Source organism: Miscanthus floridulus, chromosome 4 (genome assembly GCF_019320115.1).
Source record: "Miscanthus floridulus cultivar M001 chromosome 4, ASM1932011v1, whole genome shotgun sequence".
NCBI lineage: Eukaryota > Viridiplantae > Streptophyta > Magnoliopsida > Poales > Poaceae > Miscanthus > Miscanthus floridulus.
The window spans coordinates 12,081,312-12,153,244 of record NC_089583.1 but is presented as its reverse complement, the minus strand read 5'-3'; the positions used below and the strand labels follow the sequence as shown (position 1 = coordinate 12,153,244).

The window sequence follows — 71,933 nt, the reverse complement described above, 5'->3', positions numbered from 1 at the left end:
AAGGTAAGCGGGCAGGGTACACTATGAAGCCATTTCATAGGTTTATCTAACAAGTTAGGGCCGCTAGGTTTCCTTGGCAGACAGATGTAGGAACCCCCCTTTCCTATGGCACATATCCATCACGGCTATACACATAGGAACAGAGGCAGACCTATACCCAACATGGCAAGCCCCTTTTGCGCCATAAAGGTAACCTCTAACAAGCTAGAAAAAGTCCTATTACTGGGCTAAAGTCAGAGCCATGTGACTCTCCCGGTTGCACTGTCAGTCCCAACTTTTGCCGATAGATAAGTCCTTATGGAGGGCCGAGAGCAACATGATCGAAAGTCATTTGCTCCTTCACCCTATGGATCAGTTGTTATAAAGCATGTTTTACCTTTAGTTCCATAGAACCATTAACCATTGTGTAGACCATGTTCAGTTAGAGCGCTAGCAATCTACCCATATGCAATTAACCCAAAGGAGTCAAGGGAACATGTCATCAAATAATTAGGATGTCCTTATGGTTATCAAAGTTAGACACATGCACATGAGTGAATGATTAAAGTGAATAGAACATCAAGGTAGGCCCATGCTATACTTGCCTTGGTTAGGAAACTCCCGCTGGTCCTGCTGGTCGTCGAAGAACTCTTGGTCTCCAATGTTCTTCTCACCGTCTGAACGCGACCAACACGGCAACATACAACATTCCAAAGGCATTCATGCAAAGCAAACAATCCTACAATTAGAACAGTACACCAGGAGTATAGAAAACAAGATAAAATGTTTATGAAAAGATTCTATGTCTCGCTACGATCACGTCAACGCGAAGTTCACGAAAAATGGAGCTAAAACGCGAAAGTAATGATTTAAACAAGATTTCCTATAGCAATTTATTTAACTAAATCTAATCTCAAAATTTAAATGTTGCAAACAGGATTAACAGTGGTATTAACAAGTAGAGAACTTAATTGCGAACCTAATGCAATTTGAACGGGTCGATTCAGAGCTAAAACGACGATTCTATGAGCAAAATAGTGCAATGACATTTCTGTAAATACTGAAAACGTATTTTGGACTAAAACAATATATTTTACGTTTTCAAAAGGAGAAAGCGTACTTTGGAAATGTGTTTTGGACTGCGGGTTATATTTGGCCGAACTTGGGGGTCGCTTTAGCAAAACTGCCACGCGAAGGGGTATCTGCTAATGTGAGTCGTTGGATCAAGAATGAACGGCTTAGAATAGATGGGAGGGAGAGAGAGAAGGCAGTGGTGGCCGGAACAGTGCGGCCACGGCGGTGCAGCCATTGCCGGCGGCGAGGAGCATGCCGGCGCGATCGGTATGGGGGCTACGGGCCACGGTTCGAAGAACCGAGGGCACCAGGAGATGGCGGGGGTTCATGCGACCTCGACCATGCCGAGAAGGCGGCCAGAGGAGAGGTCCGAGGCGGCGGTCGCCATGGCCGGCGATGCAGAGCTTGTCGGTGCACGCAAAACGGACCCTAGAAACCGTGAAACAAGAAAACAACGGCACGGGGAGAAAGAGGGGAGCACGGCGAAGCTCACCGCGGTGAAAAACGGGGTCGGAATCGGCTCGGGGACGGCAATCCGCGCAGAGGGGCGGTCGGCGAATCACGGCGTTTCTCCAATGCGGCAGTTGTGGCTTCCTCGGCTCGAGCAAGTACGAAAAGGGAGCGGGGAAGCAGTAGGGGGAGCGGGAAAGGCTCGGCTCGCATTTGTAGAGGCCGAGCGCGGGGGAGGGGCGCTCCCACGACGCGGACGTGGGCGCGGAGCGGCGGCGGTTGCGGCTTGACCGGTTAGATCGGGCGCGGGGCGAGCGGAAGAAGGGGGAAGGCGCCGATAGGCGGGCCCGGGCTGGCAGCGGCTGAGGCACGGGGAAGGGCGCTGCGGCTGTTGCTGGCGCACGGTGCTGGGCCGCGCGAAGCCAGGCTAGCGCGGAGGCAGTTGCCAGCTCGCCCGAGTGGGCCGGCCTAGGAAGGAAGCGGGAAGGGGGGGAAAAGGAGGGGGCGCGCGGGCCGGCGGAAGAAAGGGCCGGCGGGCCGAAACTGAGGAAGGGAGGGAAGAGAAAGTAATTTTCTTTTTCTTTTTATTTTCTAGAGTTTTAGCAAACCATTTTCAAATCAATTTTGTATCCAAATTCAAATTTGATAAAAACCAATCATTGCAAAAATAAAGGTGCAACATCATGTATGCGTCAAGAGGTTACTAACCTTATATTTGATTTTAATTTCCCAAAATTATTAATTTCCTATATTTGAATGCACACATAATAACTTAATTAAATCAAATTTACTTATTTTAAAAAAATATGAAATCTTTGGGTGTTACAGGTGGCACGTGGACGGGCTCGGCGGCCCCGTGGATGGGCTCACTGGGCTTGTCCTCGGGGTTTCTTATTTTTTTTGTTTTTTTATTTGATTAACCGAGGCCGAGAGGCCAACCGCCTCCATTAAGGCTAGATTAACCATGACCTTTTGGCAGAGGAGGACGGCTTGCCCGCCTCGGTTAATCGAGAATGCTCGACTCGGTTAATTTTTACGTAGTAGTGTGCCAGGCATGCCGAATCCATCCTGAGCTGTAACCTTGGATTCCTCTCGTCCTGCCCCTCTGTTGCATCTGTCAGGCACTTGGAGAAGAAAGGCTTCCACCACACTTGGGGAGGGAGAGCACAGAGAGGTAGGAGAGAGAAAGAGCAAGAACAGGTGGGGTAGGTGGGAAAAGGACATGTGTTTCACCCGATGTGTCCGGACATAAGCTGCGTCCGAATGCCCTAACCAAAGCATTATCGAAAATTATTGGTCTTGTAAAAAACTGGTATAAATCTTCAGGGCTTCGGCCTAAAAAGAAACTACAATATTCTTCTGAAAAGTGCTAGAGAGATATTTTCTAAAAATAATGTCGGTTAAGTAAAGAGGCATCAAGATGTATATGCTGCAAACAAACTTGGACTGCCATATAAAAGGAATCTAGTTAGATTGAAAGTCTTAAACCTGATTTACTAAAGAGATAGACTTTAGATTGGTTTGTTTCAGAGATGTTGGAAACCTAAACAATGTGACAATTTGTATCAATACGGCACCAAAATAAATGACCTAATCCATCAGTATTTGCATGGGGGAAAATCGTACCACGTCAAACTTGTTAATTTAAAATGACTTTTCGAGTTATCAAAACTTTGGTGGTTTCTGGGCTACTATATTACATATTCAGCTAAGAAACCATATGAGCCTGTTCGCTACATATAGATTTAAGCCATAGCAGCTGTTGGCGCTGAGAAGAAAAATAGCAAAGACTGCACCATCTCTTATTTTCTTCTTCGTTTATCTATTGCCACCAAGCTATTAGCCTAGTTAAATGTTTCCATCCAGGATCCTACATGAATTTACATGAATCAATTCACTTTTGATAGGAAAAACATAACAAACACGAAAAGTTCCCACATTCTAAAGGGGGCCTAACATGCAAACATCAAAATCCAAACCTAATCCCCACCATAACCACCAAAAAACCACGACCCCTACAATCTTGCCAGAGAAAGAGAAAGGGGTTAATTTCGATGGAGTTGGAGTGAAGAGTGAAGATTGACGTTTGAAAGAAAAATCCAGACATAGAAGAGGTAAGAAAACATCCGAATATTATATAGTAAGTACTCCCTCCATCAGTAAGCAAAGTTGTCCTATGTCAAACTTTTATGAAAATTAACCAATTTTATAAGATAAAATATTAACATGTATAGCATTAAATGAGTACGCTATGAAAATATATTTATGATCTATCTAATGATACTAATTTTGTGTCATGAATATTAATGTTATTTTTTATATAGATTTAGTCAAACTTACCAAAGAAATTGACCTAGTACAACTCTAGAAGTTGATTTATAAGCCTTCATATCCCTTTTGCAGTTTGTACCTACATAGGAGTATATATGTTTAGCAGGAACATATAGTCGGCATGTTCGCTGGTTGGTTTCTGGGCTGATAAGTCCGGCTGGTGTTGGTTTGTTGTGAGAGAAAGCATCGTTGGCTGGCTGATAAGCCCTGACTGAAACCAACCAGCGAACATGCTGAGTAAAAGCAGCCATGCATGAAATCAATCCATCAAGGTCATTAGACGATCTTTTCATCTCGGACCACAGGCAAATTAACACGTTGCCACGGTGAGCTACACTCACGCTGTGCCATCACATGACTAACATTGGCATGCAAGGCATACACTCATTCTACACCACCAACGATTGGCTATATATCATCGCCATAACACACGCATGAAAGATTAGCTAAAACTGCAAAGCTTATTCCACCATTTACACAAACAATCATCATCAATTTATTTATGCGTCCATGCATGGATGCATCGCTGGACATTATTTTTGCTAGGTGCTGCCTACGGCTAGAGATGAATCGATCGATCACTTGCCCTCCTGTCCGCCATGGCCATCGCCGGCGCGACCTCCCGTGGCGATCCACGACACGAAGGCGTCCATGGTGCTCGCGTCCGACCGGTAGTGCTTCTGCGTGAACTCGAGGAACTCGCGCCACGTGAAGTCCGGGAACGCACGCGGGCGGCGGCCCTTCTCCAGCTGGAGAAGGAGTGCGTCCGGCGGGCGGACGACGCGCTCCAGCGGCGGGTTGAGGAAGAAGGCGAGCGACCTGCGTGCGCGGTCACCGCTCACCACGGCGCGGTGGAGGCAGCTGGCGTGGCGCCCGTCGGTGAGCGCGGCGAAGGTGTCGCCGATGTTGACCACGAACGCGTCCGCGCGGGGCCGCACGGCGCGCCACGCCCCGTCGCCGTCGCGCACCTGCAGGCCGCCCACGTCGTCCTGGTGCAGCAGCGTGAGCGACGTCGGGTCCCGGTGTGGGCCCGTCCCCAGCGTCAGGTGCGGCTGCCGGCACGCCGGGTAGTGGTTCAGCCTCATGATGGAGTCGCCGCCCGCGAAGACGCCGCGCAGAGCGCCGCGGCGCAGCCCTAGCGCCGCCGCCAGCACCTCCGTCACGTCCAGCGCCAGCCGCGCCATCTCGTCGCAGTACCCCTGGTACACCTCCCTGCATGCATGTGTTTCGATTCGTGCGCCCTTGTAACAAGTACGTACACTATGGCTATATATGCACGGGTTTTGACACGATTGTAAGTACCCCATGTGGCGGTAGTCCTCGCCGAGGACGTCGACGAAGTAGTCGACGACGGCGCCGGTGCGCTCGTTCCCGGCGGCGGCGGCGGGGCAGTTGAAGGAGAGCGTCTCCTTCCACGGCAGGCAGCAGCGGAAGCGGCCCGTGAAGCTGCTGGCGTAGCCGTGGGACTCGCCGGGGCGGCGCTGCGCGCGCTGCTTGTCGGCGAGCGGGCGCGCGTAGAAGGCGTCGAGGCAGCGGTAGGCGTCGGCGAGCAGCGCGGCGCGCACGCCGTGGTTCACCACCTGGAAGAAGCCGTGGCGCTCGCACGCCTCCGCCACGCCGCCCGGCAGCTCCCCGTCCCCGCGGCGGAGGAACCCGCCCAGGTCGACCACGGGGATGGCGATCTCCTCCACGCCGTCCGCCGGCGCCCGCTCCTGGGCGGACCACACGAACTGCGCCGGGATGCGCTCCTCCCGGCTCAGCACCTCCGCGTCGAACACCACGGCCGCCGCCGCCGCCGCCATGCCGGGAAATCCGATAGCGTGCAACGAAAGCCAGAGGTTTTATCCCCGCATTGCAAGAACCAACCAACAGGCTGCACTGGCGGCTCGTCGGCGACGGCCGGTGCGGCCATATATAGCGGCGACGTCACGTTTCGGAGCGGGGGGCGGTCATTTGTTTTGGAACGGGTTAAAAAAAAAAGTTGGTGCTGTCAGCTAATTACGGGAGCCAGGTCACCGTAATCTGCTCCTCCAGCGTGTTTCGGATAAACACTGCATTAATCGTACGTGTTCATCGTGAGCCTGTTCGGCAACCTGTATCTAGCTTATAAGTCTTGGCTTATCAGATACCAAACCAGCCAGCAGTACTTTCAGCCATGGCTTAGAAGCCAATCCAGCCGAAACAAACAGGCTCATGTCATTATCTCGTTATCTCGTCTGTTTTTCTTTTTTTTTTTCTTTTTGAATGGATTTGAATTTGAAGAGCTGGTGGGTGAGTGGTAACGCTTGCCAGCTCTGATTTGGACGTTGTGTGACTCATTTGGCTGGAGTTAGAACAAGCATTCATGGGAAGTGTGAGCCTAGTAATATATGGAGGATTGATGATAAGCTCGTATTTAATCACTGTGAATGCTGGATTGTGAATTCTGCAAGTATTTACTTACTGTGTATGAAATATATGGAGGGCTAGCTTTAATTTCACGTGATCAAATCAAATCAAAAGGAGAAAGATTGGATTGAATAGATTTTTTTTAGCAAATATTGGATTGAATAGATGACCACCACTGGACGGAATTGGGTGCCCGGACTTGTTGGGCCAGGATGTGAAGGCCCATGGAGTGTGCTGTTGGTTAAAAAAAAAAGACATTTTGTGCTCCAATAACTTTGCTCGAAGTTTGATCTGATTGTCCTTCATCAGCAATTAGAAAATCGGATGCCTGTGTTATAAAACACGTTGTTGACGTCGGATCGCTCTCAATAGTATCGTAAACACAGAAGTGAACACAAAAAAAAAAACAATTGTGGACTATTATTTATTGCTTTCTGGATATCGATAATTACAATGGATAATCACCCACATATATATAGTCTGAATATGTCCTAGAGTTTGGTAAGCGCTCACACGACAAACGGACTAGCATTAGGATTTCTCCTTCTCCTCTTTCTATATTTCAAAGTCTGTATGTTTTACAACACTCCCCCTTGGGCGATTACCACGATATTATGCCTCGCTAAAAACTCCATCCGAAAATTCAGTGGAAAAAACGGTTCATGGAAAAAAGAGTACTTATATACCGTTCTTGTTAATTGCACATATGTTGCCTCGGGTTAAAACCTTTATGAGAAACTTTAGGAAAACTCATAATAGGAAAAAGAGTACAATAATAATCTTCAACATTTTATTGAACATTTTTTTAGAATGGTCACTGTGTCTCCTAGACATAACAATCAGGATTATTTAATCAAGGAGTTCTCCACCTGATTCTTGTATTTCTCTTAGTCTCTTCATGCAAGCTCACGTATGCACTTTTCAAAAATTGGTGGAGTTAAAACCTTTGTGAATATGATTATCACAAGATTTGACATGAGTTACCATAATTTTTCCATTCTTTTGCAATTCATGCGTGTAGAAAAATTTAGGCAAAATATGCTTCGTGACATTTGATTTAATATAACCCGATTGAACTTGTGCAAGACAAGCTGAATTATCTTCATAGATAATAGTAGGGGTAGGTGCAATATTAATTCCACATGTATTCTATACATGCTGATGAACACGCCTAAGCCAAATGCTCTATTTGGCTGCTTCATATAATGCAACGATTTCAGAGTGGTTAGTGGATGTTGCTACCATAGTCTGCTTAGATGACTTCTATGAGATTGTTGTTCCACCACTAAGAAATACATACCCAGTCTGTGATAACCCGTTATGGGGATCGGATAAATATCCTGCATCCGTATACCCAATTATGCTAAGATCTTGTTTCTTCCGAAAATATAATTCAAGATCAATAGTACCTCTAAGGTACCTAAGAATTCTTTTTATGCCACTCACTATGTCACACAGGGTTTGTAGGGGCGGTTCAAGACCATTTGTAGGGACAGTTTGACCAGCCGCTCCTACCAAACCGTCCCTACAAATCATGTATTTGTAGGGGCGGTTCCCAGACCGCCCCTACAAATCGATTTGTAGGGGCGGCTGTAGTACCAGCCGCCCCTATAATACCTGTTTGTAGGGGCGGTTCAGTCTAGAACCGTCTCTACAGTATATTTTTCTGCAAAAAATTTCAAATTTATAATTTCAATTCGACCAGAACATACATATGGCCCTGTTTGTTTCCGCATTCGCGGGTAGAGTGTATTTTCCATTAGCCTCAGGTACCGGGTGAAGCTATGGCATCACGTTTAGCTGAACCATGTCTTTCCATGATTTCAGACCATCCTTTGACTTGCCTATGTCCATCAAGGTAGCAATAAGACTCTCAAAGACATTCTTCTGCACGTGCATAACATCAATGGCATGGGGACCTCCAAGTCTGACCAATAAGGCAGATACTGAAAAAAGATCGATTGTTTCTTGAAAGGTACGCCTTTGACAGGAGGTGTGCTTCTATCTCTGTTCGTCCCATCTGGATTCTTCTTTCCATAGACGACGCGTATGTTTTTCACCATTCTATACACGTGTTCTCCGTTATGACGTCTCTCTAGAGGGGGTTCAATCTCTGGGGTGTCGTCATAAAATCTAAAGAATAATTTGCTGCGGTACTTGTGACTTGTCTTTAAGAAGTGTCGGTTTCTTAGGTAAACTATCTTCTTGGATGCATCTAGGTACACCCATGTAGTACCATCTAAGCAAACTAAGCATCCCGTCTTCCCTTTGATCTGTCCAGACAAAGCAAACAACGCGGGATAATCATTGGTAGTAACAAATATTATTGCTCTACATATGAAGTCCTCCTTTCGGAACACATCATACATTGGCTTCTCATGCCTCCATAGCCTCTCCATTTCTTGCGTCAAAGGCTCGAGGAACACGTCTATATCAATGCCTGGTTGTTTAGGGCCAGAAATAAGAATAGTGAGGAGAAGGTACTTTCTCTTCTAACACAACCACGTTGGGATATTGTATATGGTCAAGATCACTGGCCAAGCGTTGTGGTCGCTCATGCTCTCATTGAAGGGATTCATTCCATCGGTGCTCAAGCCAGACCGTATATTCCTTGGGTCATCGCTGAATTCTTTGTGCTTCTCATCGAACCTTTGCCATTGACTACAATCAGTCGGGTGTGCAATCTTATTATCATCCACCTTGCGCTCATCATCCCACCATGTCATGAGTGCGGCTTCTTTAGGGTTTAGGAAGATATGTCTCAAGCGGTTGGTCACTGGCAGGTACCATATTATCAAGGCAGGAATTCTTCTCTACTTTACATCGTTGCCTAACGGAGTGTCCTCTGGGGGCTGAGATTCTTGTACCACCTTTTTTGTACCCTTTTTATTTCTCTTTTTCCCCGTGGAGGCTTCATCCCCACCATAAAGTTCATTGTTCTTGTACCGGCTGGCCCCACACTAGGGACATTTATCTAGTGACTTAAACGTTTCGCCACGAAAAAATATACAGTGGTTGGGGCATGCATGAATTTTTTCAAACCCTAGTCCAATTTTACCAAACATAAATTTACAAAAACAAAATTAATAAAAAAACCAAACCCTAGATCTAGATCTACATGCACATGAAATATCCATAAAACTAATTAATTATTCACTAAAATCAAGAAACATGGACCAAATAAGGGTATGATCTTTATCATCTACCTAATTTACCCAAGTACATTCAAAACTTGGGTCTAATTTGCTTCATAAGTAGCTCAAGCACCATAGAAGAGAGAGAAAAGTAAAACTCTAATTACTCACTAACCAACCATTAAAACTTCAAAAAAAGTGTAGAATAGCATTTTCTTATCTTCTACAACCTCTCCATCAAAGGATTTGAGACTAAAACCTTTCCCCTTAGTAGAGCAATTTTTGGGAGGTGCCCAAGGCCTCCCCACATTTCTTTCATGGGTTGAAGTGAGTGACCCGAGGAGGAAGAATGTGCTGCAGTTTTTTTATATGTGGGTCATTTGTAGGGGCGGCTGGTGATTAAGCCACCCCTATAAATCAAAGGTATTTATACATGGGGCATTTGTAGGGACGGCTCACTCACCAGCCACTCCTACAAATAGCAACACCGAGGGCGGCTGGTGAGTGAGCCGCCCCTACCAATCTGACCCATTTGTAGGGGTGGCTCGTATCACCAGTGTGGCAGAACCACCTAATCTAACGCCTCATAGGAGTGCTCGTCTTCCATTAGACACTAAGCACCCGAGGGAGAACACTAAATTACTCGGTTCCATCGGGCACACCCCAGGGGAGAGCCCAAAAATCCACATTTTTGCCACCAGGATCACAAATGAGAGAATAAAGCTTACATCATTCTTAACCATTTCTTTCATCACTTTACATGTACATCAGAATATAACATTTATTAATATAATAGTGGAATGAAATCATATTATCAGAGTTATAAATAATTTAATTGAATAGCGGAATAGAAACATGTGAACAGAGTTACAGCGGAAATAAACATCTACTAATGACATGATGAAGTGTTGATATATAGACTACGACAACAGATTATGAAACTTTCATTTATAAAAGTATTTGGTGAGAGTTATAAATAACAACTACGATCGCAACATAAAGGAAATCCTCTCTGAGCCCACTAGGAGGAATCCACACACAAAGGTCAGCTCAAGCCTCCACCTGTTACCTGCAACAGGGGGAATAAAACCCTAAGTACTCAATTGTACTCAGCAAGACTTACCCGATAGGAGAAATGCAAAGACTCCAAGGATATGCAAGGTTACCTGGCCTGTGGGTTTATTGTATTGCAGGAAGCATTATTAAGCATGAGTCCTTACATTTGATTTTGATTAATAGCCACATTGGTTCATTAACTAACCATTGTATGTAAGCACCTGAGCTACTTTCAAGCAGGTGGTAAGCAATCAGATTTCCTTTTTTTCCATCTTCCATATTTCATCTTTAGTTCTTACTACGATGCTAAACCGCAGACAAGTCGTATCGGATAGCCCGGCGATTCGTGAATCAATGCCCCCAGCTAGGTACCCCAAAAACACACGCCCCGCTTGTACCCCGGGCACAAGCAGGACCAATCCATCACTCTCCTGTCCCGAGTGTCCAGGTCCCCGTCCAAACTAAGACTCCAAGCCCCTGCCCCTGAGTCTCGGACTCAGTGCGGTGCAAGGACCTCCTCCACCAAAACAAAACCCTGACAGTCGGTCCGAAAAGAGCCGGATCCACAACAAGAGAGCAACAAGTCTTCCAAGCGCCCATAGACAAGTATGTGCTCGGGATAATAAGTCTGTGACCTGCCCAGAGTCATATGCAACGATCGGTCCTTAACCGACCAGACAGGGAAAAACGGTGTAACCAAGCTATGACCCGCCTCCGCGGTGACACAACTTCTTACACCCACCAATACCCAAACCACATCCCTGTCCGGTCACCATTTTCCTTTCCACCATTTTATATATTCCAAGTGATAATCATATAGTAACATATTTCCTATATCTCGTGAGTGACAGGCAATCACTCGACTTCTACCGAAGTCCTGTAGCATAGCAATCTACACGATCCTGTCATACTAGTAAGACTCATAGGATGAAGATATATATATATATATATATGCAGGTGGGTTTCATTCAACTCCTTAAAACTTAATGCACAACTATAATTTAAACTGCAGAAAGTAGGGGTTATGCACCGGGGCTTGCCTGGGAAAAATATAATCAGAAGTTAGCTTTCCATCATGGCGACATGATCTTCAAAAGCACCATTCCTCTAGCAACTCCCGATGACTCCATGATCCACCGACGTCCCTATTATGATATGCAATGTAATGCCATGCCAAGATATAATTAATTGACTGCAATCATGACTCATATAAATACGCTTTACGCCTCTCAAGTTAGCGGGCTAGTTCTAATGATGACCGTACTTAGCTACGTATCCATGTTGTCGAACAAGGCATTATTTCTCAACAATTCTTTTAGTTATATAAACCAAGATGTTTCTTTACTTTATTCTATCGATTTAACCTTTATTCGCAATGAGTCATCATTATCTACTTAGCAAACTAATTAATACGAAGATACAAAAAATTATGGTGAGTACCTAATATTGCTAGGAACCTACTGTAGAAATTTTCAGATTCAACAATATTACCAACTTATCATACCGATTCCTACAAGTTTACCTTTTCGTAATATTAATTACCTCTTATTAATTATATAGCTTCCTAAGAATATTATCCACTATGTGAACAAATCATACTAGCAGGTAGATCACGATTTTAGGAGACTAACAAAACTGGTTTCACAATTTCTGGACACCTACATAATTTTATTTTAAGTTTACAAATTTACCTTGTAAGCTAAATTAGAAACTGCTCTACAAATAGAAAAGGCCGGCATCAACGAACTGGCCCAGCACCATGGCAGCCCAGTTGGCACCAATCCGGCCTAGCCGGACGGCGCACGGCGGCCCCAAGCACAACGTGCCCACACGGCCCAGCCCAGGGCGAGCGGCCCAGGCGCAAGCGGCACCAGGCCGACCCAAGTGGGGACGCGACCGACGGCCCATCGCGCGGCCCGCGGCGAGCTGGCCCAGGCAGTGCGCCCGGCCGGCGGCCCAGCCGAGGCCAGTGGCCCAACAGGCGCACGCCAGCAGCGCCAGCGGCCCAGACGGCAAGTAGCGTGACACCTTTGCGAAAAGGCCCCTGATCTTTCCTTGATTTAACCCACGGTACGAAAATACTATTCATGCGAGTCACTGACTTTGCAATGAGAACCCCGTATTCGTTTCTATTCCCTTTCTCACCTTCCCAGGAGCAGAGCACGGACGGGAAAAATCATCCGCCGGCGGCGGGACAGCGCAGCCATGCGTGTGGCCGCGCAATGGCGGCGCGAGTGCGCGGGGAAGGAGTGCGTGGCCGAGCGGCTGGCGACCACGGTGCAGCAAGCTCCACGGCACCGGCGGCAAGGCGTGCTCGCGCGCGTGGTGGAAGCGGACGACGGTGGAGCCACCGCGGGACCGCAGTCCGGCGTGGGGACGCAGCGCGGGACACGGGGCGCGGCGCTGCGGTGGTGGTGGGCTCGGCACGGCACTACGGAGCGCAGCCGAGGAGCTCCGCGGGGCTCGGCGTGGTGCTGCTCGGCGCAGCACTATGTGGTGGTGCGGGGTAGAGAGCCACATGCAAACACGTGCGGGCAAGCCGAGGGAGAGGGAGCGCGGATGCGCCGGGCACGAGCACGCGAAGACAGGGGCAATGCCGACGACGGAGACGCTGCGGCTACGAGATGGAGCGGTCCAGTGTGGCCAGGGCCGAGGGGCGCACGCGCTGAGCAGGGGAAAAGGAGGGAGGAGCAGCGCTGGGACGGCATCCAACGCGTCCGCGGGGAAAAACAACCTTGCAGCTGCGAAGACAGCACACGCAAGCAGAGCGGGTGGAAACCGAGCGATTGAGTGGGGAGGGAAATCAGAGCTGGGTGCCTCCTCTCGGTTGAAGAAAAAGAAAGGGGAGGGAAATGTACAACGCACGCCCGAGGACAACGGAGACAAGAAAGGACGAGGCAAGGCCAATGGCGTGGCAAAATAAATTAGAGACAGATAGACAAGACCGAGAGGCAGGCGGAGGCAGCGAAAGGATAGGGCGTGGCGGAGCAGAGAACGAGGTGGCCAGCGCCGACCGGTCGGACCGGACCAGGGGAAAAACAATAACAATTTACAACGCACAGTGATGCTTAGAGCCGGATCCCATTTTTATATCGATGACGTTGACATCGCTCTCACTGGAGCCATTACATTGGCATGTGCATCCGTCGGTCATATATAACGGTTGCGCTATATATATAAGTATATCGTTCTACTTATTAATGGATTCTATTTTTATTTATAAAAGTTGCTTTTTCCTGCTTAATCTACGAGAACACACCGTTCGCTATTTAATTACTTTGCTCACTATCGTTTGCTAAAAATGGCATTTTAAACACGAGCGCAATATTTAAATTTTTTAAAAATCCGAGAAACTTATTTAGGAAATTTTTCTTAGGCCTAAATCGCAGTGCTAAACGAGATCGTAACACCGGGGTGTTACAACCAGCCGCCCCTATTGTGTTATTTGTAGGGGCGGCTGGTCTAGTGGCTTCCGAGCACGCCACTGTAGGGGCGCCTCCATCACCAGCCGCCCCTACAAAAAATTTGTTCCGTTGCTACAAACCATTTTTCACATAGTTACTCCAGTGCCTTTTGGTCGGAGCCAAACTAAACCTTGCCAATAGGTTAACAATAAATGCAATATCTGGCCTTGTACCATTTGCAAGGTACATTAACGCACCAATGGCACTTAAATTGGGATACCTAGATCCTAATATTTTTTCTCCTTGTTCTTTGGGTCTAAAAGGATCTTTCTCTACATCAAGGGATCTCCCCATCATGGGTGTACGTTCGGGATGTGCATTTGCATCATGAAAATTTTCTAATACCTTCTTGGTATATGCAGACTGGTGCACTAAAATCCCTTCGTGGGTATGTTCAAGCTGCAAGGCTAAGCAAAATTTAGTTTTGCCTAAATCTTTCATTTCAAATTTAGATTTTAGGTAAGTACTTGTTTCTTCGATGTCTTTTGTAGTTCCAATGATATTCAAGTCATCTACATAGACTGATGCTATACAAAATCCTTTATCAGATTTTTGTATAAATACACAAGCACAATCTTCATTCTTCAGGAATCTCTTCTCTTCAAGAAAATCGCTATGATGATTATACCACATTCTTCTAGATTGTTTTAAGCCATAAAGTGATCGTTGCAATTTTACACTATACATGTTACGTTCGGCATGTTTAGGGATGGTAATTCCTTTAGGGACTTTCATATAAATTTCAGCATCTAATGACCCATATAAATATGTGGTCACGACATCCATTAATTTCATCTGCAAGTTTATACTTGCTGCCATTGATATCAAATACCAGAATGTGATTCCATCCATTATAGGAGAATAAGTCTCATCGAAATCGATGATGGGTCTATGTGTAAATCCTTGTGCTACTAGTCTTGCTTTATATCTTACCACCTCATTATTTTCGTTCCTCTTCCGAACGAAAACCCATTTGTGTCTTACGGGGAATATACCTTCAGGGGTTCGACATACAGGGCCAACTACTTTCCTTTTATTTAGCGAGAGTAACTCAGCTACGATTGGTCCTTTCCACTTAGGCCAATCAGAACGCTTCTTGCATTCTACCAATGTTTTTGGCTCAGGATCTAGATCAATTTTAGCAATCTTCTTAGCAAAATATATGTCGACATTAGCAATCTTTCTATCATATACTCCTCCTGTTTCAACATAATTTGTTGAATTCTCTATTATTCTTTCACATTCGTCCTGATTAACTGGTATATTTAAATTAGGAATTTCCGGTCTACCATCGTGCACTACCGGAGACAGCTTCTTTACTGAGTGTCCCAGACTTTGCCAAGTGCTTTTTATCGGGCACTCAGCAAAGAGGTTGTTTGCCGAGTGCCAGAGAGAAAGCACTTGGCAAACAAATGGCACTCAGCAAAGAGGTTGTTTGCCGAGTGCCGAGCACTCGGCAAACAATAACACTCGACAAAGAGGTGGTTTGCCAAGTGTCAGGATGAGACACTCGGCAAAGGGCCGCCTCCGTTAACGACCGACAGGCGCCGTTAATCCTTTGCCGAGTGTCTTATCCTGACACTCGGCAAAGAGGCTCATTTGCCGAGTGTCATTTTTTGACACTCGGCAAACCATTTTTTTCACTTTTGACCTCCAAACTTTTTCTGCAGTTCTCATACAATACCTGGTACTCAATGTTCCAATGTGGCACATTTCTTGGACTTTTTCTATATTTCTTTAATTTATTTCATTTAATTGAATTTTCTTGGATAATTCAAATTATAACTGCTAGTCATTCAAATAATGAAAAAAATGAATGGAAAAATGATATTCATGTTATTTAGTATAATGTGAGGCCGTATCCACGAACAGACCATCAATTTCGAACATCTTGTTCATGAAACATGACCACGAACTTGCGGTCGAGTTATTTTTAAATTCTATAAAAAGCAAACGAAGTCCAAAAATCATAAAACTTGTCAAGATGTCATGATATCATATGTGGAGGCTGTGATAAAAAATTGAGAAGGTTTTGCGCAAGTTGTCACGTACGATGCTTGCAAACCGAAGAATCTTCGAAGAAGTTTCATGATTTTGTGAAGAGGCTGACGGGGTGGTAAGCATCGCATGTGACAAACTTGCGCGAAACCTCCTCAATTTTTATCATGTGCCGCTGGAGGAGGAGGAGAAAGAGAGGAGGAGGAGGAGAGGAGGAGAGGAGGAGAGGAGGAAGGAGGAAGAGAAGGAGGCCACCGAAGCAACTCTAAGGTTTAGCATGGTTGGATTGTGGATGCATGGATTGATGTTTGCCATAAATTAATATAGCTTATGGAATATATTAGTAATGGGATACAGATCCTGAATTTGTAATCCCTGATCCTTGCTTATCTTGATTATGTTGCTAGGTGTTCCTTACATAATCTTGTGCATGTCAGCCATCGTGTCGTTCATATATATGTGATGTCGGCCACCGTGCCATTGGTTTTCTTGCAGGTTTTAGAAACCTCACCGTGCAGGGGAGGTGCTGCCAAAATTTTATATTGACAGTTTTATGTTTCTTTTTTTGCAGAGAATAGCCCATTGGAGTAGAGCCGGAGTACCTAGGTGACCCCGATCGCCTTCCTCGCCACTGCGGGTCTGCCTACACCACGTCGCCTCGCCACTACACCGACCCGCCATGGCCCTGCTAGCCTGACTCCACCGCCACCCTAGGTATAACCCCTCTTTCCATATCATGGTCGTAGATCACGTAACCTAGTTAGGCGTCTCCCGTTCGAAAGAGATACGGTTGGAAATATGCCGATATTTCCATATCTAAACCGTATCTGTTTTGAATTATCCACGTTTTTTGGATAGCCTGCGGATGCGTAGGTGGGGTTAGTTTCCATGGTCTGCTCCGATCCGAGACAGAGTTTCGGCATCATCTCTCTTTTGTTCTCCGAATACACACTCTCTCTAGCAGGACATGTATTTGGAGAACAACGGGGAGGTGCTGCCGAAATTCTATCTCGGATAGGAATAGAGCATGGAAACTAACCTCATCTATGGATCCTCGCATGGGATTAGGACCTATCCTCACCTATTAGATAGTAGGAACGTCGTGTAAATGCAATTGATGTTTATATTACTCGTCGCTATATATGTTAGAGGATGGAGGACCGTGAGTGGATGTACATGGGCCATGCAAGTCAGAGTCAGGTCACCAATGAATGGATCGACAAGACCGATGCTTTCTTGGAATGGGCATTTGGCATGGCTGCTAAAGGCGGTGAACTTTACAACAACATATTATGGTGACAACCTCCCTAGCGTGCATAATCCAACCCCTTGTTACAATGCTGGCGAAAATGAATCGAACCTCAGCCTTTTCTGAGGGCAACTCAGAAGCGCAAATGCATCGACCCCCAAGACCTTGAATCATGAAGAGTGGTGCCATATCATGCTATACGTGTTGACCAACCTTGACGAAGTGGCACCGTACATGTAGTAAGTTCTCAACGAACTTGTTAAATACGCCGTCACTATTCTGCATCCAACCCCTTGTTTCTCGTTGGTACAGGGAATTTCTTCATGAATTCTAGCATCAATCAAGGGATCCTACCGCACAGCAGCTAGATACCCTTCTTAGACAAGGTGCGGGAAATGGAATGCCTGATTTCATTTCTTGGTTCAAACGGAAGGTACCGTCCAATTTAGCTCGTACTTAGTTTGACATTCTAAGTTACTTGTACGTGCAAATAATATAAACGATATATCCTGCTTGAGCTTGTAGGGCCAGAGGGATGCGTCTATGCGTGCCGAGTTGAGATAGGTTGCCGATGGCTTTGCCTATAGGGTTAGGTCATTTTCTAGTTATGACGTGAATGGATATCGCTTTCGCACAACAAGCTACGAGCAGAATCGGCCCAATCGAAGAACCACAAGTTCTAGAGTTTTTACACCCGGCGTTGATGAGGTCGAGTATTATGGAAGAATTGAAGAAATATACCAACTCAAGTTTCATGGTTCCAAACCTTTTAATCCCATCATATTCAAATGACATTGGTTTGATCCTGAAGGAGACGGACATATTGTAATCTTGGTCTAGTCAAAATTCGACAGGATTCCATCTTACCAGGAGAAGATGTCTATATTGTGGCCCAATAGGCCACGCAAGTTTATTATCTCCCATATGCGTGTCAAACCAAAAGGCATCTTAAGGGTTGGGATATTGTGCATAGGGTATCGCCACACGGTAAAGTGCCTGTCCCAAACGATGAAGATTACAACTTAGATCCAAACACATATGACGGAGAGTTCTTTCAAGAAGAGGGACTAGAAGGGAGGTTTGAGATAGACTTAACCGAAGCAATCGGAATAGAAGTAGACAATGAAACGGTTATTGAAGAGGACGCTGGAGATAAGGTGCAAAATGTGAAGGACTTACAAATGCTTGAGCGATTACATTTAGACAATGACAATGGCAACATTGCTCATTCGGATAGTGTTGATTATTTCAACATGATTGATAGTGATGATGAGACTTATGATGCAGCTAATCCCGATCATGAAGATTATTTCTAATACATGTAATACTATTTTATTTTGTAATTATGTTTTGTTTATTTTGCATCTCTTTCTAAGTACTTCTTGTTTATCTATGCTTATTGGTTTACTCTTTTTAATTGCAGGTGATTGAACAAAGATGATGGAGCACTTGGATTACTTGTGAACTTATTTGTGATATATTGTGAGACATGTGACGTTTGTGATATATATGTGATGTTTGTGATATATATGTGGTGTTGGTGATATATATGTGATGTTGATGATATATATGTGATGTTGGTGATGTTTGTTATATATATCTTCTATTTGTTTGGATGGAATGTTAAAAACAAATAAAAAGGTTGTTTTCAGTCACTTTGCCGAGTGCAATGGCCATGACACTCGGCAAAGCTACTACCTGGGAACATGCTTTGCCGAGTGCAATGACCATTGCACTCGGCAAACATCACATATTTGCCGAGTGCCATGGGCCAGGCACTCGGCGAAGGTCGCCTATTTACCGAGTGTCTTGTCGACGGCACTCGGCAAAGTGGCCACCTTTGTCGAGTGTCTAAGTCAACGGCGCTCAGCAAAGCGGGTACCTTTGCTAAGTGCTTGACCTTGACACTCAGCAAAGCCGCCGTCATGGTGGCGCTCGCCATCACTTTTCTTTGCCGAGTGTCGGATTGGCACTCGGCAAAGCCGTTGTCGAGTGCCCGATAAAGTGCACTCGGTAAAGAGGTCTTTGCCGATAAACTATTTACCGAGCGCCCTTTGCCGAGTGTAACACTCGGCAAAGGCTTTGTCGAGTGTATATCAGCCTTTGCCGAGTGCCTCAGGCACTCGGCAAAGAAGCCGCCTCCGGTAGTGGTGAGTTTTTTAATGTGCACATTCTCACTGGGTTCATCTTCAAGATGCATCACTACTGGTGTACCTTCACTTTTATTCTTATTTTCTTTCTACCCAGTCTTAAGCTTCTTAGGACATCTCCATGTAGCTATAGACTGAATAGTTGCACCTTTTTCTTTATTAGTATTTCTACTTTGTCTGCCCCTCTTCAGAGTACGTGGAGTCAGTGTAGATTTTACTTGGAATTCCAATTCATCCATTTCATGTGGTATTTCTATTCTTTCAGGTGCGTTTACTGCAGGTACGTGGGATTTCATAATCCCTTTTGTATTAGTGAAGGCTTCAGACAGTTCGTTTGCAATTCTTTGTAAATCTATTATATTCTGGACTTCAAGTTCATTTTATTTAGTGTGAGGATCCATTCCAAGGACCCAAGTGCTTTCCCATGTTATTTCTCGGCATTTGTCCCTAGCAAGGTACTTTCCTCCCCCTAATGTCGGGAAATGATCTTCATTAAAAATACTATCAGCAAACCAAGCCATATGCAAATCTCAAGTTGATGGCTCTAAATATTTTATTATTGATGGGCTTTCAAATCCTATGTAGATTCCTAGACTACGCCGAGGCCACATCGTTGTTCACTGAGGTGGTGGTATAGGAATGTATATAGCACATTCAAATTTATGCAGATGAGAAATATTTGGTTTTATTTTTCGCACAAATTGTATCGGTGATACATCGTGGTATGCAGATGGTCTAAGTTGAATTAATGCTGCTGCATGCAACACAGCATGCCCCCAACAAGTGGATGGTAGCTGATTGTTCTGTATCAATGGTCTTGCAATTAACTTGATCCTCTTAATTAATGATTCTGCTAGACCACTTTGTGTATGCACATGTGGCACAGAGTGCTCAACTTTAATTCCTAGAGACATACAATAATCATTAAATACCTTCGAGGTAAATTCTCTAGCATTATCCATTCTGATGGATTTAATTCTTGAGTCTAGAAAATTGGCTCGTAATTGAATTATTTGGGACATTAATCGTGCAAAAGCATGGTTTCTAGTAGAGAGAAGGCATACGTGGCTCCACTTCGTAGAAGCATCAATTAACACCATGAAGTACCAAAATGGCCCTATCAGGGGACTAATAAGACCACAAATATCACCCTGAATTCTTTCTAGAAATGATGGTGATTCATCTCTCACTTTTAAAATAGAGGGTCGAGTTATTAATTTCCCGTTGGCACATGCAACACACACAAAATCTTCATGATTAGGGAAATCGTTCTTCTTTAAATTATGACCATTTGAATTATTAGTAATTCTTTTTATCATGCTTAGACTAGGATGTCCCAAACGATCATGCCATATTCTGTATGACTCATTATTTCTTAGGATCATTTGCATTGTAACATGTTTTTGAGTTGGCTTAATATATGTGTAGTACAATGCTTAACACATGGAAGGAAAAATTTCGACAATCTTCTTGTTGTCTCCTATTGACTTAGTCATAATTAAGCGTTCTTCGCCTTCATCATCATTTGTTTCTAAATGATAATTATTTGCACATATATCCTTAAATGAAAGCAACGTTCTAGTTGATTCAGGATAAAGTAATGCTTCTTGGATTACTAGTTCCGTTCCATTAGGGACAATTATAGTGGCTCTTCCAACACCAACTATATGCGTATCACTTCCAGTGATAGTAGTAATGTTTTCATTATTCTTTCTAATAGTCTGAAAATATCGTGTATCCCTAGGGATTGTATCGGTTGTGCAACTATAAATTAAACATAATTCCTCTTCCATAGCCATTTGTACTCCACGGGTTCTATAATAAAGCAATTAAATTTATTCAGCATGCAACTAAAATAAGCTTTAAAATAGAACAATAATATAACTAAGAATTTATTTAACATAAAACCGTCTGCAAGACTCTTATTACATTAGGCTCTACATGAGCCGACTCCAAACCACAATATTCATGCAAGGATTAAAATACTTAATGTAGACTATTATTTTATTACTATACTACGGGATAGCTAAATAAGAGCTCAAATAGAGTCTCCATGCACATCTTCCTCTTCATCTTGAATATCATCAGTTTCCATGTCAGTGCCCATGCCTTCAAGGTTCTTCATAATGACATCCCAACTGTCATTGGGCGTGATGTCTGCTGGCACATCTTTAGTCTTCTCAGGAGCTTCAATCTCTTCTTTTTCTTCAGGTTTAGAAGATTTTTGCTCCCTGTCCTTGGACTTGGAACATTCTCCAATTTCCAACTTCTTAGTCGAGACAAAGTGAGCTTCATGCTTAGCTTCATGCAGATTATTCTTGAGCTAAGCCTTCAATTCTTGATAGAGTTTCACTATATGCTTAGGCGTGCAACAAATTCTAGACCAATGGCCTTTCATCCCACACCTATAGGATTCTTGGTCCTGCTTGCCATATTCTCCCCTTGGTGGAATCTTCTTTGATTTCCATCGTTCCTTCTTCTTAAAATTATGAACCTTCTGGTTCTTTCCCTTCCATGGTGCCTTCTGTGGCCCCTTCCCTTTTCCTTCATTCTTCTTCTGAGATAAGGAAACAACATGTGCTTCAGGCTTACTTAAGCTGCCAGTAGGACGAGTTAGATGGTTCTGCATCAACTCTTCATCTTCACCTTGGTCTTGCTGTAAAGCATTACTAAGGTCAACGTACTTCTTGAACTTTTCTTTCTTGCACTGGCGACTTAAATAGGTGAGTTTAGGGTGAAAGGTTGATAGGGTTTTTTCTACGAGGTCTGATTCAGTCAGATCAATGCCACATAGCTTCATGCGTGTGACAATCCCATAGAGCTTGTCATTGTAATCCTCAACAGTCTTGTAGTCTTGGTAGCGAAGATTCTGCCATTCGTGTTTCACCCGAGGAAGAAGTACAGTCTCCATATTTTCAAAGCGTTCAAGCAACGCATTCCACAAGACTTGAGGATCACGTTCAATCATATACTCATTCTTCAGTGATGAGCTTATGTTATGCCTGAGAAAGTGTAGAGCTTGCGCCCTTTCAGCACTTGTTGTGTTCTTGACATTGGTGGTTTTGATAGCATGCAAAAGATTATTTCCATCCAAGACAATCTAAGCATCTAAGGACCAAGAGAGATAGTTGCTTTGTACTTTTCTTTCTTGCACTGACGACTTAAATAGGTGAGTTTAGGGTGAAAGGTTGATAGGTTTTTTTTCTACGAGGTCTGATTCAGTCAGATCAATGCCACATAGCTTCATGCGTGTGACAATCCCATAGAGCTTGGCATTGTAATCCTCAACAGTCTTGTAGTCTTGGTAGCAAAGATTCTGCCATTCGCGTTTCACCCAAGGAAGAAGTACAGTCTCCATCTTTTCAAAGCGTTCATGCAATGCATTCCACAAGACTTGAGGATCACGTTCAATCATATACTCATTCTTCAGTGATGAGCTTATGTTATGCCTGAGAAAATGTAGAGCTTACGCCCTTTCAGCACTTGTTGCATTCTTGTCATTGGTGGTTTTGATAGCATGCAAAAGATTCATTCCATCCAAGACAATCTTAGCATCTAAGGACCAAGAGAGATAGTTGCTTTGTACTTTTCTTTCTTGCACTGATGACTTAAATAGGTGAGTTTAGGGTGAAAGGTTGATAGGTTTTTTTTCTATGAGGTCTGATTCAGTCAGATCAATGCCACATAGCTTCATGCATGTGGCAATCCCATAGAGCTTGGCATTGTAATCATCAATAGTCTTTTAGTCTTGGTAGCGAAGATTTTGCCATTCGCGTTACACCCGAGGAAGAAGTACAGTCTCCATCTTTCCAAAGCGTTCATGCAACTCATTTCGCAAGACTTGAGGATCACATTCAATCATATACTCATTCTTCAGTGATGAGCTTATGTTATGCCTAAGAAAGTGTAGAGCTTATGCCCTTTCAGCACTTGTTGCGTTCTTGTCATTGGTGGTTTTGATAGCATGCAAAAGATTCTTTCCATCCAAGACAATCTCAACATCTAAGGACCAAGAGAGATAGTTGCTTTGTACTTTTCTTTCTTGCACTAACGACTTAAATAGGTGAGTTTAGGGTGAAAGGTTGATAGGGTTTTTTTCTACAAGGTCTGATTCGGTCAGATCAATGCCACATAGCTTCATGCGTGTGACAATCCCATAGAGCTTGTCATTGTAATCCTCAACAGTCTTGTAGTCTTGGTAGCGAAGATTCTGCCATTCGCGTTTCACCCGAGGAAGAAGTATAGTCTCCATCTTTTCAAAGCGTTCATGCAACGCATTCCACAAGACTTGAGGATCACGTTCAATCATATACTCATTCTTCAGTGATGAGCTTATGTTATGCCTGAGAAAGTGTAGAGCTTACGCCCTTTCAGCACTTGTTGTGTTCTTGTCATTAGTGGTTTTGATAGCATGCAAAAGATTCTTTCCATCCATGACAATCTCAGCATCTAAGGACCAAGAGAGATAGTTGCTTTGTACTTTTCTTTCTTGCACTGATGACTTAAATAGGTGAGTTTAGGGTGAAAGGTTGATAGGGTTTTTTTCTATGAGGTCTGATTCAGTCAGATCAATGCCACATAGCTTCATGCATGTGGCAATCCCATAGAGCTTGGCCTTGTAATCATCAATAGTCTTGTAGTCTTGGTAGTGAAGATTATGCCATTTGCGTTTCACCCGAGGAAGAAGTACAGTCTCCATCTTTTCAAAGCGTTCATGCAACACATTTCGCAAGACTTGAGGATCACATTCAATCATATACTCATTCTTCAGTGATGAGCTTATGTTATGCCTAAGAAAGTGTAGAGCTTGCGCCCTTTCAGCACTTGTTGGGTTCTTGTCATTGGTGGTTTTGATAGCATGCAAAACATTCTTTCCATCCAAGACAATCTAAGCATCTAAGGACCAAGAGAGATAGTTGCTTTGTACTTTTCTTTCTTGCACTGATGACTTAAAGAGGTGAGTTCAGGGTGAAAGGTTGATAGGTTTTTTTCTACGAGGTCTGATTCAGTCAGATCAATGCCACATAGCTTCATGCGTGTGACAATCCCATAGAGCTTGTCATTGTAATCATCAACGGTCTTGTAGTCTTGGTAGCGAAGATTCTGCCATTCGCGTTTCACCTAAGGAAGAAGTATAGTCTCCATCTTTTCAAAGCGTTCATGCAACACATTCCGCAAGACTTGAGGATCACATTCAATCATATACTCATTCTTTAGTGATGAGCTTATGTTATGCCTAAGAAAGTGTAGAGCTTATGCCCTTTCAGCACTTGTTGCATTCTTGTCATTGGTCGTTTTGATAGCATGCAAAAGATTCTTTCCATCCAAGACAATCTCAGCATCTAAGGACCCAGAGAGATAGTTGCTTTGTACTTTTCTTTCTTGCACTGATGACTTAAATAGGTGAGTTTAGGGTGAAAGGTTGATAGGGTTTTTTTCTACGAGGTCTGATTCAGTCAGATCAATGCCACATAGCTTCATGCGTGTGACAATCCCATAGAGCTTGTCATTGTAATCCTCAATAGTCTTGTAGTCTTGGTAGCGAAGATTCTACCATTTGCGTTTCACCCGAGGAAGAACTACAGTCTCCATCTTTTCAAAGCGTTCATGCAACGCATTCCACAAGACTTGAGGGTCATGTTCAATCATATACTCATTCTTCAGTGATGAGCTTATGTTATGCCTGAGAAAATGTAGAGCTTACGCCCTTTTAGTACTTGTTGCATTCTTGTCATTGGTGGTTTTGATAGCATGCAAAAGATTCTTTCCATCCAAGACAATCTTAGCATCTAAGGACCAAGAGAGATAGTTGCTTTGTACTTTTCTTTCTTGCACTGACGACTTAAATAGGTGAGTTTAGGGTGAAAGGTTGATAGGTTTTTTTTCTATGAGGTCTGATTCAGTCAGATCAATGCCACATAGCTTCATGCATGTGGCAATCCCATAGAGCTTGGCATTGTAATCATCAACAGTCTTGTAGTCTTGGTAGCGAAGATTCTGCCATTCGCGTTTCACCCGAGGAAGAAGTACAGTCTCCATCTTTCCAAAGCGTTCATGCAACTCATTTCGTAAGACTTGAGGATCACATTCAATCATATACTCATTCTTTAGTGATGAGCTTATGTTATGCCTAAGAAAGTGTAGAGCTTATGCCCTTTCAGCACTTGTTGTGTTCTTGTCATTGGTGGTTTTTATAGCATGCAAAAGATTCTTTACATCCAAGACAATCTCGACATCTAAGGACCAAGACAGATAGTTGCTTTGTACTTTTATTTCTTGCCCTGACAAATTAAATAGGTGAGTTTAGGGTGAAAGGTTGATAGGGTTTTTTTTCTACGAGGCCTGATTCAGTCAGATCAATGCCACAGAGCTTCATGCGTGTGACAATCCCATAGAGCTTGTCATTGTAATCCTCAACAGTCTTGTAGTCTTGGTAGCGAAGATTCTACCATTCATGTTTCACCTGAGGAAGAAGTATAGTCTCCATCTTTTCAAAGTGTTCATGCAACGCCTTCCGCAAGACTTGAGGATCACATTCAATCATATACTCATTCTTTAGTGATGAGCTTATGTTATGCCTAAGAAAGTGTAGAGCTTATGCCCTTTCAGCACTTGTTGCATTCTTGTCATTGGTGGTTTTGATAGCATGCAAAAGATTCTTTCCATCCAAGACAATCTCAGTATCTAAGGACCAAGAGATATAGTTGCTTTGTACTTTTCTATCTTGCACTGATGACTTAAATAGGTGAGTTTAGGGTGAAAGGTTGATAGGGTTTTTTTCTATGAGGTCTGATTCAGTCAGATCAATGCCACATAGCTTCATGCATGTGACAATCCCATAGAGCTTGTCATTGTAGTCCTCAACAGTCTTGTAGTCTTGGTAGCGAAGATTCTGCCATTCACGTTTCACCCAAGGAAGAAGTACAGTCTCCATCTTTTCAAAGAGTTCATGCAACGCATTCCGCAAGACTTGAGGATCACATTCAATCATATACTCATTCTTCAGTGATGAGCTTATGTTATGCCTGAGAAAATGTAGAGCTTACGCCCTTTCAGCACTTGTTGCATTCTTGTCATTGGTGCTTTTGATAGCATGCAAAAGATTCTTTCCATCCAACACAATCTTAGCATTTAAGGACCAAGAGAGATAGTTGCTTTGTACTTTTCTTTCTTGCACTGACGACTTAAATAGGTGAGTTTAGGGTGAAAGGTTGATAGGGTTTTTTCTATGAGGTCTGATTTAGCAAATCAATGCCACATAGCTTCATGCATGTGGCAATCCCATAGAGCTTGGCCCTGTAATCATCAACAGTCTTGTAGTCTTGGTAGCGAAGATTCTACCATTTGCGTTTCACCCGAGGAAGAAGTACAGTCTCCATCTTTTCAAAGTGTTCGTGCAACACATTCTGTAAGACTTGAGGATCACATTCAATCATATACTCATTCTTCAGTGATGAGCTTATGTTATGCCTAAGAAAGTGTAGAGCTTATGCCCTTTTAGCACTTGTTGCGTTCTTGTCATTGGTGGTTTTGATAGCATGCAAAAGATTCTTTCCATCCAAGACAATCTAAGCATCTAAGGACCAAGAGAGATAGTTGCTTTGTACTTTTCTTTCTTGCACTGACGACTTAAATAGGTGAGTTTAGGGTGAAAGGTTGATAGCCATTTTTTTCTACGAGGTCTGATTCAGTAAGATCAATGCCACATAGCTTCATGCGTGTGACAATCCCATAGAGCTTGTCATTGTAATCCTCAACAGTCTTATAGTCTTGGTAGCGAAGATTCTGCCATTTGCGTTTCACCTGAGGAAGAAGTACAGTCTCCATCTTTTCAAAGCGTTCATGCAACACATTCCATAAGACTTCAGGATCACATTCAATCATATACACAATCTTTAGTGATGAGCTTATGTTATGCCTAAGAAAGTGTTGAGCTTATGCCCTTTCAGCACTTGTTGCATTCTTGTCATTGGTGGTTTTGATAGCATGCAAAAGATTCTTTCCATCCAAGACAATCTCAGCATCTAAGGACCAAGAGAGATAGTTGCTTTGTACTTTTCTTTCTTGCACAGACGACTTAAATAGGTGAGTTTAGGGTGAAAGGTTGATAGGGTTTTTTTTCTACGAGGTCTGATTCAGTCAGATCAATGCCACATAGCTTCATGCGTGTGGCAATCCCATAGAGCTTGGCATTGTAATCATCAACAATCTTGTAGTCTTGGTAGCGAAGATTCTGCCATTCGCATTTCACACGAGGAAGAAGTACAGTCTCCATCTTTCCAAAGCGTTCATGCAACTCATTTCGTAAGACTTGAGGATCACATTCAATCATATACTCATTCTTTAGTGATGAGCTTATGTTATGCCTAAGAAAGTGTAGAGCTTATGCCCTTTCAGCACTTGTTGCGTTCTTGTCATTGGTGGTTTTTATAGCATGCAAAAGATTCTTTCCATCCAAGACAATCTCAACATCTAAGGACCAAGAGAGATAGTTGCTTCGTACTTTTCTTTCTTTTACTGATGACTTAAATAGGTGAGTTTAGGGTGAATGGTTGATAGGGTTTTTTTTCTACGAGGTCTGATTCAGTCAGATCAATGCCACATAGCTTAATGCGTGTGACAATCCCATAGAGCTTGTCATTGTAATCCTCAACAGTCTTGTAGTCTTGGTAGCGAATATTCTGCCATTCGCGTTTCACCCGAGGAAGAAGTACAGTCTCCATCTTTTCAAAGCATTCATGCAATGCATTCCACAAGACTTGAGGATCACGTTCAATCATATACTCATTCTTCAGTGATGAGCTTATGTTATGCCTGAGAAAGTGTAGAGCTTACGCCCATTAGCACTTGTTGCGTTCTTGTCATTAGTGGTTTTGATAGCATGCAAAACATTATTTCCATCCAAGACAATCTCAGCATCTAAGGACCAAGAGAGATAGTTGCTTTGTACTTTTCTTTCTTGCACTGATGACTTAAATAGGTGAGTTTAGGGTGAAAGGTTGATAGGGTTTTTTTCTATGAGGTCTGATTCAGTCAGATCAATGCCACATAGCTTCATGCATGTGGCAATCCCATAGAGCTTGGCATTGTAATCATCAATAGTCTTGTAGTCTTGGTAGCGAAGATTCGGCAATTTGCGTTTCAGCCAAGGAAGAAGTACAGTCTCCATCTTTTCAAAGCGTTCAAGCAAAACATTCCGCAAGACTTGAGGATCACATTCAATCATATACTCATTTTTTAGTGATGAGCTTATGTTATGCATAAGAAAGTGTAGAGCTTACGCCCTTTCAGCACTTGTTGCGTTCTTGTCATTGGTGGTTTTGATAGCATGCAAAAGATTATTTCCATCTGAGACAATCTAAGCATCTAAGGACCAAGAGAGATAGTTGCTTTGTAGTTTTCTTTCTTGCACTGATGACTTAAATAGGTGAGGTTAGGGTGAAAGGTTGATAGTTTTTTTCTACGAGGTCTGATTCAGTCAGATCAATGCCACATAGCTTCATGCATGTGACAATCCCATAGAGCTTGGCGTTGTAATCCTCAACAGTCTTGTAGTCTTGGTAGCGAATATTCTGCCATTCGCGTTTCACCCGAGGAAGAAGTATAGTCTCCACCTTTTCAAAGCGTTCATGCAACGCATTCCACAAGACTTGAGGATCACGTTCAATCATATACTCATTCTTCAGTGATGAGCTTATGTTATGCCTAAGAAAGTGTAGAGCTTGTGCCCTTTCAACACTTGTTGCGTTCTTGTCATTGGTGGTTTTTATAGCATGCAAAATATTCTTTCCATCCAAGATAATCTCAACATCTAAGGACCAAGAGAGATAGTTGCTTTGTACTTTTCTTTCTTGCACTGACGACTTAAATTGGTGAGTTTAGGGTGAAAGGTTGATAGGGTTTTTTTCTATGAGGTCTGATTCAGTCAGATCAATGCCACATAGCTTCATGTGTGTGACGATCCCATAGAGCTTGTCATTGTAATCCTCAACAGTCTTGTAGTCTTGGTAGCGAAGATTCTGCCATTCGCGTTTCACCCGAGGAAGAAGTACAGTCTCCATCTTTTCAAAGCGTTCATGCAACGCATTCCACAAGACTTGAGGATCACGTTCAATCATATACTCATTCTTCAGTGATGAGCTTATGTTATGCCTGAGAAAGTGTAGAGCTTACGCCCTTTCAGCACTTGTTGCGTTCTTGTCATTGGTGGTTTTGATACCATGCAAAACATTATTTCCATCCAAGACAATTTCAGCATCTAAGGACCAAGAGAGATAGTTGCTGCCATTCGGGGCCAGCTCAGTGATCTCTCTCTTCACGAGGCCAGACATGTCTACGTGATAAAATAATGTGCATATAAGTTTACTGCTAGTAAACATATAGTATATAAAAGTAATGTGGATGAGGAAAATTCTTAGTAATATAATTTATAGCATCTTCAGGAATTAATTGTCTATATAATTTTCAGAATTATTCATCAATTAGACATGCTAAACAAATTTGGGATATGAGTCTCATAGGGGGCTTCAAGAACGGAGAACTCATATATATACTAAATTGCTGTAATTATGCAAAACAGTAATAAATCAATGCAAAATGTAATTTCTAGAGATTGCAAATTATAATATTCTAAAAAAATCTCCGTGCAATCTTCTCTACAGAAAAGATTTAATAGTTACTTCTAATTATAGGAGAGAGAGCACTAGCAGTACTACTCGGCTTAGAATCCTTAAACGCTATCCGTCCATGCTGTGAACTCTACCGTAGAATCCTTCTCTCTCTCCACTCCTAGTCTTTTCTTTTCTTTTCTTTTCTCGCTCCGTTCACCCACGGCTGCGCATCTGCTGGCAGCACAGGCGAGTGGTGAGCCACGAGTGTTCGTGCAATTGCTAAGGTAGTGTTTAGTTTTCAAAATTTTGCAAAATTTTTTAAGATTTTTCATCACATCGAATCTTTAGACGCATATATGAAGCATTAAATATAAATAAAAAATAAAACTAATTACACAGTTTAGACGAAATTCACGAGATGAATCTTTTAAGCCTAATTAGACTATGATCGGACACTAATTGCCAAATAACAACGAAAGTGCTACAGTACCATTTTCCAAAAAAATTCAACCCAAACTATCATATCGAATCTTGCGGCACATGCATGGAGTATTAAATATAGACGAAAAAATTAATTGCACAGTTTGGTTGGAAATCACGAGACGAATGTTTTAAGACTAATTAGTCTATGATTAGCCATAAGTGCTACAGTACTAACACGCGTTAATGATGGATTAATTAGGCTTAATAAATTCGTCTCGCATTTTCCAGGCGAGCTATGTAATTAGTTTTTTTATTAGTATCCGAAAACCCCTTACGATATCCCCGAAACATCCGATGTGACATCCAAAAATTTTCATTTCGTGAACTAAACACAGCCTAATACTCGCGTGCGGGCGAGCAGGATCTTGCGTGCAGCCCTGCTGTAGCTCACGTGCTGACGAGCAATAGCCGGGAGGTGAGACACATGCGGGCGTCATCGTCTAGTGCCGGTCTACGGCGGCGCGCGTGAAACGGCAGGGCAGGCGGCGACGCAGCAAGGCGGCCAAGCGGTATGCGACTTGCGTGCAAGCGCGTCGCGGTGAAGAGTGGTAAGTAGGGATGCTTTTTCTTGTAGATCTAGATAGGCACGGCTCATCTAAAACGGCTTCATCGGTGAAGCCAAAGCCGGTGAAGACAGAAAAACTAGTTTTTCCCGACTTCTAGTTCATTTTAACCCCGACTTACAAAATGGTTTCACGCTACAGTGCCTCGATTTACGTAAAATAGATAAAGCCGAAGCCGGCATAAGCTATGCCAAAAAGGCCCTTAGTCTTCCTGCTGCTCAGATTGGGGCTTATTTGATTTCGACTAATCAGCTTGTGTGCTGACTTGTGGTCGTCAGACTTCGTGCTGGCGATATGTACCCTATTAATCCGTTGTTATTCAATGCCGGTGGATTTTCTTCTTCTTTCTAGATCTATCTATGGTCGGATCTGGCCTTCAAGGCTAGTACTGAGGTTACGAGTTTTCCTCATCTAGTAGATTAGAACGCATTCAATCTAATCTACTAAAGAAAATTCTTTTGTACATTCTGTACTTGGGTTCTTGAGTTCGAGAAGTGAAGGCTGTCGCGTAGGACAGTTCGGCTAGGCCGCGATGACCTGCCGGTGTGACGATGAGTCGATGCAGATCGGTTCGTCAACAACGTCGATGTTCTCGACGTCGTCTAAGTGACTTTGATAGACCGGCCTCCGTAGATGTACAGTTGAAGGAGCTCCGTAGATGTACGGTTGCAGGCTTAGAGTCAACTCCTGCGATGTCGATGCAGAGCGGTCGTGCTGATAACGTGTTGGAAAACACGTTGTTGACGTCGGATCGACTCGCGCTCTCAATGGTAACGCAAACATAGAAGTGAACACAAGAAAACAATTGTGGGACTATTCTTTATTGCTTTCTGGATATTGATAATTACAGTAGAGGATCTCCCACGTATATATAGTTCGAATATGTCCTAGAGTTTGGTAAACGCCCACATAACAAACGAGCTAGGATTAAGATTCCTTCTTCTCCACTTTCTATATTTCAAAGCCCGTATGTTTTATAACAGCTTGATCTTCTCCGACTTTTAAAATTGGTTATAAAAACTATTAGAAATATTTTTTAAAAAATATGTCTGACTATTTTTTTTCTAGAAAATAAATGCAATTAAAATAATAAAAATTGACTTAGTCTTAGGCTGTCTCTAATAGGAGACCCAAACTTAAAATATGTCTCCAACAGAATACCTATAGCCTCCAACAGAGTACCTATATAGAAGACCCATTTTGGGTATTAGGAGAGGTATAATCCAAATCTGAGTATCCTCTCCCCTAAAGACCTATTTGTAGAAAGGATTCTCTTTTGGGTCTTGTTGTTGGAAAAGATAAAAAATAGGTATTTAACCATTTACCTGTAGCACTATTCAAACGTGGAATAGGTCTTGTATTTTGGATAGTGGTTGTTGGAGACAGTCTTAGAAGTTTTATTTTAGCTCATAAACGTATGAAACGAGTTTTAGTTTTTTTATAAAAAAATCATAATATATCTTATTGTGCCTAGCTTTAAAAAATAGAAAATTGGGTCTGATCTTCTATTTTTGCTAGCTAAAACAAAGTTTCTAAGATTTAATTAGATTTAGGATTTTAATTACATAATTTTTAAGAAAAAATATTTGAATATTATAGATTTTTTTTCTTTTGACCATCTTAAGCTATTAACATAATCTGATTTACCACTTGTAACTAGCGTGGAACCACATAGGATATCATTGCTGAAGCCAATCAGAATATAAAATCAACAGGTTTCAAAAGTGGGAAAGTCAAGCAAGCAGCTTTCCGATTAAGGGCTCGTTTGGTTATGGGCAGAACGACGCCTAGATTTATTCCGGTTAATAAAAGCTTACATAAATTAAGTAACAATTCTGGCTAGAAATTCTTCCTGGGTGTCATTCTAGAAAAAACGAACGGGGCCTAAAGGAAGAGAATAGAACTTTAAGCAAAGTTGGAGGAGGTGAAAAGGAGTTTTTTTACCTTTTTGCTCGGACTTTAAAGAAAAAATTCTTCGTAACGTTGTTGTTGGAGGGTTTCTTCACCGACTTAATCACTAAACGCGTGTATACAAGAACGGGGTTTATAAAGGGAAAACCAAACAGAAAATGATAAAACCGAAGCTATTTTTGTCCAGAAATTAAACCAACAAAAGATAGCTCTTTTTTTTCTGAGCTCCTCGCTTTTTTAAAAGCCCAAATGCTGCCCAATAATACTAGTTCAATCGGACAAAACCACAGGGAGTCAGGGTCAAAGCTGCAGTTGACTTTGACCTCCACGCGATCGTGCGGCGGAGAAGCCGGCTGCATTCCCGGTCTGCACCCGTGGGCCCCGCCGGCGCTTGGTTTGCTTTGCCGGCGGTGTACCTCCTAGCTACTACTCCGTTCGTCATGTCTGACAACGATGTCAGTGCGAATTTGGAAATTCATCGAAAATCAAACGAGCGGCAACCTTATTTCCGTTGGGAAAAGTAGTTTCATAGCACTTAAAGATCGCAAGAATCGGAAAATATCACTGAAAAAAGGCCATTACGTAAAATACTATCGAAAAATAGGACTGTTATCTAAAAATAGCATTCCGTCCCTCCCGGAGGCAACGGTGTCGGCACCGTGGATCTCCGTCAATATAATAAACGCAAAAAATAAAGAAGAAACAAAAACAAATCCACTCGATCCATCACTCCGACGCTGCAAAGGAGGGCTGCGCATGCGCCGGCGGCCCGCGACCACGATGCCGAGCTCCGCTGCGCCAGCACCCTGCCTCCACCCATGCTAGCTGGCGCGTGCGCTCCACCCTGCCTCCGCCCACGATGGCTGGCGTGCTCCGTTCCGTCGGGCCTCGCCGGTGACGACGCATCTCCCCGTCCGTGCTAGTCGGCAACCGGGCAATCTCTCCACGTGCGGGGGCCATGCCCGAGGGCGGCGGCGGAAGCAACACTACCTGGCCTCGTCGATGACAACACCTCTGCGCGCCCATGCTGGTTGGTGACAACGCCATCTCCCTCAGCGCAGGGGCCATGCCCGGCAGCGGTGGCGGATGCGTCGCCCTCACAGGGGCTGCGCTCGGCAACAGTGATAGCGCCATCTTCCCAGTGCAGTGGTCACACCCGGCGGCGGCGGAGGGCGACTGCTGCCTCGCCCTTGCACGGGCCGCGCTCGGCAACGACGACAACGCCATCTCCCCAACGTAGTGGCCACGCCCGGCGGCAGCTGCCTCACCCCCACGGGAGCCGTGCTCTGTAACGGCGGCAGCAACTGGCCGCGCACCATGGTGGCAGGTCCGGACCTCGCCACAACGCTTCACTCATTCCGCATGGGAAGGAGAAAGAAGCAGCTAGACTGTATGGATTTACGTCGTTAGCTCAAACCGTGACAGAATGCCAGTTTCAGGTAACAGAGTGATCTTTCAATAGTATTTCACGTGACCTAGGTCTTTCCGTGGTATTTTCCGATTCTCGTGATCTTTCTGTGCTATGAAACTAATTTTCCCATTTCCGTTTCAGAGTTGCATATCATCGTCTTCAATATATACAAAGCAATTTGTTATAAAACACACACACGCGAAGCCAATCTCTTGCCACTTTGGCAGCCAAACCGGCACTAGCAGGCAGCTCTCTCTGGTGACCGGTGTGTGTGAAGGCTGCAGAGCACGACATGGACACAGACGACGATGTCAAGCAGGTGACGACGCGCGAGTACATGTGCATCAGATCTTGAAGGCCTTCTCGACGCTCTCCCTGCGCGCGCCGACGGTCTTGTACACCCTCAAGAACTCCCGGAACGTCACGGCGCGGTACCGCGCGCCGCCGCCGCCGCCCCCGGCGAGCTCCGCGGTGGGGGCGACGAGGCAGTCGTCGGTGGGCATGATGAACGTCGCCACCGACGTGCGCGGCACCGCCGCGTTGGCCGCCGCACGGTGCTCCACGCTCTCCAGCAGCCCGTTCGTCGCGATCTGCACGCACGCACGCGCCACCCCATCGTCATCAAACAACTCAATCAATCGCATCTCGCCACGTCTCGCAAGAAGAGAAAAAGAAATCGTGGACCTCGAGCTGGTGGCCGAAGCTGACGACGAAGGCGCCGGGCACGGGCTGGACGCGGATCCAGTCGCCGCGGTAGGAGACCTGGAGGCCGGCGACGCTCCCCTGGAGGAGCAGCGTGATGAGGTTGCGGTCGCAGTGCGGCGGCAGGCCCAGCGTGCGCGCCGGGTCCGGGCACGGCGGGTAGTGGTTGACGTTCACGACCACGTCGCCGGTGCTGAGGTCCCCCTCGAAGTAGTCCGGGCAGAGCCCCACGCCCTCGCACAGCAGTCGCAGCAGCGCCATGCCCAGCGCCCGCGTCGGCGCCACGAACCTCTCCGTCGCCTCCCTGAGGCCGTCGGGCTTGTCGGGCCAGGCACTCTTGGCGTCGGCGGCGACGGGGAAGCTGCCGCAGGCGAGGCGGAGGCAGTCCCGCCAGTACCTCTCGCCGCCGGTGCCGTAGGTGGTGCTGGTGAAGAGGCGGTTCGGCCTGTCCGTGTCCTCGGAGTAGAAGGCCGCCTTGTCCTCCGCGGGCAGGCGGAAGAACTCCTCGCAGCAGGTCCGAATTTTTTACAATTTAACTTTTTTTTTTTTTTGAAAGTTTCTCACAATAGACCCCTGGCGAAAAGAATTCAAGAAATAGACTCTTACCTCGGCGCCACCGTCTCTGACGCCGAGCTCCTGGGCACGGTCGGTGCCCTACCAGGGGGCTTGGCGTCAGAGTGACTGGCGCCGAGCTCGGAAATATCTACCCCGCGCCGGTCCTCTCTCTTCTTCCTCTCGCGCCCTAGCCCTGCTGACGCCGACGCCCTTGCCCGCGCCGCGCCCGCGCCCACGCCTCGCCGCCGAGCCCGCGCCGCCGCGCCGCGCCGAGCCCGCGCCGAGGCCGCCCCCGCCCCACGCCGCGCCCCTCGCCGCTCCGAGGCCGCGCCTGCTCCCGCGCCCGCGTTCGTGCCCCCCCCCCCCCCCGCCCCGTGCCGCGCCGAGGCCCCCCACCCCCCACGCCGTGCCCCTCACCGCGCTGTCTCCCATGGTTGGCTGTCGCGCCGCGCCTTTCCCTCCACCGTCGGCCCTAGGCCGCGCCCGTCGAGCCGGACTTGTCGTGCGTAGCCCCGGGCATCCCGCGCTCGCCGCGCGCCACCGCTGTCTTCTGCCGCGCCACCGCCGTCGTCTATCTTCGGTCTAACCCACGCCCATCGTCTGCCGGCCCGGACAGATAAAAATTATGAATATGCAATGTACCTACTTAGTTGGTATTTGTTATTTATTAGTTAATGTGATGACTCAGATAATTAACTTAGTTAGTGATCTAGTGAGATATATATGTAGATAGATAGAAACATAGACACATAGGCACATAGATATAGTTAGATAGCAACTTAGATATGTAGTTATATTTTTAGTCATCTACCTATGATCTAGCTATTTAGTGAGTACATTATAAATATATTCGTAGTTATTATCTTGATTACTTAGTTTGTAGTTAGAAAGTACTTGTTAGGTATTATCTATCGTCTAATTTGGACTAAAGGAAATGTGTTTCGTTACTTGTTTGAAATAGATGGATAACCTAGTGATCATATATCATGGAGGCACCGTTGAAAGCGATCGATATAGATATGTTGAGTTTCTTGACATGCAAAGCGTGCTTGTGCTATTCAATGATAAGCCTTCATTTAGTGACATGGTTGCAAGGGCTCGGGAGGAGCTACATTGCCTTGGAGATGATGGCATTGCAGTTGATGGTGTACTGCACCTAGGTTGTCCTCCGAACATCTTCAGGCGAATGATCTCAATTGGTTGTGCGGATCAGTGAGAGAACTATGTAAGATCGGCTATGAAGAGCCAGCTGTAATGTTTGGACGTGGTTGTGCGTCGGGTGTTAGTTGATCCCATCCCTCATGGGTTTACCCCAACAATGGATCATCAGGCATACATCGACCCTCCCGTTCCGGAACTTTACCTGCATGTGCAGATTGCACCTATGGTTCTCGATGCTCAATCTGCCCCCAATGCGGTATTTGGAGATGGTTGTCAGACTTATTTTTTCGTGGTAGATCCTCCTTATGAGATCCCTTTGACACAGAATCATCCGAGTAAGTGTCTTAACCGCATGGTTTTTTGGGAGCTTACCCCGTTCCTTATATCTATTTCTTTCATTATTTCCTCATTTCTGTAATGATGTTGCAGGAGACATTCCTGAGAATGTGGATGTGCCCCCTCTTGCTGCGCAAGTGCAATTTGGAGATGGATTCCGTGGGTCAAATAGTATTGAAATTATGCATGATTCGAAGCCATATGAGATGGCTAGGGCTCTTGATTCTGATGATGATCGCCCTGTTGGAGAGCTAACGGAGAGCGACGTTGAGATGATGAGGCGTATCTTTCCCGATCGCCGTGATCCTAGAGTTCACGAGAGCTCCTAGAAGCTCCTGAGGCCGGTCCTAACATGGTAATTGAGAATGGGAGGGTGTTCAATGACCTCCCTACTTTGAAGAGGTGGTTGCAGGCTTTTGCAGTGATACGAAAGAGGCCTTACAGGGTATTGCATTCATATGTGGAGCGCCGTTACACAGTTGTGTGTGACAAGGAACGCTGCCCATGGAGGGTTTGTGCAAGGAAGCAACAGGTAACTAGAAAATGAAAGATCACAAAAGTTGTTGGGCCACACAATTGTGCTGACCATGAGCTGACACTGAGGCATCGGCAGTTGACATCTACCCTCATTACCAAGCGGTTGATGGGAATTTTGTAGGGAGAACCCAACATGAAGGTGAGGACAATTATCAGGACCGTTGAAGCGTTATATGAAGGATATGTGATAACTTATGGTAAAGCATGGAGGGCTAAGCAGCGAGCGTAGAAGATGATATATGGGACTGGGAGAATGGGTATGAGCAGCTACCAGTTCTTTCCAATGCAATCAAAGCGATGAATCCTGGCATGTATTATGAGTACATCCCAAAACCTAATGCATGGAAGGATAGGAGGCAGATATTCTTCCTTGCCTTCTGGTGCTTCCCTCATTCCTTGCCCTCTTCTTCTCTAACGTCATTCGCCTCTCTAATCCCCATTTGTTAAGCCCAACATCGATCGGGTTACAAATACCGCGCTATCTAGCAAACTCACGCATCTTTTTCTTTGTGATGTTTAACGAATAGGTTGACGTAGTCAGGTCCATATCCCCTCTTCCGTGCAATTAGTTGCCTCTTCTTCAGTTCATCCAAGAACTTAGCTTGACCATCATAACATTCTCAACTGCATTTCCTAGTGCTCTGTTCAAAAGAAATATTATATCATATATGTCTTAGCAAAACAAACAAAACACAATTTCATGTTTACCAGAAAAATAACGAACCTCATCATACTCAATCATATGGCCACAATAATGGCCTATTCCAAGCTCCGAAGGGACTAGGCCATAGTTGGATTTTACACCACATTCGCACATGACAGGAGGTGCTTTGTAGATTACCCTTTCTTTCTTCTTTTCTTTAACCCTCCGCGGTTCTTCCGGCCATTGGTTCTTAGGACCATACAACCACTCCTTGAAACGACACTTCGCCGTTGAAAACACCTAAATAATGAGACATTAGTACATGAACACATATAGCTCAAGATTTTAACACATACACTTTGCACTTACTTCATGCTTGTTTGGACACACAAACTCTAACGTATTCTCAGGGTTTATCACAGCTCGATCTGAGGTTCCTCGAGTCGTCTAACCGCGGCTAGGTGCTACTCCTTAGCCGTCATTGCCGGAGGGTTAGGGGGGTGGAACCCACCGCTTAAAGTGCTCACATGGATGTCTCCCTCTAAACCAATCGTCGAAAAAGAGTACCTATGATCAAACTTGTCTGCACCATCGATCCACTGAAAGAAAAGGCACATCTCATGGTCCTACACAATGAGATTCCAACAAAATATTAGTAGCATACTTAAATAAATAAAGAAAAAGGATAGTGCAAACAATTTCTTACATTAAACTGACTACATGTGTAGAAGCAACGCGCGGCTGTGTCCGGATGTTTCGATTGAAAAACATGGGCCGGGAAACCACAGTCACAGTTAGGGATAGGAAGGTCAGGAGGGACGGGGGCATCTTTGCTAGACGCGTCGGGGTATAGTTCTCGAGGACAACCCCGTTTTAGCCAAAACTCCTCCCGAAACATTTCTTGCATCTAACAAAACGGATGTAATTTAACAAACATAAATCAAAACATCACAAATAAATATCATTGAGAACCATAACTATAATACAACCAATTTCGTTCTAAGAATCGAAAGAAGTTAACATTATACCCTAAGCCTAGGGTTTCTCATTTGATCCACAACAATGAACCCATAACATAACTACATGCGCCTAGGTTTGCTAGCTTTTTTCACGCCTTGGAATCAACCTACGGTTGTATAATACATATATTGAGGGATACAATGAAACCCTAAATGATGACGATTCTTAGGTTCAAAAATCCGACTAATATATACCGAATCGATGCGAAAAAAACAAGGAGGTGAGCGAGGATACCTTGCTTTCGAAGATATACGGATCAAATCAAGGTTTTCAAGGTCCAATATGTTGATTCGTGAGGTAGGGTGAAGTGGGGAGAGAAAAACCCGAGAGGGAGGAGAAAGAAGAGGAAGAACGCTCGGGCAAGAAGGTTGGGCTGGGGTTAAATGCAGAGACCTCGGCGCCAGTCACGCTGGCGCCGAGCCCCCTGGCAGGGCACCGACCGTGGCCAAGAACTCGGCGTCAGAGACGGTGGCGCTGAGCTCGACGCTAGCATAAATGGCGCCGAGCTAAGGGTCCATTTCATGAATTCTTTCCGTCAGGGGTCTATTTGTGAGAAACTTTCAAAAAAGGCTAAATTGTAAAAAATTTGGGCAGCAGGTCTCCATGTCCCGTACCGCCTGCTCCGGCACGCCGTGGTTCACCACCTGGAAGAAGCCTAGCTCCTTGCCAGCTTCAAGAACGGCTCGCCGGACCTCGTCGTGGGGGGCGGAGAGGTCAATGACGGAGAGCGTGACGGCGGCGGACGACACCGGCGGGCGCTGCTCGGCCGGGAAGACGAAGCTGTCCGGGAGTGTCTCCTGAGCCCTGAGGGGAGTGGACGGATCGGGGAGCAACGCCAGCGAGATCGGGGGAGGAAGTCAAGAGAAGGCAGCACTGCAGCTAAGCAGCACGAGCCACGAGGTGCACGAGGAACAAGAAGGGCCCATTTGGCTTTATCGTGTTCAATTGGTAGATGCGTCGGTAACTTACTCATTTTAAAACATAGTTTCGTGATCTTTTGCTCCCCTGTTCGTGGCGATTAATAACTAACACTACCTTTCTTGTAAGAGTGTAAAGACTACCAAATAAGTGCATGCATATATTTTCAAGATCATATGAAGAAGTTTCATTTCGGATGCTCGTACTTAAGCACATGGGAGTCAACTTTAGTCTCCTTTCAAGGTGAATAATATTTAAATTTATACCTTTATATGCAATTTTAACAAAAACCTTAATTTCATATATTGTTCATATAGAGAATTTAATTGTACTTTTTTTACAATAATATACATTTTTGTGAATTTAAATGTATTTGTACCTAATTATCGGAATTACTTCATGTTTGAACTACAAAGAAATAGATATATGAGTACAAACCTATATTTCAAGATTGTTTGTGAATTTGGAATAAAAATAAACCCAAATGTTTCTATACTGTTTGAACATGAATTATGGTTACTGTTTGTTCCCATTACATGTTCATTTCATAACACATGCTTTTCTTCTGAAGTTCTAAAATTTGTTTTGGGACCAAAATTTATCCTTATAGAATTCAAATGTTTGGATAGTTTACACCTTGTTTCTCTCATTATTTTATATTTTTTGAAACAAAATTATTTTTTTTAGCAATAATACACCTTCTAACAATTTATATTTTATACTTTTATTAAAACAAGGAAACATTAGTGTTTGTAACACTTTAGATTTGGCCCACTCACAGATTGGGAGCCCAGAATGTGCCCCTTTTAATTTGGACTGTTGGATGAAACCAACAGCCAAGATCACATATAGGGTCAAATAAAACCCTCGAAACCCTACCCTCCCTTCCATTCATGTCCTCCCCCGCACCTCCATCCCCCTCATAGATTGGCGGCGGGCCCTTTCATTATATATCCTCCTCCATTGCCTCTCCTCCTTCCTCTCAGATCTGTGCCACCGAGCATGAGCGTAACCTAGCTACCCTCCGTATGCTCATCGCCTCCCTGCTCGTAGTCGTAGGCTTCTCTAAGGAGGAGGATCCGAACCCTGGATCCATCTGGGACTCGGTCAAGGTCACCGGCCAAGGGAAGAAGCACTATGCCGCCTTGGAATACCAGGGCAACACCATCGAGCTGGTAAGCTGCTGCCTCGCTCCGCCATCACTCGCTTTCGCATTTTGTTGTGTGCCTCTAATCATTCACAATAACAGCTTGTAAATCTTGTATGCACCCAATTCTTGCTATATAATGACTAAGAGCAGCTCTAAGAGTCTAAGTAAAACGTTATGTGATGGCGTGAAGCTAGATATGGATATTATTGGCCAAAAAACGTCTCCAACAGATTGTGCAAGTTCCTCTCCAAATTTAGTTGCTCCTCATCCCAAAAACTTCGGCGGTTACACTTGGATAGCTAGTTTTGCTCTCCATTGGGGCTTCCTATGTGCTCGGCTGCCCCTTCCCACGCACATGAACTGTCTTGCCGTGCATGCTTGAGTGATTTTTTTTGCCTGTTCCTAGGTCCCCTGCTCAGGTCTAGCCAGTCTTTTGTTTGTCCTCTCTTCTTCAACTTTACAAAATACTTATTTTTATCCAGACCCAATTCCACCTAGTTTTGTACGGCGTCGATGTGATAGTGGTTTAATTGATTTTTTTTTACAAGTTTACATTGGTCCCACAATTTCCCTTTATTTTTCTCTCTTTTCCTTTTAGGCCCTGTTTGGAACACGGTATTTTTTTTTTCTGTTTGTGTGTTTTATCTGTGAAATTGAACTAATTTCTGTAAAGTTCATGTGCAAATCTAATGAAATTCATATGTTCCAAATATGCCTTATTTGGAGCAACAATCATGTGTTCTAGCCATTTCATTGAATAAGTTGAGTGCAAGGCCAGGCTTACCGGTCTTGCCCGATGCCCTCGTAGTCCTCCGATCTCAACTAACATCTTAGCAAAGACAACGATGTGGTCAGGCTTCCATGTTCCAGTTCTAGCCACTGACGATCTGGAGGAGAGGAGCAGATCGACCCCATGGGGTTTAATTTCTTCATCTCTTGGGTGTGGATGGATACGACGACCACGAGGAGGGGCTAATAAGGACGCTGCTCTGGCGACGACGTGTGGGTGCGAACAACCAGGATGTAGAAACAATAGTGTCATCGTCCTCCTCTCCACTAGACCAACCAGGATGTAGAACCCGTGTGCAAACAAAATTCGAGAGGGACGTGCGGGTGGCGCGCGAGCTCCGGCCACGGCACTGGTCGACGGCGAGGTTCTTCAGTGGGCATGGCGAGGCTCTGTAGGCGGCCCACGAGGTCTGACGGTAGCGCAGGAAGCAGGTGAGGTCCTACGTCGGCCCCCGCAAGGCTTTGCGGCCGATGCACCAGGTCTCGTGGCAGCGAGGTCCCACGGCGATGTTGGTCGACGGCGAGTTTCAGGTGCACGGGGGATTCCGCAGGTACCCATGGAAACGACAGACACCTCCCCAACATGCCGCGAGTTGGTTTTATCAACTTCGTGATGCATGAAGACTCGATTTCTAGTTTAGCAATGGTTTCTTTTTTCTCCCCTCCTCATTAACTCCGCTTGCTATGTCAGCAAAATGCCTATATGGCAGGATAATTAATATGCATAGAAACTATGATAGTTTCTGCATTGTGATTGCTCTCTCTCTCCCAATGCAGAAATCAGCATGGTTTTTATCCCTATTAGTAACATTGCCATGTAGACATTTTGTTGATGTATCAAATAATTTATTTATTGAGAAAAGAGTAAAAATTAAAGAAACAGTTTGTAAACAAGAAACTGTGTCTTCACGTGAAATGATAGAAAAAACTAAGGGTGTCGTATCGTGTGGGAAATAGCAGGGCCAAACTGCTGAACTCTAAGGACAATAAAAAAATAATTGGTAATTTAATTCTACCTTAATTACGTTGTCTAGTAACAAATGAAAACAAAAAACCTCTTGTGTCGCAGCCCTCCGTACGTGGAGATCAACGATGCACAGCGCCGCTTCTGGCCCCACCAGAGTCGTCTAACGGAGACGTCATATATGGACGGAACGGTGACTTTTGGCCACACATTAATCCACGAACAAAAAAAAATTATCAAAAAAACGTTCGTGCCAAAGAATATAATCCAAACCATGCAAAGCACTACACACCTTCCCAGTTTGCTTCGCTCCTTGTTGGATTTCCTTGTTTTATCTACTGCTTGGCATGCAAGCATTTTGTTAATGCTTCTCGGATTTCATTGACGCATTCCCTTATTTGAGCATATCGTTCCTCTCTCAGTGACCACTAGAACGTGATCTTGGACTAGATAAGTTCCTAGAATCCGGATCAAGATCACATTTTAGCGACGCTGAGAGACGAATGACATGACGGATGAGTCAAATAAATAAGGGGGAAGAGACACTAAAATCCAAGAAGCATCAACAAAATGTTTGTATGCAAAACAGTAGAAAACCAGGATTTCCAACCGGGAGCCAAGCAAAGTGGGAATTGGGAAATGTGGTTAGTGCTTTGCATGACGGATTCTTTGTCACTGACTTTTTTATGATATTTTTGGAGTCGATTAATTGCTGTACCCAAAAGTCATAGGTCCATCGAGGATGATGACGTCCATCGTGCGCAACAACCCACAAATGAGAGTCGTCTACAAAAGCCTCGAATCTGACGTACGGACAACTAACTGTTTCATTAACTGCAAGCTGTTTAATGCATGGAATGTAGGCAAGATCATTCATGAATACCATTTTGTATACCATTGCGTTGCTATATGATACAAAATGGATCAACCATAAATAAGATGAACATGATTGCGATATTTAAAAAAAACCATCAATATAAACCATGCTCACAACATTTTGAGAACTGCAGGAGCATGCAGTTTTCTATGTAGCATTGAACTGCCCTCTGCTGTCAACGTCAAAGTATCCTGAACATCCAAACAATGAAACAACCCCCTCAGCCAAGTTAAAAGTTGGATGCACCCCAACTGCAGCCCAAACGTCCAATGCTACAATTTTACAAACTCTCTGAAACTGAGAGAAAAAAATTAGATTAAAGAACGAAAAAGTATTCCGGTCTCTCTGAAACTGAGAAATATCCCCTTGATGTTAGTATTAGCATAAATTTTCCTGCAAAAACTGCCTAAAAACTCTCTGAACCTCTGAATGTCACTATATCTAAAGTCTAAACTATCTGAATGTTGCTACACTTGCAAAATAGTGTTACTCTCAAGAAGATTGGCTCTCCTGCTCGTTATCTGAACCTCTGAATGTTGCTACCCAAATCTGGCACTCATCACAACAAAGCCAGTTTCCACCATCTGTGTGGTGTTAAATGTTCTTCCATATGCCACAATATTGTTTCGACTGCAATAGCTTTTCACAGTGCCTACAAAGCACCTGCTCGTTGCCTTGCTTCTTTTTCTTTGAAACCTTGGGTGGTAGTGGTAGGCGATTACCACAGTTATCACAACACAGTACTGATTTACCAACAAGATGAGAGTCTGTACCAAATTTACAGTGTCTGAGCAAACTTTAGAATTTTTTCATCTCTCAAACGGTTGTCAGTTTGATCTATGTACTTAAACAACAATTATAGAGCTCTGAAACAGGAACAACTTTTCTTAAAGCCAACTAGGTTAATTATATTCGGAATTTTGAGAACCGGATCGATGAAAAGGGATCTGAAACCTGAACTTGGCACCGGCAGCAGCTTGCCTGCTTCCCGACGAGTCGACGCCGCCGACCGCCACACGTAGCTACTTGCAGTTACCGCCGGGACGCCGCTGCTTAACGCTGCCGCGCCCTTGGATGGCGACGCCGCCATCGTGGCCGTCGTTGGGGAGCTGTGTTCGGTCGGGTGGGCGCCCTCCAAAACCAGGATCTGCACATGCCCGCACGGGATCCGCGTGCGCTATCGAGACGAGGCGACAAGCCATACAACGCTGCTCTAGGTGGTGATTGGGCCTCGGAGCACGGGCCCTTGCCGTCGTCTCGCGAGGCGACGGGGCCATCGTCTCCAAGCGGAGCCAAGGTGCTTTTTTTTTTTGCAAAAGAACGAAGACACAAACGAGGCTAGAGGACGCGTTGTACGTGCCCTTACGCTGTATGCAGGGCCAAAGCTATATAAAATGTAACCCCTCCCTAAACATATAAAATAGTGACTTTAATTGAAATTTTACCATAACTTATTCTGTAGCCACTTTGAGTTACGATAATTACTACGTTAATTTACAAAATTATAGTAACTTTACTGAGTGGTTTACTATAACGTTATGGTAAATATCCTCACGTGTTATAGTAACCCAACTATCATAAATATATATTGACATTACCGTAAATTAGTATATAAAATTATCGTAAATGGAGGTGGCTACAGAATAACTTATTTTGTAGCTGGCTACTGAATATACTCTCCCCATATATATATATATATACTATATATATATATATATATATATATATATATATATATATATATATATATATATATATATGCACCCACACACGACCGGTGCACTTTTCTTTAATTTACTCTAACTTCGCTACTGGTCGTAGAGTAGGGTCCATGAAAGCAAGACCATGCACTGTTAATCTTGTGATGGAGGGCTGCAACAGAAGGACCATAATTGGTGGCGATGGATTATTAGACAATGTTAGGTGCAATTGCTCTTTATTGTCCATTTTAGAATTTAGTAGTTGGACCTGTGTTTTACCACACGATACATATAGCATGAAATTATAAAAGTATATACTTTTCGAATTTCATGAAAGTGCTTTGTTTGATCCCATCCTGGAGATAATAGAGCCATCATTGTCATCAGACTCAAGCCTTATGAGCTTGCTTTGGCTAACCAACGGGCCTAGGAAAACTCTGTACCAGGATTCCCTCCCTCGCTAGCTAATCCCCATAGCTCGTCTACCTTTCCTTCCAAAGAAAGCAAGAACGCCAGTAACAAATGGCAGATGGTACCCACGACGGTGGATCTCAAGCACTGCAAATGCAAGTGATCAAGTTGAACAAGCTCATCATTGTCCACCTAGCCAGTGATGTGGTCTACATGTCCGTGTCCGTGTTGTCGAATCCCTAGCACAGCCTATCCAAGTTTGTCCCCAACCTCGACATCGACCTCAACAGTGTACGCTCCTCTTAGAGTCTTTCACCAGATTCGTTGAACAAGATAGCTCCTTTTGATCCGAATAGATCTCAGATTTAGATTTAGGAACTGTCAGAGGATAACTTGGCCCTTGATCGCTTGAATTGAAACGAAATGCAATGCCATGTTCTGATACAAGGGTGTGCCTCTGCTTTTATGGGCAGAGAGCAGCATCTACTTTCTAGCTGCTTCAGCATATTTTCTAATCACTAAAGTGGATGTTGAGCATATTCCTATTACAAAGGTTTGGAAGGAAAAATAAAATGCAGAAAAGTAAGATACAAGTGTTGCCGAGCACTAGGCTTATCTGTCATTCTTCCCCTAAGCCTTATGCCGAGCATTGGAAGCGATCTGCTATAACCCAATCCTCTCCCTCAACTCTTGAAACTTAGACTTCCCTAGCGACTTGGTGAGAATATCAGCCAGCTGATCAATAGTGGCAATGTGGCTGGCCTTGATGCTCCCGTCCTCAAGCAATCTCTGATGAACTGGTACTTGATGCAGATGTGCTTGCTTTTCTTATGAAAGACAGGGTTCTTGGCCAAAGCTACAGCAGACTTGCTGTCCACCTTTAGCTCAACCGCATCTACCTTTCTACCAAGGAGCTTTGCCATCATCCTTGACAGCCATAGTGCCTGAGTTGCTATAGTGGTGGCGGCGATGCACTCTACTTCTTAGCTTGAGAGGGCCACCACATTCTGCTTGACGGCATGTCACCTAACCAAGCAATCACCAAGGAAGAACATCGTCCCGGTTGTGCTCTTGCTGGTATCCACATCGCCGGCGAGGTCGCTATCGCAGTAGCCGACGAACCACGCCGTGTCGGGAGCCCTTCTGTAGTGGAGACCGTAGTCGAGAGGGGCCGCCACATGGCGCAAGATTCGCTTGACAGCCTGCAGATGCTTCAATGTCGGCCACTCCATGAACCAGCTCATGCACCCGACGACGAACGCGTTGTTCGACCGGGTATGGACCAGGTAGCGCAAGCTCCCGATCAGCCATCAGTAATGAGTTGAATCGACCTCCTCCGCCATGCTCTCCTGACTCAGCTTGAACTTCTCCTCCATCGGGGTGTGGGCCAGATTGCAGCCTGTCATGCCACCGAGCTTGAGGATGCGCTTGGCGTAGTGGGTTTGACGGAGGGCGATCCCGTTGGCGTCCTGGCGCACTTCGATGCTGAGGTAGAAGCAGAAGAGACTGAGGTCACTCATGTCAAACGCCTTCTTCATCTACGCCTTGAACACCTCCACCTTCTGCTCTTTAGCGCCGGTGATGATGAGGTCATCGACGTAGACACCGACAAGTAGAATGTTGTGTCTGCTGCCCGCCGGTACACCACCACCTCATGTGTGCTATGCTTGAAGCCCATCTTCTTGAGTGTGGCGTTGAGCTTCGCGTTCCAGGTGCGCGGTGCCTGGCATAGGCCATAGAGTGCCTTACACAGGCAATACACCTTCTCTTCTCTGATGATGGCGTAGCCAGGTGGCTGGCGCACGTAGACCTCCTTCTTAAGGCCGCCATTGAGGAAAGCGGACTTCACGTCCATGTGGTGGACTTGCCATCCCTCTTGAGCCGCCAGCACGAGGACACGGACTGACTCCATGCGCGCCACGGGGGCGAAGGCGTCGTGAAAGTGCATTTGCCCCCTATGTGGGTTTTGATGTATTGATGACATCCAAATTAGGGATTAATGTGATCTTAATGAGATAAGTCGTAGTTATTAGTCCCATGAAAGATTCAAAAACTTGATAAAGATGAAATAACGTCCCTCAATTTCTTCAAGTACAAATGGCGGACGAACTCATAATGCTCTTCAAGTTTACTTTTCTCGTTTTTGGGTTTAGGTTCGTCATACTATAAAGGGGATGCAAGTTTAGGTGGTCTAAGAAAGATAGAGTGCTCAAGTATAAAAATAAAATCAAAAGAGAGACACTCTAGTAGTTCACGAGCACATAGAATATTTTTTTCGGATACTTTTGGTGTCGGAAGTCCCAACGTAAGTCAGAACTCCCGACTCAGGTCAAAAGTCCCAACGCCCAGTCACTTAGTCTGTACGGTGATTGTGGTCGTCGGAAGTCCTGACGTGAGTCGAAACTCCCGACAGTCGAAAGTCCTAACTCTGGTTGGGAGTCCCGACACCTAGACACTGGTCGGAAGTCCCGACGTACACCAGGAGTTTCAACGTTGACCTGCTCGTAGTGACTTTGACCTTGCTATGAACAATGTTTTCTACAGAGGTTGAAAGTCCTGAGATCTGCGTCGGAACTCCCGACATAGATCTGAACAGTTAGATTTCTACTATGAGTATAAATAGCTCTCTCCTCTCTTCTAACCATCACACACTCATTCACTGCTACCAACCTTCGTCCAAAACAGCTCACAAGCATTCAAGGCTCCCCTCTCCTCTCCCCTTTGCTCATAACTTCGATTCCCCCAAGGATTTGAGGGATAGAAGAGTGGATTGAGTGAGAAAATTACTTTGGCAAGCTTGAGCACTTGATTTCTTCATCAATATATCCATTTTTTCTGGCCAATTATGCTAAGCAACTAAATGGGCACAACCTCAGTATATATGACAAAATCTCCTTATATTATAGTCTATAAAAGAGCAAACATTATGTAAGGGCAATTTTTTGACTCATACTATCTAGGAAATACCAGCCCTGCACATCTTATCACCCTTCAGCACCTTGCCCCATCCCACAACTTCATCTTCAATTTGCCAAAAGAACGGCCGAGGTCCCATAGTTGTGGTCTACAGTACTCTTCAAGGTCTACCAAATCAGGTTCCTTTCTTGCAGTCTGTCCACTATAAATAATCACATTAAGATAGGAAATTCAAGTATGCAAAAAACCAATTATGCATGTATGTTAATAATGTAGTACAGAACTACTTTCCCAATGCCTTATTATTTGAGAATTTCCACACAGAATATATCAAAGACCTATCATTACTTTGACAAGTGGCGACTTAATTATTAAAAGAAAGGAAAATAAAATTTGTATTAAAAGAAAAAAAGCTTATACGAAATGATTTTACCTTTTAAATAGTCGAGATTATGTAGTGCTACAGAAACCTCATGCCACACACACAGGAACCATGAAGTTCAGAAATACACATGCAAAAATGCCATGGCCTTCAAGAATCATTAAGCATCTAATTGAACATGCAAAGCTAACTGAACCATGCGATGCAAACTGAAGATAAAAGCATCCTATGAACAAGACTTACTAACATCCAATACACAATACGGTAATACAAGTACAAAAATTAACAAGAAAAATAACCAATAGTGTTTGCACATATATTTAAAAGTTCTCACAGTATCTTATTCAGCATAATAATAAGTTCAAAACAAGTTATGATTTAGTCCTCCTGGAGGCTCGAGCTGATTACAGGAAGGCTACTAGTCCAGTCATTTCAATCCTATATGGATGACACATTAGTTGGGTTGGGTCTGCCCATCAGAAACAAGTTCCTGATGTTTGAACTCTATTGACATCTTTTACAGCTGCTATTATGAGATTGTTTTTTTAGTTTTAACCTGAAAGCCCATTCCTATCTGATTGGGGCCTTGTTTAGATTGAGGTTAGGAATCAGTATCTGGCACTGTAGCACTTTCGTTTGTATTTGACAATTATTGTCCAATCATGGCCTAACTAGGCTCAAAAGATTCGTCTCGTAATTTACAATCAAACTGTGTAATTAGTTAATTTTTATCTACATTTAATACTCCATGCATGTGTCCAAAGATTTGATGTGATGAAGAGAGAGTGAAAAAACTTGCAATCTAAACAAGGGCTGGTTCTGCAGGCTAGACCCTTGATTTCACAGGTTGCCATCAGCCAATCATTACATGATGATGACAATGGTGGAGCGCGCTGCATCCGCTGTGTGCCAATAAGAACAGGATTAACACCGCACCTAAACTTTTCATGTGAAACACAGAATAAAGTTGAGGTAGGTAAACTACCTGATAAGTTTACAACAGTAGCCAAAAAAAAAATCTGACAACAGTCTGGGTGAACTGAGCCAGAGACTTGAAATTTGGACATGAAATTGAGTCCAATATGAATCATAGCGCATGACATTGTAAGGATTTGATCTCTATTGCACTGAGATTGATAAAATTGACACGACAGCCTCTGATTTTGAACGAAACTAGGAGTTTAAGGGAGGGGTGAAATTCGACCTCACTGCTGCGGTAGCACACGAGCGCAGGGTCAGTACACACACAAGATAATACTTGCATAAAGTTCGAAGTTAGCTGGCATCCAATAGCTGAACAGGCGAATAGCTTGAAGTTAAGGGTTTGGGGGCTCGGTTTCGCACAGAGGGAAGGGCACAGAAGGGGTGGGAATACCTGGTGTCGGTGCAGAAAGTGATCAACACGTAAATATTTATAGTTTTGCCGTACGTTGTGATCGGATGTAGCCTAGCACTCAATGACACAGGGTTTATACTGGTTCAAGCAACGTGCCCTACGTCCAGTTTGAGTCGGTCGGTGACTTTATTCCTGAGGCCAGGTGCTCAAAGTTTGTTGTGGGGTTACAAACGAGAGAGAGTAAGATGGGGGTGCAAGAGGTCCGGTCGGATTCTTGACCGAAGGGCCGAGAGAGACGGGAGCTCCTACGTGCGCTAAGTATTTAAGCATGTGCTCTGCTGGAATTGTTCGAATCGTAGGTTGTTCAATCCGCTGGTGGTTGAATCGTCTGTGGATCCTTCGATCGTCGGAGAGTCGTCGTTATTGGGAGAGAGCGCATCCCTTTTTATAGATGAAGGGGACGGCCTTACAAGTGAGAGAGGGGGAGTTTGTATGCTACTAAGTCTTGTTACCCATGCTGTCGGGTACGGGATGATGGTAGGCGCCCATAATACTATTTATGTCAGACGCATGTGGGAGGTTTTTACCGCATTCACCATGTATGGCAAATGACGGCGCCCATAACACTGTTGATGCCTAGGGGCATGTGGAGGGTCTTACCGTGTTTACTAGGTATGTGGATTGATGGCGCCCATAACACTGTAGGGCAAAATATCGGCGCCCACAACACTGCTTGGGTTCTGACATACCTGGAAGGTTGCAGGGCACCCTTCTGACATGTCATGTCGGTACTGCAGGTGTACAAGGTACGGTCCTTGGTATTGCGGTTGACTTGAGTGCCCTGCCTTACTTGCTCTGTCCGTTTCCTAGGTCTTCACCGAGCGGGCACCCCCGGTCGGTTGGTCCCAGTCGACTCCGACTGTGCCAGTTGGAGAAGAGCTGTAAGCAGAGGTTCGGTGCATCCCCGGTCGGAGAGGCGGGTCGGAAGCGGAAGCAGGCATCTCGGCCAGGACTTCCGGTCGGAGAGGCGGGCCGGAGTTGGAAGCGAGCATTGTTCCTTCTCGGCCAGGCCTTCCGGTCGGAGAGGCGGGCCGGAGTCGGAAGCGGGTGACGTTCCTCTTGGCCAGGCCTTCCGGTCGGAGAGTGGATCGTCCTTTTGGCCTGTTGTTAGGTATTTGGGCCGGCCCAGGAGTTGCGCGTCGTTCGCAACATCGTCTGCTGGGCCGAGCTTTTGCTGGGAAGCAGGTCCATGAGGGACCCTGGGTTTATGAACCCGACACCTGGTGTGTGCTCTTCTCCGGCGAAGAGACCGATAAAAGCCTCGGCACCTGCCGTAGAGCGGCGGCGGCGGTAGCTGAGAGCGAGCGACAGAGAGCGCGCCGCGCACGGGGTGGCGGCGGAGGCGGTAGCTCTGAGGTCTGAGCAAGCGAGAGAGAGGACGTGCACGTGGGGTGGGCGGCGGGTGCTAGCGGCCCGGGGTTGTTTGGCCCAGCCTAACAGGGGAGGGCACCCATGATGAGGACATCGCCATGCTGGACACATCGACGCCATGGTCTTCCCCAAGTTGCAATTTGTTTCCAACTCAGCTGCCACGTCGTCCTCGGATTCAGCAGACACGTCGTCACTGTTTCGGTCATAACTTCCTCATACGACATCAAAACGGGCCGTTCTTGGATGCGTTGGAAAGGGGACGACGATGCCATCGTTTTGGATCTGGTCCCAGCTCTAGAAGGTCCGTGGATCATTCTGTGTGACCACGGCAAGGTGCTGCGTCACCTATTTGGGCCAACTTGGCCATGTATCGTGTCGGGCCTTAAGCCCAAGTTGTGGGCGCCCAACCCCTGGCCGTCCCCAACCCTAGGTCGAGTCTTAGACTATAAACACAGCCGCCGCCACTGCTACACAATTGGGTTTTGTTTAGAGTTTAGTTTTCCATCGAAAAACTGAATCGTTCATTGTAACTGTGGTGACAAATCCTTTTACAATGATCCAGGGCCCCCGTTCTTGATCTCCTCCACTGTGTCGATTAGTCCTTTGGAACCGAGTTCTTGAATCCTCTATTGATATCCGCGTCATTCATATTTGCAATTTCAGATTGCGTGTTTTACCTTCTTGCTTGTGCTCTTTGATTCGCTTGCAGGAAAAGCCTTCTTGGCGAGGTCAATCAAGTTGTGCTTGGTTGATAACCAACGGAGCAGTGGTGTAACGGTTGCAGGGTTCGAATCGTGTCTGATTTGAAGCCGGATCGCCAACATCGAGATCTCCACAAATCGAACTTACCGGCTACCTCTCGGAAGATCGGGCCTGTACTCATCAATTGGTATCAGATATTTCAGGTTTACCGCGAGGTATAATCTCGTTTGCCTTAGATTCATATTTGTTCATTACCTAGAGTCCACAAAAAGCCCAAAAATATTTCAATTTCCGCTGTCCTATCGCCCTTTGTGCCTTTGCAATTTCGTTTCAGATTCGTGTTGTTGAGTTTGTGTCCGTGGTCGAGTCTTGTTGCTGGTTTAGGATTGTGTTCGTGGTCGTAGTTCAATCGCCCGTTGCTGTGATTTTGTTTTCCGCCGCTATCCCATCCACCGTTCCCAAACAACAAGTCGAAGCCACCACATTACTCGACTTGCCCCGCTAGCCGCCTTGTGTAACTTCTCGCCGCCGCACAAACCCTAGATAGGTTGTCAGCCGCTCTTATTTTGCCTGTATCGCAGCCCTCCTTACATCATCAGGCGAATACCTACTGCTGTGATCGGTGTTAGAGTTTAGGGACGCTTTGCCCTAACTGTCGCCGCCGTGTTGTGCCTCCTGGAAAACATACCTTGAGATACCTTCGGTAAAACAGGCATAACTTTTCGCTCGTTTATCAGAAAAATCTAAAATTTTTTGTGCAGCTTCTTGACACCATTGGGACCCGACCCAAACTCGGCTTTGCCCTGTTTGGTTTCATCAGAATTGCCAAAAAAATTCGGGAAAATATAGAAAAAAAATTGTCAAAGTTTTTGCACGTTTTTCAGAGAACGTGCTGAATTTCTGTAGACCACATCTCACCTCAGTTGTAGGTGCCAATTTTTGTGGTTGCATCTTTTGTGATCCTTGTTCAGAGAAAAGTATAAAAAAATAGTAAAAAAAAAGTTTGTTTCCTACTAGTGTCTTTTGGAAAAATCCGGGAAAAATTCAGGAAAAAGGAGATATCTGGGCTATTTGCTTGTTCTGTGAGTTCTTTCGATCGTCCTTTGTTTTCACCTTGTTGCGCTATGTCTTGACACGTCTTAGCCAGCACCTGTGATTTGTACTTTGGATCCATATTGAACAATCGTTACTCTGCACTCGTTAATTGCTAATCCTTGCTGTCATATTGTGTGCCTACCCATAGCTCCACATATTTTGCATTCCACTTTCACCACCATCACCACCACTTGTTTCCTTTTAGTTGATAGGGATAATACTTTGGTGTTGTCTTTTTCTATCTTCTAACCATGGCAGGAACTCCGATGGACTTCAATGAGTGCGTGTCCAAGGGCGAGCTTGCAACGTTCATGACTGAACAACGCAATCTTATGACCGAGCTGACGCGCAACGTGAACAATCTGGTCACCCACATTGAACAGCTTAAGCAACGCCCTCCATCTTATCGTGCTGATGATGAAGATGCGGATGCTTTTGGTGATGAAGATGCGTATGTTGACGGTGGTGCCCGTCGCCGCCTCAACTTCAATCGTCGCGGTATGGCAGGTAATAATCATGGTCATAATGATCCTTTTGCTAAAATTAAATTTAGTCTACCTCCTTTTGCTGGTAATGTTGATCCAGAGGCATATTTAGATTGGGAGCTTGCTGTTCAACAAAAATTTGATTCTCATAATGTTCCTGCTGAGCATAGAGTTAGACTTGCTACTAGTGAGTTTACTAATTTTGCTTTGTTCTGGTGGAGTGATCTTTGCAATGCCAATAATGCTGCTACTGTGCCTCAAACTTGGAATGTTTTAAAGCAACGTATGAAATCTCGTTTTGTTCCTCCTTATTACCAACGTGATTTACGTTTGAAACTACAAACTTTAAAACAAGGTGATAAAGGAGTAGAAGCATACTATCAAGAATTGCTTATTGGTTTAGCACGTTGTGGTATAAATGAAGATGATGATGATGCTAGTGCTAGATTTTTTGGTGGTTTAAACCATGATATACAGAATATACTTGATTACAAAGAATGGCGCAATTTTTCCCAATTGTATCATCTTGCTATTAAGGCCGAACGAGAAGTACAGGGACGCAAACAACACCAGCCTTTCAGGTCTAACAATGGGAGGAATTTTTAGCAGCGTTCCGAGCCGAAGACACCCAAGCTTCCTATTGCACCACAGCCATCTACACCTCCATTTTATTCCGGGGTAAGTAAATTGTCTAATGTGCAGTTTCCACAGCTGAAGAAAGGTGGCACTCCGGGTGCTTCTACTAGCTCCTCCTCGTCCAGCTCTAAAATCATTTGCCACCGATGCAAAGGTATGGGACATGTCATGAAGGAATGCCCCAGTCGTCGCGCTTTCATTGCTACCAAGGATGGATATGTAAGTGCTAGTGATGTTGAAGATGATTTAGTCCTTGCTGCTAACATTGATGCAGATCCCACCGAGGGCGATCATGACAAGGAGGCCATCACCATTGACTCTGTGGCTGCTGCCGTGGACTACCCTAGCCTTCTTGTGCAGCGTGTGTTGAGTACACGTGTGGGTCACGAAGAAGAGATGAAGATCCAACGCCACAATTTGTTCCACATGTATCTCATTGTGCAGGGTTGTCGTGTTCTCACTATCATTGATAGCGGGAGTTGCAACAACTTGATGAGTTCAGATTTGGTTGACAAGCTTGGCTTGACCACACGACAACATTCGTATCCATATAAACTTCAATGGTTCAATAATAGTGGTAAGACTAAGGTAACTAAATCAGCACGCATTAGCTTTTTCACAGGCTCTTATCATGATACTGCTGATTTTGATGTTGTCCCTATGCAAGCTTGTTCCATTTTGTTAGGTCGCCCATGGGAATTTGATAATGATGCTTTACACCATGGTAGAACTAATACATACACTATCATACATAAGGACAAGAAAATTACATTGCTGCCTTTGTCTCCTACGGATATTATTAAACATGCTAATGAGATCAAAAATAAACCTCCAACAGACATTGCTAAAAATAATGGGATTAAGTTAAAAGGAGGTGCTTTTCTTGCTACAACTCCTGCTACTGCTGAGTTATGTGATAATCCTGATGCACCATGTTATACTATGTTTTGTCAACCTTTTATGTCTGGTGCATTGCCTGCTGCCACTAACCTTTTGTAGGAGTTCGCTGATGATGGGATGGAGTCGAGGACGACTCCAATTCTACAAGGAGGGGATGATGAGGACATCGCCAAGATGGAGTCGAGGACGACTCCAATTTGAGAAGGGGAGGATGATGAGGACATCGCCACGCTGGACACATCGACGCCATGGTCTTCCCCAAGTTGCAATTCGTTTCCAACTCAGCTGCCACGTCGTCCTCGGATTCAGTAGACACGTCGTCACTGTTTCGGTCATAACTTCCTCATACGACATCGAAACGGGCCGTTCTTGGATGCGTTGGAAAGGGGACGACGATGCCGTCGTTTTGGATCTAGTCCCAGCTCCAGAAGGTCCATGGATCATTCTGTGTGACCACGGCAAGGTGCTGCGTCACCTATTTGGGCCAACTTGGCCATGTATCGTGTCGGGCCTTAAGCCCAAGTTGTGGGCGCCCAACCCCTGGCCGTCCCCAACCCTAGGTCGAGTCTTAGACTATAAACACAGCCGCCGCCGCTGCTACACAATTGGGTTTTGTTTAGAGTTTAGTTTTTCATCGAGAAACTGAATCGTTCATTGTAACTGTGGTGACAAATCCTTTTACAGTGATCCAGGGCCCCCGTTCTTGATCTCCTCCACTGTGTCGATTAGTCCTTTGGAACCGAGTTCTTGAATCCTCTATTGATATCCGCGTCATTCATATTTGCAATTTCAGATTGCGTGTGTTTACCTTCTTGCTTGTGCTCTTCGATTCGCTTGCAGGAAAAGCCTTCTTGGCGAGGTCAATCAAGTTGTGCTTGGTTGATAACCAACGGAGCAGTGGTGTAACGGTTGCAGGGTTCGAATCGTGTCTGATTTGAAGCCGGATCGCCAACGTCGAGATCTCCACAAATCGAACTTACCGGCTACCTCTCGGAAGATCGGGCCTGTACTCATCAACCCACACGGGCCTTTTCCTGGGCCATTCACTTTCACGCGTTTCTTTTACATAGTTTTTTCTCTGTTTTTTATTTATTATTATTATTGTTCCTGATTTCATATTTATTTTATTTATACTAACAGTGAAACTGCCAACAGACCGTGGAACATTGGTTCAAACAAGTAAAATAGTAGTAATGATATCTATTAATACATTGCAAATAAGCAAGACATTTTTTCTATTAAAGGTAGAACCTTTTCAACTCGAACCTACAACAATTTCGGGAACATGTAACACTTATCTCTCAAAGTAGAAAGAATTTTATCTTTAACATGTGACAAATTCCAAATGAACTTGGAATAAAACTATCGTTCTCTCATTATTTTACTATATACTTTTTTATTATAAACATGTGACGAATTTCAAATGAATCTGAAGTATTGATTGGTTCATGAACAAAATTAATTTTTCAAGTTTGAGGTGTAGTTTTTAAAAGCATTGTTCTCTCATTGTTTTGCTATATTTTGTACCTTTACCATGCATGTTTGTGTTCTTTTTTCGCTTTTGGTCTACCTTGCATCTAAAGTTCGCTCTACTATATAGAATAGCTAAAGTTCGCCACACCTATGATTTTTTCTAGGTCCGTCACTGCCCCCGGTTACCCATGGTGGTTGTACATATCCATAGTGGTATTATATTTATCTTTCCTTTTAATTTAATATTTTTTCTAGGGTTGTACATATCCATAATGGTATTATATTTATCTTTCCTTTTGATTTAATATAAAACTAGTAAACATGCGCTTGTGTTGTATCATAATGCACAGCTTGTTGTTTGGTTACATGGAGAACTTATGACTCGATATGCAACAATCATGGCGTCATTCCAATATGTCATAATTGGATTTCGAACCACGGCAAGATATACCTTTTCTCCAACTCATATAAGCACAGACAATGAGTTCGGGTCATGGTCGGAAAAGAGAAACATATAAGAGCATTATTACGGGAAAGTAAAATACGACACACTCCGTATCTAATAATCTTTTTATTTTAATTTTAGATGTATACACATAAAGATATAGATAATTGATAAGGCAGGTTAGTAAGAAAGAAGATTGTAACAACTCTTCCATTTAGATTCGCTCTCGCATCCAAAAAAAACACATCATTTTTTTATATCATAACAGTGATGAAAAGACCATCGGAACAATTTCTGCAGATCATGTTTATCATCTCACACTGAACGTAGTACTGGTACCAGCAATCGATTGAAACGTGGAGCCCAATCAAAAAAAGAAGAAGTGCCGAATATACTATTTCCCTCCGTTTAGGTTTACTTATCAACAATCTTTTACTGTAGTAAATTTGATCATCTGTTTTTTCTTCTAAAAAATCTTAGATACTTCAATGTATATAACACTAATAAAGTATGTTCAATAAAAAATTATATATGTGAAAACTTGATGTATCTAAAAATCTTTTACAAAAAAAATATATAGTCAAAATTACTACAGTAAAAATTCGGAGACAAGTAAACGAACACTTAGTTGTACTAGCTCACTCAGCACTCAGCAGTCCACGTTGCTGTAAAGTTACTTACACACGTACGATCCCATGTGGACCCGGATCGGCCACGTCGTCCCCCACCCGCCAAACCAAAAGCGAGAGAACCCACCAGGCCACACCACGGGCAAGTGGCCTGTGGCCCCCAGAGTGCCAGTCTTTTCCCCGCATGGTCCACCCCGACCAACGAACGCCCTGCACGGCTGCACCCCGCCCCCGCTGGCACGCGGGCCCCGCCAACACCGCCACGGCCCCACACCCGCAGCCCCACCACGGATGCCGTGCCGGCCGTCTCCGCCCCCCGTCTAGCAGGGTCCACACACTAACCACCCAGTTTAATATGCGTGACATTTTTTTAATCTAATCTAATCTGACGCGTAATCGCAGCGGCGAGGAGGCCTGCGAAACGGGCTGGCCTTTATAAGCGCACGCCAACCCCGGAATAACACTCCTTCGCCTCTCTTGAGTCTCGATGCCAGAACAGAAGAAAAAAGGAAAAGAACAAAAAAAAAAGGGAAATTCTCCGCGGGGGAAAAGGTCGCGTGCCGTCTCGCCCACAGGTTGGTGCCGCCGCTCGCCGCTCGCCGCCTCTCCTCCTCCTCCTCCACGGCCCCAGATCTGATCCCTCGCGGTTTTCCGCGCCGGCCGGCGGATCCGTGGCGCGCGCGTCTCCGTCTCAGCCTCTCAGGCCCGTCGCTGGCGGGTTCGTGTCGTGTCGAGATGTATGTATGTTTTTTTTTGTTTCCTTAGAATTTTCGAGGCGGCTGGCTGATTCGTTGGTTGCCTGGTGTTGAGATTGGATCGACGAGTGGCGATTCGCTTGGATCTGCGTGGCGGATTGGGTTGACCGCTGTGGTTGGTGCCGTCGTCGTGCAGTTTTGGAGGACAGAATTTGTGTGGGGCTCGATTTTGGATTTGTTTCCCCTTTATTAATTCTTCCCGAATCATTTGTGCCGTGGATTGTTTCTAGGCTGGGAGGGGGAGTGAATCGGTGAAGCGTGTCGGTCGGTCGAGCTATGCTTGGTGGTGAACTTGGTGCTTGCCTGGTTGGTCGCCGGCGGTTGAGGAAAGTTCATCCGTGCCCGCGCTGGGTGCATGCTACGGTTGATTTGCGGGCGGGCGCATGGTTTGCTTCTGTGAACATGGTGCCGAATCATGGAGCACGTCAGGAGGCATACGCTGATCAGGAAGCTCTCTCGGATTATCCCATGCCCTTGCTTGGATTAAGCGGCAGGCTTCCTTGCCGTGCCTGGCACATCCATGACTGCGGGTGGATTGCGGCAAGAGGTCTTGTGGTGACCATGGCAACTGGCAAGGGCAATTGCTTGGGCATATGGCTGGAAATGCTGTGATTAAGTTTGACTGTGTGAATTGTTTGTGCATCTGGGTGATTGGGATTCCAGGGTCCAGGCATAGGTTGCTTCACCCGGTCGCTGCCAGTTGTCTGCCTTTTGTTGGTGGTGCATAAGCAATCTTTACTTGCGGAGCAACCAAAAGCGATTGTGTGAGGCGGTTGATTAGCCATGGGTGCAGAGCTTCAGTTGTTTATATAGGATGACCAATAAGGATGGGATAGTGCTCAAGGCTCAAGCACAATTAGATCAGCTAACACAGAAGACCTGCGGTGCGTGTTGCTGGCTCACAATACCATTTGCTGTTCTGCAGGTTCAATGTGCTTGTCTTTATTTTGTTGTGATTGATAAGCTGACAGATACGATAATGTTCCTTACTGTTTTCAGTAACCTGGGCACCTGGTGGTATGTGCTAGTAATAATTAGTCTTATCAGGAAGAAAGAATCATGGTAGCTACTGTTGATGTTTCAATCAATCAATTCAAAATGGACTGCGGATAGAAGCATATACATTAACTTTTGATGTTTGAAACAGCTTGAGACTGGGTGCTGAACTGCTGATTGCTAACATGTCCTTTGCCTGCAGCTGCTGCTTATCTGAATAATCTGGGCTGTGTTTTCAGTTAACTAGAACTATTTGAAAGACCTTGCAGAATGACCCATTGGGATAAAATCGACATGAACATTGATAGCCTGGGATTGTTTATTTGTGCCCTTTTGCAATTCAGATTTGTTTTTTAGCTGATGGTCTGAAACAGCTGCATTCCATAACGGAAACAATGATTGAAATTTGCTGCCCTCTTTTTCATGATTCAATCCAGCACTGTTAATTTCCTCTCAGTTTCTGTCTGCACAACCTTTATAGTTCCAACTGTTGGACATTGGGTCGTATTTCTTTCTGAACCCAAATCATGTGTTTCTGTCTGTTTGTCACTTGCTTGCTGATTTTGTGCTCTTATTTGCCATCTAATGAAATCTGAACTTTTGTCCCTGCAGCCTGTTGATAGCAATGGCACAAGAGAGCTGGAAACAAGAGTCCGAGGAGACTGGAGTCCACGCCCCTGAGGCCCCAATTTTGTGCATAAACAATTGTGGCTTCTTCGGCAGCAGCATGACAAACAATATGTGCTCAAAGTGCTATAGGGACTTCATCAAGTTGATGGAAAACCCTGCGGTGGAGAAGAAGTTGATCATAGGGCCATCATCCTCTGCGGTGCCTCCACTAGAGGCAGCAAAGCGAGACGATGCGACCGCCGCCGCTGCTGCTGCCGAAGCCGTAGCTGTAGACAACAGGCAAGCAGCACAGGAGGAGCCCCCAAAGCCGCCGAGCAACCGGTGCCTGACCTGCCGCAAGAAGGTCGGGTTGACTGGCTTCCAGTGCCGCTGCGGCGGGACCTTCTGCTCCATGCACCGCTACACGGACTCTCACCAGTGCACCTTCGACTACAAGACGGCGGGCAGGGAGCAGATCGCCAAGCAGAACCCCGTCGTGATGGCCGAGAAGATCAACAAGATCTGATGTTGGGCGGTCATCGTCGAGGGATCTCCGGATTCGTTCGTGTCCCGTGCCTGGGTTCATCAGTCAAGTTCGCTCCAATCGATAGGTTCCTTCAGGTCGTCAGGTGGGGTGGGGGTCTGGGTTAGTAGTAGTGTGTTAGTTGTGGGGGGTGGGCGGTCTCTCAATTGTGTCTATCCTTCTTCCTTTTATCATGGTTCATTCTCACGATTGTGTAATAATGTAAATATATGCCCTATTCAAACTGTAATTTAATCCTATTGCTTCCTAATTACTACTATCGATTGCCGGTTTGATTTATATCGTTGAATATATCAAGTGCCGTCCAGTCTTTGTTCATTGCAGATATCCAGAAAAAATTCAACAATTCGAGTTGGAGGAACGCAGGGTGATTGGATCCTCAGCTAGCTGAATTGTAAGGATGGCAGCTTGTGCTGTCGCATTTTAGCCGTATAGTTTGTGCTGAAAGGATGCCGTGGTTTTGCGCCGTCGCTTCAGCTGGAAGTTTTCTGAGGCGCGCATTCTGACCTGAAAGCCCGCAAGTGGTGTATTGCCCATGTCATCTCTATTGTACGTTATCACTTGGGGTGCTGGAAGCCTGGAAGTCGCAGCAAGCCTGAAGCTTATCTCATCCTCCTACTACCACCAAGGTATCGTTTAGTTCCACTTCATTTTGTAAAATTTTTCAAGATTTCCCGTCACATCGAATCTTTGGACGCATGCATGAAGCATTAAATATAAAAAAACTAATTACATAGTTTAGACGAAATTCACGAGACGAATCTTTTAAGCCTAATTAGACTATGATTGGACACTAATTGCCAAATAACAGCGAAAGTACTACAGTATCATTTCCCAAAAAAAATCGCAACTAAACGAGGCCCAAGTAATATATGTGATGAGATAAAGGTAGTACGTAAAGATAAGCCTATATAGATGCCAAGTCCGTTTCTTGTGACGTTCCCTTGTGAGAGCTGTGTCTGAATCATGGATGTCCACATGCAACTGCCTTCATTCTTTGCCGTACTCATGATCAGTGCGTCTGTTGGAAAGCAACGCTTGTTGAGAGTTGGATTGAGTACATGTCAAATGGGATTCATGGGAGTATCATCCATCAGACTATGTGGGTATAGTTGCTTGGAGAGGAAAACACTGCCGGAACTGAAGGAGGGGTTGAGTGTCAAATGGCAATGCTCCCTGCTGTTTGCCTTTTCGTGGTGTCAGCCGCTTATAGCTTCGCTTTGTGCTGGTTCCCTATCTCGGTCACGGTAGAAAGGGAAATCGCGAGATAGCCAGGCAAATGATGGTGACACCATCTTGACTTGTGAAATTGAAGGGGGGCTGTCAGACTCAGAGGCAACAATTGTGCAGAGCCTCCATGTTTGGCAAAATTCTGATGGGATGGGTCATGGGTGGGTGTTTGTCTGATGTCTGCCCAGCTCAGACGTCAGACCCCCTGCTCGCATGCAGAGTCTACAGAGTCAGATCACGGAAACGGAAATGGTTTCTGGGTTTCTGAGTGCAGATTTCTCGTTCCGAATTGGAAGGCACCTTGTTCGCCTGCGTGTTTGGATCGAGATACTGACTATGCCCTGTCGGCCCTGTCCGTGCATTTAAATTCGGTTTGATTCGCTTCTTTTTTCATCCGAAACAGTGTTTTCCTCTCACAAATTCCTCCAGAATTTTTTCAAACCATCCAAATTCCTCCAGAACCATACCATCCGAACAGGGCCTATACTCCCTCTGTCCTAAATAAATATCGTTTTCGTTTATCAAGAAAAACTATATATATATATATATATATATATATATATATATATATATATATATATATATATATATATATAACTATTACTACGTAGCTAGCTACAAAAATAACTAATTCTGTAGCCGAACCCAACACGGCTATCCCGACCCCGACACGAGGCACCGAATCAACACGACACATGCACTCCGGCTCCCGTGATTCCCGCTCGGCTGGCGCCTGTAGCCGAAGCCAATTGATAGACTGCCATTCATTTGTTCCGTATATAATCGCTACAAACCATTTCTTTAATATTTTCTCCACCACTCATTTCCTCTCCATCCGGATCACAGGCAGAGTAGCAACGGCGGCGCCTCCTCCTCCTTCCCCACCGGCGACGGCGCCTCCTCCCTCATGACGGCCGCGGCTAGTTCTCCCCCACGGCGGCGGCAGCTCCTCCTTCCAACCGGTGGCCGCGGCTGCTCCTCCCCCGTGTGCCCCTGCCTCGTGCAGATGCGGTCCGGCATCTGCGCGGCTCGACCCGCGCGCACGGGGCTCCCCGGCGGCGACGCGGCCCGCCTCGCTCGGATGGCGGCCCCGGCGGAGGAGCGACCGCCTCGCGTGGATGCCGGCCCCGACTGTGAAGCGACTCACCTCGCGTGGATTGGTCGGTACGAGGTGGCGGCCCTCTCTCTGGTAGTGGTGGCGGAGCCCGTCTCCATGCTGGTGCCGCCCTCCCCGCGGTGGCGAACATGAAGATAGGCGGCGGATCTGGCATCTCAGCGTGCGGATCCGGATTCCTCTTTACTGCAGTCTCCTACCACGGCCTCCTGATTAGTGCAGTCCGCTGCTGTTCTTGGCTGCTGGAGAGGCCCCAATCCTCCATCGGAAGTGGCTGCTGGAGAGGCCCCAATCATCCACGCCGGGGAGCTGCATGCTCGTGTCTCTGCTTGCTGCTGGGAAGTTGCCTGCTCGTGTGTACCCTACACATCCCCATCAGGCTAGCAGAGACTGGCTACGGAGGTGATTTATCTTATCCATGTGTGTTTGTTAATGTCAATTTTACTCTGTACATACTTGGTTCACTGATGCCCACTACAACTATTGCCTCCATGAACAATTGTTTATTTTTCTTTATGTTCGCCTTCTTAGTCCCTGTTTACCAGGCTGCATGAGTTTCTATGATTCTAGCAAATTTAAGTAGTAATTGATGTTCCTGCTTTCAACCAAAATAGTTGAATGTCAGGTCTCTTGTAAATTATCTGTTTTCCTACTTCAAAACTCTTGTACTTATTTCTATCCAGTAAATCATCCATATGCATGTTTTCTAATTTCAGAATGTTTCTTTTGGTGAGGAGGTTAGTTAGACATGGAAGAATGAGTTACTCTCGTAGGTGATTAGCCTATTATAGTAAATCCTTATATTCATGTTACACAATTCTAGTATGAAAACAGTAGTAATTTACACATAACGATCAATGGATTCTCATAATATTTCCTTCTAGTATATTTTCAGTAATACCTATCTTTCTGTATGTTATATTGTCGTAACCAATCATACAACTTATTTACTATAATAGTTTGTCATCTATTTATGATCACACCATTGTGGTAAGTTCAACTGTGGGAATTTGATCGAGACGCCATCCTCAATAGGAGCTTAGATATGAGATATGTCTGCTGGTTACTGTTCTATATCTTTGTCGACAAAGATCATATATATTTGGATTATTGTAGTACTAGTCTACTTATCAAATATCGATTACTAATGTGTTACACGAAAGCAATGCTTATGTCTCTTATTGTTAGCTAAAGCTCTCTTTAACTGATCTTTTTTGCCATAGTCATGGGATTATTGTAAATCTGCATCCTAAGTATTTTTTATCCTTAGATGACAAATTTTTGCTCTTTTCAGCATGATTGTTTTTAGTTCAAGATTGTACAGTTCCAGATTTTATTGCTTGCTAAATGATCATATTATTTACTACTGCTACTGTTTCAGTTTCAGGTGATGATACTATAGGGGAAATTACCAGGCAACATCTGTGTTTTTTAGTTTAGAGAGCTGCCTTTGGCATGGTTGGTTGATCTTGTCCCTAATATGACTATCCTCAGGCTCCATTTTGTGTTGCCTTAACATATTTTTTTTTTGTTCACGTAAATAAAAACAGATCAATCTTGAGCTAGTAACCAATTATCGTAAATAACATATCGATCTTCCAGTAACCAATTCTCTGTCATGGTAACTATGTCCACCAATTGACGAGCCTGCATGTACATGGTTCAACTATCCTCAATTTTTCTTGCTCCTGCAGATTGAAGCAATTACTTATTTTGCCAGTGACACCTCCATTCTCACAGTGATGTTTTCTACTTTTCACCCTTACAGATTGAAATCGATTTGATCTAGAAACCAGAACTGAACTACAGGAATTAATTCTGGTGTTTACTTAGGCCAAGGTTACAGTATACTCATTTGTTCTTGTTAATGATTTATCATGTATCTTGGTTAGCTTATAATGTAAATCACGGATGTGTTATTCGTTCTAATGTTCATTCACCACAGGTGCACGAGAAGGGGCCCAAGTTTGGATTAGACCTGCACTTCGACATGCTTTTACCACCCACTGAACGTTGACGAAGCTTCCAGCCGGACCGGAGGCTCACATGGCATGATCTTGATCGTCCCAGAGTCAATTCAAAATGAGTGGAGACCTAGTATCATTCTGGTGGGAAATCAATGTAAACATTATAGCTATTTTATGATAAATCAGTGTAAACATTATAGTAACTAGTTATTTGAGACTACTTGACGTATATTTGCCTTGGCTCTCTTCTGTTTATATGTATACCCAATACATTTTAGTATTTGCATATATTCTAGAAAATAATTCTGCAAAAAAATCTAGTAAATATATTATCGTAACTACACTTGGTGTGGAAAAGCATAGCTTCTAGTAAATAATTATGTAAAATTCTAGTAAAGATTGTTGCAAAAATTTAGTAATCATTACTTTAACTACTAAGGGTAGAAAGGCATAGATTCTAGTAATCAATTTGCGAGTCAAGTAAATAGATTATCGTAACTAATAAAACGAGGCAGCATAGATTCTAAACAATTTACTTCCTGGACGAATCCACTTTCCATGTGCTCTAATAAAAAAGTAATTTGGAGCAAGAATTACCATAAACGAGGAAGCTTGCCATATCCGTGCAAATGCTGCATCCTCGAAACTTGCATGCGTTGACTTGTGAATTCAGTAATCAGCGACCATGAAAATTGCCTCTCCGGTCGGATAGTGATTACAGTAATTAGCGATATTAATTTGCATGCAGCTCCAGCTGTCAGCTCTGCTCAAGAAGCCAACCAGGCAGTGCAAACCGGACGGAACGCTGGCTGCATGGACCGGCCTGGCTACAGAATAAGGTATTCTGTAGCTGGCTACAGAGTATTATGAAACTCCTTTAGTATTGGTAATTGGGATTATTTATGACAGTGTTTAGCATACAAGGAGTAATTAATTAGGATGTATTTTTCCTTATGTGTCCTTATTAAATAGGGTTGCAGATATGTCACGTACAACAAATGTTTGTAGCAGGAGTGGTAAGCGTGCCGCAGCCCGAGACACGAGGTGCACGGTATGATTCTTCTCACGTGCGGTATTTTTGTAGAGCTCGTGATTTTTGCCCGGCACTGTGCGGCTCGTTTGGGCGCGTTTTTTTTTTTTGCCGTTCGCGCTCGCGTTTGGGCGCATTTTTTGACAAGTTTTTTTCTCAAATACGCAAAAGACTTGCACATCTTCGTAATTAAGGTTGAAAAGTTTGATACAAACAATGTGCTCTTGCCAAGCGCCCTAGGAGGTCTACATGATTACAGCTGATAGCAGGACCATCCTAGCAAACAAATACAGATTTTGATATTACACAAATGATAGACAACCAGGATAAGGGCAGTGACGCAACCTAGGAAGAGAGCTTGCGCTTCCGCTGCTTCCGGCGTGACTCATTCCCAACGTCGTGGAAGAGCGCTTCCCGCGCTTCGACGTTGTAATCATCGGATCCAGCCTCGTAGAGCTCCTCGTAGGTCTTCATCATTGATGCGCTTGGTGTTGACAGGCTCGTGACCAAACCTAATCGCTGCATGATTAAGATCTCACCTCGTTTGGAAGCAGGTACCTGAGAGAGGCTTTGAGCCGCTAGACGCTCGCATCACCATGGCAGCACTGCCTTTGCAAGCGGCGGCTTGGGCGGCTCACAGATCAGCGGTGAGGCCCTCTTACGTGTGACTTTGTTGATGAAGTTCTTGAGGCGTCGCATGGCGGAGGCGTCGTTGTCCACGGACTGGTGGTTATCCACCGGCGGCGTATTTGGGGGGGGGGGGGGGGGGGGGGGGGCTAGCATCCGCTGTGAGGTCGGCCGAACCGAAGCCTAGCAGGTAGCCCTCCTCGTGCTCCGTGGATGCATTGACATGTGGGTGTCCCTGCTCAGGCCACACCGGTGGCGAGACCGCCTGAGTGGGGCGCGGTGGTGGTGTCTGTAGCACCAAGTCAGCATGCTGGGACGCCGTCTGTTGCCTTCTTGGAAGGCCACTGGAGCAGCCACAGTAGAGCATCACCAGAGCCTCACCCTCTAGCTGGGCGGTCGTCGGAGCTGCAGCCAGGCTCCTTTCGCTGGTGGCGACTGAGGCTACAAACTCCTCCAGCATTGGGTCCTTCGTGGCGTTGCGACTAGCGGTCATGTCCCAAGGCCACAAGGTAAGAACAAGTGGGTCAGGCACAAGAAGGCGCCTCTTATTAGATCAAATCAAATGTGTCTCTTATTAGTTTCCTTTGTCATATTCAATCATCTCTCGTATCGTTGTTTTCTTTTTATATTCAATCATTTCTTATTAGTTTCCTTTTGGATAGGATTTGATTTGAACTTGCCACCAGGAGATGAGAAATGGTATTCTTATATTCTTACTAGATTAATAATAACCTTTGGTTCTTCCGAGAGCAACATTCCTAAAATAATGTTTTTGTGTGCCCGCTCGGCCAAGATTTGATGAAAGGGTGCACTCATTTTTAACGGAAAGATTGGATGCTTTCCTCTGGTTACTTTTGAGAGTACTAAGAGGAATAGTGTTCACCGGCCAACTGGGACAATGGAGGCGAAGCCGATAGCAACAATTACAAGAGATGTAATTAGAGAATTTCTAGTGCTTCATCTGTGTGTTTACTGATTAGTAATCTGGCACCTCGATTAGTACTCTGAACTTTACCGATGTGTTCTAATGCTCCATCTTGGCATCTTTCTTTTTCATCTATGTGAATGTGTGTATGGGATGGAGGCAGTACGGGATGGTGAGAGGTTCTTGTTTAGTTTTGGTAATTGAGTGACAATTTAGGTGGACTAATATGTGTTTATATGAGATATACAGGTGATTAGTCCATATGTACACTAGTGTGAACAACACATGCTATGGATGTGAAAATAGCTTGGATATGTTGCAAAGCTCACATATGTGATGAAGGAGCTCATTGCATATGAGACATGACATGCAGTCATGTGACTAGGTGGAGAAAATCAAGACAAAGGCTTGGCTTGACGGACTGGTTGCAAGCATGAAGGGCAAGTAGAAGGTTTTGAAGTGACAAACGGTGTGGCGGAAAAGCTTGAGCAAAGACTTGGCGTCGATAAATCAAGACAACGGTGAAGAGCAAGTGAGGTCAAGATCAATGAACCAATAAGGTCACATGATGATATGAAGTGGATCATATCATTTGTTGATCGAGGTTGATGCTTGTGTAGCATCAACATTGGAGGAGATTAAATGGAATGCGCAAGACAAAGGTATATTTGTAGGGCATTTTATTTCACCGGTCATAGTCATAGGTGTGTAGATAAGTTTATGACCAAATTTAGGATAGATGGCCGTACTATCGATCAAGAGGGGTAAATTTGTTTGCATATCGGTCATCTAGTGTCACGTGAGCGATCTAACTTTGCATGCGTGCTAGGATCGAGTGGCGTGGTGAAAAGAGCGGAAAATCCATTGAAAAGATGTGACTTTCACATAAGTTAAAGTACAAGCAGTGGTTCTACCTACCGCATCTAGAAATATATATGTTGACCACCTCAAAAGGTCAAAAATGCAGTAGTGGTAGTTGATTGTCTACAAAGTGCATTTCAATTAGGTTCAAATTTAGGAATGGAATCAGAGAATGTGAATAGCACTATACAAAACCAATGTAGCTCCAAATACAACTAAACAAACATTGCCTAGGACTAATAAGCATATAACAAGATTGATCTTCTACATGTTTCCCTACCAAACAACAACAAGCAAAGCAATGAGTAACCTCCCAAACATGAAAGAATAGAATTCAGTTCATCCTCATAAGTAGAATATAATCTTTTGGTTTATGAAGTAAAGCACACAACTTTAATTGATCTTCTAAAAATTTCTTCTTGAAAATAGCAATGCATACTTGGAAGCTTCTCGAATGTTGTGGAAATTCTAAGAGAAGAGGTATTTGCCATGAAAGATTCTTGAATTTTTTTCATGAAAAATGAAGATAACTAACAATGCTTCATGGTAATTTCTTTTGCCATGGCCAAACTATCTAGAAACTAGTAAGAATGAGAAAATTCTTGAGTATAGATATTTTGTTAGGAAAAATTGTGTAATGTGCCACATGGCACAATCCTAAAGGTCATCTAACACTACAAAAAGGTACTCTTCGTCCAAAAGAATTATACCACCATATTTGAAAGGCCAATGCAGGTAGAAGGTATTTTCAAATAATGTAGATAGAAACCATAAAGATTAAGAAACATTTATGACAAATAGCTAAGGTGAAGGTATCACACAACAATCCAATGTGAAAACAAAGATACCATATGTATCGTCTGAGAATTATATATAGGTTCTATTAAAAAATGACCTGTAAATGAGTTATTTGCCATTCGTTAGATATTAGATTAGTATAAGCGACTTGTGCGCATTAACATCACTCAGGGGCGCTTCATAATGACATAGAGGGTGCCTAGTGCTAGTGCCACCAGCCTGCATAAAAGTGGTATGGATGCGCCCACACCACCACAACGACCAAGCTGTCTCGCGACGCTCCTCCCACCATGCCATCTGCTACCTCGGCATCGCCTACCGCTACTCCCGTCGCACGGACGACCAATACGACTGGCGACATTCCTGCCACCACGCCCTCTGCTCCCTCGGCTCCGCCAACCGCTGCTCCTGCCGCACCGATGAAAGCCAGCTGGTGATGCTCTTGCCACCACGCCCAAGCCGCTCATCCCACCGTGAGCTTTGCTGCTGCCTTGGCACGAGCGTCTGTTGCTGCCTCGATAAAGCCTATTTGTATCTTTGTAAGGACTAGGAAGCCATCAACCCCTACTGCTAGTATGACCAGGTTTTACGAGAGGCTTATGACGGCTTTGCACACTGGTGCTCCTTAGCTTGCAAACATGCCTAAGGTGACTGGTACAACAGTCAGCGCAATGACACCAGCAACAAGAGCAGTGACACCAGAAGCACCTTTTTTCTCCCGCGTCTGCCATTGGTGAGGCAATCGTCAAGATGCTTTTTAATATGAATTATGACCACCTCACATATTCTGGTGCGGTTCTCATGGGAGTTTACTCTAGGCTCAATGAGATCGCATCTAGTTGGATGGCAGTCTTTAAGATTCTCTCTGTCATTCTCAAGAAACAAAAAAAATACCATCGCTTCACTAGACTAGGCGACATAGAGAGGAGAACATGGATAAGGAGGTTACTCACTCAAGCAAACACGACGCTTTCTTGAACTCCTTCCTGAGCTCGGCATTGGAGAGCGTTCGCCTCTTGGGCGCTAAGGCTTCCACCTCCGAGATACACTTGTACAGATGCATCTTGGCGTCGGTGAGAGTGCTCGCAGGAGGGGACAGAGTGGATAACTCATGGCAATGGGCAAGAGGAACTGAGTTTGGCTACATGAGCCAACCATGACAAAAGACGCAATAGGTCACTGAAACTACAGTATGACCAAACGTACTTAGTCTTCTAGATGAGTAGCTCAAGCACAAAATGTAGCATCGTCCAGTGTATCGAACAACCCTTCTCAACACCATACAAACTCTCCTTTGCTCCTTTTTTACCGTTTCTAAATTTTCTAGACCCTTCACACTCTTAAGTATCACCTCTGGTCCAATGGCCCTAAGCATTTCCTCCAAATAATCCCCATCGACTTCATCCCCCTCACATACTCCACCATCATTGCCACCAGCTTCGTCCCCCACACATCCTCGACCATCATTGACACCAACTTTGTCCTCACCAGCCCGACCACCACAACCACCGCCACCACAACCTTGTTCATGGGCACTCGGCACTTCATCAAGCTCAGCTATAAATTTGTCAATATATAAGTTTGGTCTTCTTCTTCCATATTTTCTTCTTGGGGCCCGACGACGTTAAAGGGTGTTTCACCATGGTGGACTCAAACTGCGTGGTGCTTCACAAAACCTCGCACAATCAAGTCTGATCTAATGATAGTCACATCACTCCATACAAGAACGTTCTTGCAATCGCTACAAGGACAAAGAATTTTGATTCTATTCTTTGTCTCCACAGAATGCTTCTCTACAGCTACAATAAATGTATCGACTTATTGTTGAAAACCAGGCTTCCAACGTAACGAACCATATATCCATAAGTTCCTATACTCCATCTTTTCCTACACCAATCAATGAGAAACAAAAAAAAACAAAAAGACTAAGTTATAAAAGATTCATTAATAATCCGAAAGAATATAATTAGTATATAATAGTAACATAATTATGAAAGGGGTCATTCTTATTCAAAATACACATATAAGTACTA

At 44.6% G+C, this 71,933-nt stretch overlaps 3 protein-coding genes and 1 long non-coding RNA gene across 8 annotated transcripts; 2 read left to right on the top strand and 2 right to left on the bottom strand.

Annotated features, from left to right (window-relative positions):
- Positions 1-4,319: 4,319 nt before the first annotated feature.
- Positions 4,320-6,386, bottom strand: LOC136550944 (gibberellin 20 oxidase 3-like). Its single transcript, XM_066542528.1, has one exon. The coding sequence runs from the start codon at positions 5,634-5,636 to the stop codon at positions 4,413-4,415; it is 1,224 nt and encodes a 407-aa protein (XP_066398625.1). The 5' UTR covers positions 5,637-6,386; the 3' UTR covers positions 4,320-4,412.
- A 28,194-nt stretch (positions 6,387-34,580) lies between these two features.
- LOC136548059 (2'-deoxymugineic-acid 2'-dioxygenase-like) lies at positions 34,581-44,993 on the bottom strand. Its single transcript, XM_066539706.1, has 4 exons — positions 44,858-44,993; positions 39,806-40,061; positions 34,936-35,470; positions 34,581-34,841 (listed from the first exon to the last, which is right to left on the bottom strand). The coding sequence occupies exons 1-4, from the start codon at positions 44,991-44,993 to the stop codon at positions 34,596-34,598; spliced, it is 1,173 nt and encodes a 390-aa protein (XP_066395803.1). The 3' UTR covers positions 34,581-34,595.
- Positions 44,994-58,895: 13,902 nt separating this feature from the next.
- Positions 58,896-61,587, top strand: LOC136550943 (zinc finger A20 and AN1 domain-containing stress-associated protein 9-like). 4 transcript variants are annotated; one of them, XM_066542523.1, is made up of 2 exons: positions 58,896-59,019; positions 60,808-61,587. In XM_066542523.1, exon 2 carries the CDS (start codon positions 60,821-60,823, stop codon positions 61,328-61,330), a length of 510 nt encoding a protein of 169 aa, XP_066398620.1. In that variant the 5' UTR covers positions 58,896-59,019; positions 60,808-60,820; the 3' UTR covers positions 61,331-61,587. The 4 variants fall into 4 exon arrangements, with proteins under 4 accessions (XP_066398620.1, XP_066398622.1, XP_066398623.1 ...); XM_066542525.1 differs by lacking the exon at positions 58,896-59,019 and adding an exon at positions 59,029-59,181; XM_066542526.1 differs by lacking the exon at positions 58,896-59,019 and adding an exon at positions 59,048-59,162.
- A 1,832-nt stretch (positions 61,588-63,419) lies between these two features.
- Positions 63,420-65,888, top strand: LOC136550941 (uncharacterized). Of its 2 annotated transcripts, XR_010782409.1 has the most exons (3): positions 63,420-64,094; positions 65,074-65,531; positions 65,638-65,888. It is a non-coding gene; the product is annotated as an uncharacterized lncRNA (long non-coding RNA). The 2 variants fall into 2 exon arrangements; XR_010782408.1 differs by having other exon boundaries at positions 65,074-65,888.
- Positions 65,889-71,933: the final 6,045 nt, after the last annotated feature.

Coding starts and splice junctions, on each gene's coding strand:
- LOC136550944 (XM_066542528.1), bottom strand. CDS start 5,636: ATGGCGGCGGCGGCGGCGGCCGTGGTGTTCGACGCGGAGGTGCTGAGC.
- LOC136548059 (XM_066539706.1), bottom strand. CDS start 44,993: ATGGCGGCGTCGCCATCCAAGGGCGCGGCAGCGTTAAGCAGCGGCGTC. Junction 35,471..39,805: donor CAGGCGGTACGGGACATGGA/GACCTGCTGCCC, acceptor GTAAAAAATTCG/GACCTGCTGCGAGGAGTTCT. Junction 34,842..34,935: donor GCTTCGGCCACCAGCTCGAG/GTCCACGATTTC, acceptor GCGTGCGTGCAG/ATCGCGACGAACGGGCTGCT.
- LOC136550943 (XM_066542523.1), top strand. CDS start 60,821: ATGGCACAAGAGAGCTGGAAACAAGAGTCCGAGGAGACTGGAGTCCAC.